The sequence below is a fragment of the Amborella trichopoda genome, chromosome 13 (genome assembly GCF_054954075.1).
Source record: "Amborella trichopoda isolate Santa Cruz 75 chromosome 13, AtrichopodaSantaCruz75HAP2 v2.0, whole genome shotgun sequence".
NCBI classification, from domain to species: domain Eukaryota; kingdom Viridiplantae; phylum Streptophyta; class Magnoliopsida; order Amborellales; family Amborellaceae; genus Amborella; species Amborella trichopoda.
The window spans coordinates 26381577-26453665 of NC_142348.1; the positions used below are offsets into that span (position 1 = coordinate 26381577).

The 72089-nt window shown below is 43.8% G+C and overlaps 1 protein-coding gene and 1 long non-coding RNA gene across 2 annotated transcripts; both read left to right on the top strand.

The window, feature by feature from the left end:
• The first annotated feature begins 35145 nt into the window (after nucleotides 1-35145).
• Nucleotides 35146-37097, top strand: LOC18445009 (ethylene-responsive transcription factor ERF011). The gene is made up of 2 exons (XM_006855155.4): nucleotides 35146-35890; nucleotides 36271-37097. The coding sequence occupies exon 1, from the start codon at nucleotides 35326-35328 to the stop codon at nucleotides 35887-35889; it is 564 nt and encodes a 187-aa protein (XP_006855217.1). The 5' UTR covers nucleotides 35146-35325; the 3' UTR covers nucleotide 35890; nucleotides 36271-37097.
• A 1421-nt stretch (nucleotides 37098-38518) lies between these two features.
• On the top strand, nucleotides 38519-46856 carry LOC148779136 (uncharacterized). The gene is made up of 2 exons (XR_016048153.1): nucleotides 38519-43492; nucleotides 43577-46856. It is a non-coding gene; the product is annotated as an uncharacterized LOC148779136 (long non-coding RNA).
• Nucleotides 46857-72089: the final 25233 nt, after the last annotated feature.

Genomic DNA, 72089 nt, shown 5'->3' on the forward strand with positions numbered 1-72089 from the left:
TCCTGAACCAGCCCCAACACTCTGGTCATGTCTCTGGAGCTCATAAGAGAGCTCGGGGCATGGACCTAATAGTGGATCGAGTCCTTCATCCTCCCTGGCCCAAGATGACTCCGGTTCCTGACCCTCATCCTTTGCCACACCTGATGGAGACAGCTCTCTCCTGTGTAAGAAGAGTTGACCAACCATGACCTAGATCGCAGTTTTGGTAAGAGGTCCATCAAAACCTCAAGGCTAAATGCGTTAGAGGTTTGCAAATTTTGACTAGGGAGGTGACCAAGGCAGTCAAAACAACTAATTTTGATGACCCTCATCACCTGAATCCCTTCTACCCCTTTCAGACCATGAAGCCTGAAGAAGAGCTCACTGAGCTCTGTGCTATGGTTACTATCGCAGAAGAAGACGACCACTCAACAGCCACGTCCCAAAACCATATTTTAAGAAAATCACCTTTCAGCACGTGACTAAGGAATATAATCGGTTCACTGATACCCTTACAACCCTTGCTTCAATAGTCGATATTCCCCCAGAAATCATCACGCTCCCATTCTACATCAGGAACAAACATGACCCTTCCCCACCAAGGATCGAAAAAGAAATAGAGCATGAAAATGAGAATGATGGGGAAGTTCTCTCGTGGCTTCAGATGCTCTAGTAAAGGAAAAACCATAATTCCACGATGTTTTGTCCCTTCTGAAAGATGGGTTATACCCTGAAGGAGCCACCAAAAAGGATAAAGAAGTCCTTCGCATTTTTCGATGGGATTCTTGATAAGAGGTGACCTCCTATTCGAGAAATCCTTCGATGGCATCATTCTACGGTGCCTCGATCAGCCAGAATATGACCAAATACTAATAGAGTTGCACAATGAAGGAGGTCATTCTGGGGCAGCCGCTTTAACTCAGAAAATCTGGCGCCAAGGCTATGACTAGACCACCATCGCTGAAGACTGTTGGAAGTTCGTTAAGAGGTGTCTCAAATGTCAACTCTATGGAGACCTCATCCATGCACCTCCGTGTCACTCAACTCAACACCGCCCGTATGGCCCTTCACCATGTGGGGTCTTGATATCATTGAAATGATGTCACCAAAAGCCCCAACGACCACCGTTTTATATTAACGGCTACATAATACTTCACCAAATGGGTAGAGGCCGCATCATTTGTTAAAATTGAACATGTTGCCCATTTAAAAAAGAATAATATCATATTCAAATTTGGTGTTCCTGAGTCAATCATCACTGACAATGGAACCAATCTCAAAAATAAAAAGGTCACTAAGGTGTGCAAAATGTTTGGGATAACGAAGATATTCTACACACCTTACTACCCTCAAGGAAACAGACAAGCAGAAGCAACAAATAAAGGACTTCTCAGAATCATAGACAAAATAATAGAAGGCGGGAAAGATTGGCACGAAAAGTTAAATGACGCTCTATGGGCCTACCGGACAGCTGAGAAGACTCCTACTGGCACGACCCCATACTCATTAGTATTACGGAAGCAGTGCTACCTATCGAAGTTGAGATACCATTGATTCGAGTCCTTATTCATAAAAATTTAGATGAAGAACAAAAGGTTGAAGCGCGAATCGCTGCCCTCATTAATTTGGATGAAAAACAACTACGAGCAACATAGAATATCGTTGCTCACTAGCATAGAACCGAGATGGCATATCAAATCAAAGTTGTTCCTCGACAATTCAGAGAAGGAGACATGGTACTCAAGAAAGTCTTCCGCACTCCTGCAAATCTGCACCCTTTAGGCAAGTTCAACCATAATTGGGAGGGGCCATTTCGTGGTTACCCAAGTGCATGCAGGTAATTCTTATAAGGTCAAAAATCAGGAGGGGTAAGAACTCAACGACCCCATTAATGCAATGTATCTCAAAAAATACTACCCGTAACGAGCTAAAAACGTTGTGAAAACCTGAAAAGGCATCACAAAGATACATATATATATATGAAAAAAAACAAAAAAGAAAAAAATGAACGTGGTGAAGACTTGAAAAGGCAACATGGATAAAAGGGATATAAAGATCTCCAAGAAGGAGCTTTCGATACAAAGAACTCACGTACAAACAAGTACTTGCAATTTCCAATAATACTGCACAAGCAAACCTTGAGGATGAAGTCTCCTCCTAAACCCTGCAGGTTCCTAACAGAACCAACTCAAAAAGATGTAGGATGATGACATGAATGGAAAACCAAAGTGATTTCACGAACCCTAAAAAACATCGAGACTCTCTTCATGGATCCGCGAAGCAGATGATGAAAGCTCCAAAGGTAAAACGACAGCTTCAGGATTTGTGAGTTCTCACGATCCCACAAAGGACTCCTTTCATCATCTTTGGGTAGAATATAACAAAGAAAATGACCACCAAAGGGGCCACATGTGGCAAAACTGTAAGGACAGTCCCTTTTGAAAATACTTATCAAATTGACTTTTAAATCATTCATTTTAAAAAACCAGATCCTTTTAAAAAGGACTTCCTCCACCACTACAAGAGGCTAAACTGTTAGTCAATCTGGCCTCATTCTCGAAGCCAACTTCCTATGCCTATTATGAAGCCTTAAAACTGGTCAGACACTCCATGGTTGTAGGAGTATAACTACCAACAACCACATATCAGAGATGGGTGAACCACACCAATGACAAAATTGGCTAGTCTGGGAGCATTTGTTTTTCTCGACTGGATCCCCTGAGGCAAAATGAGGCAAGTTCATCCCTATGTGTGCGTATGATGACCCAATAGAGGGAAATTCAAGATAAAAGACCCTACAACTAGGGGACTGAGTTTGTAAAATTTCAGTTTGAAAAGTGTGTGCAAAGAAAATATTCCACTATGCATTGACGAATCAATGGAAATTGCACAAGTTAAAAGAACCCCTGACAAAGGCAATATAAACAAAAATAAAAAAATAAAGAGAGAAGAGAGGGGGGGAAAGCATGGGAACATGCAAGAGAAATGAGAACGGGGAGAGCCATATATTTATATGTACTTCAAGGTCCATAACGATCTCCTATAAAAAAAAAGAAAAAGAAAAAGAAAGACGAAGGTCGCTTCTTTGATACTAATCCTCCCTAACCCCTGCTGTACGACTGCTCGCCTCTCTCTCCAATCTCGGTCGAGCCTGCCTCGGACCCCTCGCCATCTGAGTAGATGCCCGAGACTGTGACTGACTACGTAAAGAAGATGGTAATGGCACCCTCACATAAGGATTCCCATTTGCTAAAGAGGGGTTGTCGCCTGCAGCCAATAGGACTCCTAACAGTCAGCCACACCTGCCCATAAGACCCTTCACATCCTCCTTAAACTCGTGACATTCTTCTTTAGCCAAATTTTGTTGAAACTACAACATGAAATGAGAGAGGTCATAATATATATATATATATATAGACATAAAAAAGAAGAAGAAAAAAAGAAAGAGATATGACAACAAAACATACGCTCTCCGATCGGTAGCGGTCTACGCATCTCTCTAAATCTCTAATGCGGTCGAGAGATGGTCCAGGAAGGGTAGGAGCAACAAAAGAGGAAGATGGTACTGATTGCACTCTCTCCAACTCAGCTCAAACCCTCTCCACCTCGTCCCTCATGAAGTTACGCCCCGCAACCATACTATCAAAATTCTTGCACAGATGCTCGAAATCCTCTGCTATCGAATTGTGCTCCTCAATCGCTGAATCATGCTCAACACGAAGGGACGCGACTTCATCAGTAGACGATCGACCCTCATCAAGATAAGCGGTCCTCAGATCCCACATCACCCCCTCACCATGATCAGTCAAAATTGCTATATCTCTCAAAAGAGCCCTATATTTATCCTCATACTGAGACAGAGAGATGCCCTCTCTTCCTCCTCACTAATAACTCGGACAGCCCATACTCCTCCATTCCTCTATCCAAGGAGCCATATCTCTCAGATAGGCATCCTCATTGGCGATGCTAACCATAATGGGAGTCTAGGGCGAGGTAATCTCACAGGACGTCTAATAAAGGCCAAGCTGATGGTGGACTCGACTAGGGAAAGTAGGCATCACTAGAAACATGCAAATCAGGTGAACCGTCATCCTGAAAGCTTGAGAAGTAGACGCGTAAACAACAGGGATGGGCTCAACTCTCATGGGCATCTAATCAATCTGAAAATAAGAAAAGGATATGTCAAAGTCAAATAAAGAAGGAGAAAGGGGAGGAGAAGAAGAAGAAAAGGAAGAAAGAACAGATAAAGCACATAACTCACCTCCCCTAAAGCCTAAGTGTCCAAGAACAATGAGTAATACAACCATGAAGGGATCCTCTCAAAATCCCACATTCCATATGACCAGCAATGAATTGTCGGGGATAATGGCGCCAGAGGGCGAGGAATGATGATGTGCTCCCAGGCTCAGACTTGGAGGAAGATCGAACAACCCCCCAAGTAGCGAGCTCCACTGGCCACACTACAAAGGTGATGATGCAGCCAATCCATGATCGCCCCATGCCACTCGCTCCAAGTAGGCTAGTCGCTTTGCCCCCCAAACCATTGACAAATGGGCTTGACCCTTGGATCGATCCACAAATAGAAACTCCCCGAACAAGCAAAACGAGCACAGGGAATATATCTCACTATCTAAAAGAGGACCAGGATCAGTGGTCAGATCCACCTCCTCCCGGAACACCTCCGGCTCGTCCTTGATCATAACCCGCTCATGCGCATCCTGGATCCTCTCTCTCTCTCCTACTCTTGCCACTCCTCATCAGTAAGCGACATCTGAGGAGGCACCGTATCCTCATAAAAAAATGCGCTCCCATCACCAAGATCGGGGATGTCACTCCCAACTCCCTTTGCATCCCCTGATGATCGAGCAGCACCTCTAAATGAAGGGTGGCTAGACTCACCCCGCACCGACTCACTCACCCCAGCACCCTCCTCTCTCACAGGGGCCTTCCCCTTATGAGATAGTCTCCGACCCACGGAAACTGAAACCTGGGGAGCACGGTCACCCATCCTCCTCTCTGCACGGTGGGGTACTCCAGTAAATTCCAACCTTAGCTTTCCAAGGTGGATCTCTGAATCACGCCTTCCCTTGATCTTTTCAAGAGAAATACCTAGTAACTCCTTACAGTCAGAGGCATAACTCGTAGAAATCCCCAGGGGAATACTCAAGAAAGGCTTGCCCTCAGTCTAAACCTCAGAATCCGGGTAACATCCTCAAGGGTAAGGGCAAGCTTGCCACATCGCAGTGGAATGGAGCAGGTCTTCGGTCTATATCGAAGACATAACTACGCAATCAAAGCACGATCTAAGCTGAAAGGCCCGATACTGCAGACCTCCCATAAACCAATTCAGGCAAGAGCCGGCCTTTGCTTAGGAGTCTACAATGCCGCCCATTGCGAATAACAAATAGATGGGATCTACAGTCAACAAAGAACCCCTACAAATATATATATATATGTATATAAAAAAAAATAAAAAAGGGATGGGGGGGAGTCATCAAGCTGGAGCCATCAAGTTCTCATGCTTCATAAATAAAAAATAAAAAAATAAAAAATAATAATCTCACTACAAGGGTATTCTAGTCATTCTACAATCGGGAGCATTTTACACTCAGAAGGGCAGTATGGTTAATCTACTATCCCTAGTTTATGGGGGGCAGAAACAGTCATTCAAATTACCCCTGGAAAATAGAGTTCACACTCAAGGGAATTTTGGTCATTTTGCAGGCAAGGGTATTTTGATCATTTTATGCCCAAAAGAATAGTATGGTCATCCTACCATCGCCAGTTTATGGGGGCAGCAACAGTCATTTGAAATTGCCCCTGAAAAATAGAGTTCACACTCAAAGGTATTTTAGTCATTTTGCACTCAGGGGTATTTTTGTCATTTAACACCCAAAAGCGCAGTATGGCCATCCTACCATCTCTAGTTTATGGGGGGAGCAACAGTCATTCAAAATTACCCTCGAAAAATAGAGTTCACAATCAAGGGTATTTTGGTCATTTTGCACTCAGGGGTATTTTTGGTCATTTTACACCCATAAGCGCAATATGATCATCCTACCATCCGTAGATTATGGGGGCAGAAACAGTTACCCAAAATTACCCAAAAAGCAAAGTTTGCACTCGGGGGTATTTTGGTCATTGTCAATCCTAGCCTATTTTGGACTTATCCACATCCTTGGCCAACCATCCTCACCAAGGCTATCTCAAACCATATCAACCTAGCTCCCAATGACCTGGGCTTTTAACTGAACAGTTCACAAGCATGTCAGAAGCATTTTCGAATGAAGATTCCGAGTATCTCTGTGCATCTTTTTCGAAAAAATTTATATCACAAAAAAAGTATTGCATAAAATTTTTACAAGTCATCTTTTATTTGGGAAATTTGAAAAAAATATCATTTTTTTTCCGGCCCTCCCATGGCGAGGCAGGGGATGAGCAATCCTCAAAAATTAAAATAAAAAGGCAAACAAGCCAACATTCATTAGAGCATTTCATCAAACATTTCAAAAGCTGGAGGCTTACCTTCCCTTGCCCCTTTATTCTCGAGATATGACCCGATCCGAGTGTGCACTGACGTTCCTCGCAATCCATCTTCAATAGTCAGTCTGTTGTTCATATGAAATGGAATTTTCTCGAGGAAAACCCAAGAGGATAGGGTTGGAAAGTTTGAATTCAAAAAAAAAAGAGGGGGGTGAGACTAAAAAACAAGTGAAGGCTAAATTGGGGAGGCGCCCCCCCCCCCTCCCCCCCACTCGCCCTTTTATTTAAAACCCTGGGGTTGGCAGCACGCCTTGTGCCACCCAAACGACCTGGTCCGTGTTGCCCAACTTGGGCCAGGCGGCACGGTTCGTGCCGCCCACAGTTTTATTAAAAAAAAAAAAAATTATGAGCGGCATGTCTCGTGCTGCCCACCTCCTTTAACAAAAAAATAAAAATAAAATTATGTACGTCGTTTACAAAAAAAAAAAAAAAAATTTACATGGGCGGCACGTGACGTGCCATCTAGGCGACTAGAACCTTGTCAGCTAGCTCCTTTAGCAAAAAAAAAAAAGAAAAACAATTATGCACGGCACGTCTATTGCTGCTGCTTGGGCGACATGAACTGTGTCACCCAACTCCTTTTACAAAAAAAAAAAATTTACATGGGCAGCACGTCTTGTGCCGCCCGTCATTTTTTATTTTAAAAAAAGAAGAAGAAAAGTTTTACATGGGTGCACGTCTCTTGCCGCCTGGGCTACACGACCAGTGTCGCCCACCTCAGCCTTTTAAAAAAAAAAAAAAATTACACATGGGAGGCACGTCTTGTGCCGCTCGGGCGACACAAATGGTTTCTCCCACCTCTTTAATTAAAAAAATTTATAGTAATAATAAATAAAGATTTACATGGGCAGCACGTCTCATGCTGCCTGGGCGACACGATCCACGTCGCCCACCCCAGTTATAAAAAGAAAAAAAAAATTTACATATGGGCGGCACCCCTCGTGCCGCTTGGGCGACAAAACTAGTAAAAAATAGTGGTTATTCAAGCAAAAAAAAAATGTAAAGATAGGACAATATGTTTGACTATTCAGTCTTCGATTTCGGATCAACATCCTTCTCCTTGAGTTCCGCCACGTAGGGCACCCATCGAGCCAATTCAGCTTCTGGATCTTCCAAACTAATGTCAGATACGTCGTCATTCGATTTGATTCGTTTATTTAGAACAAGAGGCGTTATCTTCCTGATGGGGCACGAGATCTTGAGCTAGAGCAGAAGACTCAACACGAAGTCTTGAAGATTTAAGGCATAGTGGAAGAGGGCAAGCATGTCCCCACCAATAATTATAGTTCAAAGTAGTTGTGGGCCTGTCTTGCTTAGCCAGCCCCTCGATAGGCGAGGACTTATTTCCCTTCCACTACAAACTCACCTTGACCAGAAGAGTTGAAGAATGCCGACGAAGCGAAAAGTTAGGGCAACGATCGATCACCTCTCTTAGAGAGGTATAATTTTGAATATGGCGAACTGGTGAAGCATCCTCTGAGGGAAGTACCCCTCTGTAAAGTGCTGCCCCGCTAGAATAAGGCATGAATGCCCCACAGGAGGCAGCAATAGAGACACATTTTTGAGACCCCTGATCACCCAATTGAATGACGACAACTCGTCAAGAATTCTGCGATAATAATTGACATTTTGGGGTCGAGAGGTGTCATTGACATAGGCCAATCCCAAAGCAGCAGATACAGCCGTCGTTGATCGAGGAGGACGAACAACAGTGACGTGTTCGTAAGCCCAAATTTATAGAAAATCAGGACGCTGTCCTCAAACCGAGTTCTAGGGGCGAAATAAATTTATGTTAAAAAATATACCTACAAACTCAGGACACTACCCTTAATAAATCGGTCCAGTCTTGAAGACCCCCCGGTATATGCCCGCCAACACGGTCAGAACAATAGTATAACCCGCTCGTTCCCAGAAAGCATGGATTAAAGGAGTAAGGGAACTGCAAACTGTCTTACGACCACTCGAGAAAAGAACGGTACCCAACAACCCAAAAAGAAATATACAGATCTGTTGGGCAGCTCGAGATTGCTCTCGATTCCGAACCAGCAACTCCATATCAACCCACTGATCATGTGAAGGATAAGCAGCCCCCAGCAAGCGCGCACCCATGTTAGAATGTTCGTCAGTGGCAGTGGAGGGTTGATATGCAATCCCAACCAATTTCAAGCCAGAAATCTTGGCAACTTCCTCCAAAGTTGTCGTTGTCTCGCCTGTAGGAAGAAAGAAAGTCTTTTGTCTGATAGTTAAACCTTTTAGCAAGAGCTTCGAGAAGTGGAAAGTTCACATGGAAAGCGGCCATGTTCAAGATGTCTATCATCGAGATTGAGGCCAGAAGGGCCATGATCTCGGGCTATTGCCTAGCAGAAAGAAACCAATTCCGGAACCACGGCCCAATAACAGGGAAGCCACTAACACATCAAGGAACTTCACCCAATCGACGACCTTGCGAAATATGAGACCTTCAGGGAAGTGCTTGACCCTAGGGAAAAGTGGCAAAGCCTCCTCCTCTCTTTCATTATCAACCTGCTCTAGAACCTTTCCTTTGCGAGCGCGTTGTCCTTCTTAAGAGCCATGAAAGCTTGAAGTTGAGAGCAAGAAAATCTGAAAAAAAAAGGGGAAGATGATGAAGAAAGGAGATGATAAAGATGAGAGGTAGAAATTTTAGTTTGAAAGATGAGGGAAGAATGGGAGGGAGATGATTTTTATAACGAAAAAAAGAAACCTGACCCGAAACGCGTCCTATAGTTATCCACTTCGGCCAACAGCAGGCCTGGATAACCTTGAAGCCAAAAAAAATAAAAATAAATAATAACTTCTTTTTTTTTTTGGGCGACACACTCTGTGCTGCCCAATTCCGTACTCGAACTTGGGCGACACGGTTCATGTCGCCGAAATTTTATTTACCAAAAAAAAAAAAAAAAAATTTCCACAACCCGTGCTGTCGAACCAAAAAAAAAAAAAAAAATCAAAAAGTAATGCTCCATGGTGGCATGGGCCTAAACTGCCAACCAATTTCAAAAATAAAATAAAATAAAAATAAAAAATAAAAAAGACAACGCTTCTTGGTGGCATGAGCTTAAACTGCCAACCAATGTGGTGGCATGAGCCTAAACTGCCAACCAAAGTCCATTCCAGGGGACAACCACAATGTTTCAATGGAAAAACGTCAAACTCGTGCAACATTAAAGAGCCGAGATAGAATAGAAAAACATCAAACTCGTGTGACGCTAAAGAGTCGTGACAGGAAAAAGGTCAAACTCGTATGACGTTAAAGAGTCGAGACAAGAAAAACGTCAAACTCGTGTGACGTTAAAGAGCCGAGACAGGTAACGTCTAGCCCCGGATGACGTAAACTGTCGGATGTGTTCAGGGCACAACCATCCTGTTCAATGTGTTCAAGGCATAACCACCTTGTTCAATGTGTTTAGGGCACAACCACCTTGTTCAATGTGTTCAGGGCATAACCACCCTATTCAATATGTTCAAGGCATAACCACCATGTTCAATGTGCTTAGGGCATAACTACCCTGTTCAATGTGTTTAGGGCACAACCACCATGTTCAAATGTTTAGCCCCATATGACGCTAAAGGTCGGATATATCCAGTTCAACGTCAAACTCGTGCGATGTAAAAGAGCCGAGACAGGTAACGTCTAGCCCCGTATGACATAAAATGTCGGATGTGTTCAGGGCACAACCACCCTATTCAATGTTGTTCAAGGCACAACCACCCTGTTCAATGTGTTCAAGGCCAACTTTTGTTTATCAAAGTTGTATGTATGTAAAGATCCTCATAAGTTGTAAAATAGATTTTGTACAATTTTGAAGGTTCCTGAATAATAAAAATTTCTTTTGATACAATATATGGTGAAAATCTTAAATTGGTTTAGTTCTTTAAGAATTGACTGTCTCATCTCAGGTATTTTATTGATATAAAAACTTGGGGTGTGACAATACGAGCTCCCCTCCTACTAAACAGGCATCAGTAAAGGTGGCAATCCCCAACTCGCCTGGTTCGGAAAGATTTTTTACCGAAGGTTTGGGAAGTTTTTTTACCAAACCAGCTCGCCTGGTTTGGGAAAATTATGCAAGAATTCAAAGAAAAGTCAAAATAAAGAAGATAAGGGCCTCGCTAAAATTCGGCAACATCTCCCCGATAAACTGGACTTTTGACAAAAAACGAGCCCAAAGGAATCAAGGCGCCCCGGAGGATGCCCAAGGAACTGAACTATGGGATGCACCAGAACCAGACGATCGGCAGTGGCCCCTTCCAATAAGGTAAAATCCATGCAAAATGCTTACAAAAGCATAAAAAATGCTTAAAAAGCATCAAAAGTGCTTAAAAAGCACTAAAAAATGCTTCAAATGCTAAAATGGCTCAAAAGGCACTTAAGAGGCTTAAAAGAAAGTGCCCAAAATGTTCAGAAGGTACTTAAAATCCCAAAAAAGCATTTTAAAGGCTTAAAAGGCATTTTAAATGTGCTTAATAGGCACCACAAGGCTAATTAAGTATCCAAAATACATAAAGATGCACAAGAGTGCAAGAATGCACAAAAGAATCTTTTAAGTGCTAAAAAATGGCATTTAATTATGCTTAGATAAGCAGTAAAAAAGAGCTTGGAAAAGAAAGCATGAAGAAGGAAAGGATACTCACCAATCTCTCGGGTGCCAGACATCCCGGCCATCAGCATGAAGAAAATGCATGTGCAAGGCCCTTGACCACGTACGCTCCACGCCCCTGCTTGACCACCTGCGCTCCACCCAGCTTTGCTTGCTCCCCAAATTCTCCCTCACAATTTCCCTCGCTAATTCTTTCAAATGAGAACAACGACGCAATTGATGGGCCCTCAAGCCTTTTTATACCCCAGCTTATAAAGTTGCCTTTTCCTTTTCCATTTTTCTCCCTCACAAATTCCATATTCCGCCCCAATTTAGGATGCTTTTTGGGTCATTACCAGGAAAGAAAAAGGATGTTTTAGGAAAACAAAAAGCAAAACGACCCAACTGCCCTTAGACCCTTTTTTAAAACAAAAATTGGTCAAGGAAAAAACGGTCAAAAAGGGGTCAAATGGTGTCAGAATTGTGCGAAATCGGTGCCAGGACGTGCAAAAAACTTTGCCGGTCAGGGAACGTCACCTTTCAGTCATAAATGAGCTTTTGGTCCGGGTCTTTGAACACAAATAGGGCTCAATAGACTCTATTTTCTCTTTCCTCCCCTCTTACGCAAGCAGATGGGTCGGGCTGGGCCGTGAGCCAGAGCCCGAGCCCAAGCCCAAGCCCGAGCCTAAGGTCTCGTCACAACCGCTACTTGCGCACCCCTTTGTCACGCATATGGACCGAGCAGGCCGTGAGCCCGAGCCAGAGCCCGAGGCCCCTACGCAGCAGACACTTGCGCACCACTTTGTCACATAGACAAGCCGTGCTGGGCTGTGAGCCCGAGCTCAAGCCACAGGCCCCTTAGCAGCCGCCGGCTACACAATCCTTCATCCCGAACTAGGCCAAGCCAGGCCAAGAGCCCGAGACCGAGCCCGAAGGGCCATCTCTCCTGTGCAGCCGTCTCACATGCTCCTCTCTAGTGCACGTCTCCTTGCACAGCCGTTGCACACACTCCTCCCTTGTGCGCATCACGCGCATGTCTCTGCCACCCAGCCACCACACGCATTCCTGTCAGGCACGCGTGCTACCCCTCCAGCATCGATGTGCACCCTCGCATGCTTCCTTCGCCGTGAGCCGGGCCAAGCCATTCTTTGCCCCGAGCTCGAACCCGGGTTGTTACCCCCGTTCACCCTCGCGCCAGGCCTAGCCCCTCGTGCCAAGCCAAGCCCTTCTGCACTGAGCCTAGAGCCTCACCATCTTCGCGGATGCCCCTTCCATGTGCACATACCTCCTTCCCCAATGGATCGAGTTAAGCCTTCCCTTACCATGTGCTACCCTAGATGCACATGCTTTTCTCCCCAATGGGTCAAGTCACGTCCTCGTGACCTCATCCATGTACACGTGCCACCGTGACTCATCATCCCCAGTGAGTCACACCATCCTCACCCTCATCATTCCCTTCATCACGCACATCCATGCTCACCATCCCCAGTGAGTCACCTTGCTCGCCACTCTCAATTACCTGATGGGTTAAACCACCCCAAACCCATCTTTCACCTCCATATCCACCATCAAACCATTGTCACCTCATCATCCCCCTCATCATGCCTAAAATTCTCCATCCCCCAATAAATTACCCTCATCACCCAAAACCTTGTTCCAACCTCGGGCAAGCAGCACCCTCCATTGCAACTCCATTCATCCTCCACAAAAGTCCCAAATCATTACTTCAGTGAGTCGCGTATTCCGCCATCAACGTTTCATCCCTCATAAAAAACTCATGTCATTCCCCAGTGAGTCTCACCCTCCATTGCCATCCCATTCACCTCCCACAAAAGCTCACCCCTATCAGTGGGTCAAACCACCCTAATTTCCCATCTTCAACTCGAAAACCATCGTTCACTTCTATCCTCATTCAAACACCACCAATTCATTGCCATTTATTTATATATATATATAATAGAAAATAAAAATGAGTGTCATGAAACAGTGGGTAAAAGTTCTCAAAGAAAATGAAAGAAAAATGGGCAGGGTGAAAACCCGAAAGGGAGCTGTGAGTAAAAATGGCAGACAGGCATGGTCATGAAACCATGAGTAAGACCGTTCTGCAAAGAAAAAGCTGGGCATCGTGAAAACCCACAATGGAACCATGAGTAAAAATGGAAAGAAAGGCAGACGTGACCAAGATGTCAAAGGTAAAATAGCCCAATACAAAATAAGTTGGTGAAAACTATTCTATAGCGTCGCTTCCCTCTCTGTTCAGGTGAAAACCTGAAAGGGCATCTGAACCAATAAGCAAGTTGATGCAGTGCTCGCCTTCATAGGTAGCTTAGCCAGCAATCCAGAAAAGGAAAACCCAGTAGTTTACGGGTCAGTACCCTGCTATTGGAAGAACAAAGAGCTTGAGAAAATTCCAACGGCCTGGGTCCGTCCATGAAAAGTTCCCAAAGTCAAAAAAATCAACAAGATGGCTAACAAGGATTCCATGCTAAAAGAGATCATTTCTAAGAACTCACTAAAAACAAGAGTCTCATACCGATAAGCCAAGGATGCTCCCAAAAGGCAGATGACTGCCAAGCAAGACCGACACCCTCCACTGAAATTCAAAGTGATATCTCCTCAAGGTTCTCAGGTGCTATTGTTGGAAGACATTTTCATCACCATGGGTCCCCTATGTGAAATAAAGGGAGAAGTCGGTCAATAAAGCCTAACAAACAGTGGAAATTTTGACAGTTTCAAAATAGCCTCAAAACTAGTCAAATTCTTCATAAGCACTTCAAAAGCTTGCCTGCAAAGTTTCGTTACAATCCGAGATGTCTAAGGTAGTACAGACAAAGAAACAACTTTGGCAGAATCAGCCTCTAGCACCCTGAAACAGACCCTATAATTAGAACTATATTTTCAGTGTCTCAAATTGCTATTAGACCACTTCCATTGGATCTAGCACGGTTGAAAACCCCCAGGGGTCAAATTTTATTTTAAACGGACATTCCAGGAAGACGTTATAGGTAAAAGATCAAAACAAGAGGAGTCGCGCCCTATTCCCGTTCAACCACCCTGCAACTAAGTTCCATTAAAGGGACAGTCACGAATAGTGACTTGCAATGCTCATATCTCACCCTTCTTGAGTCGGATCATGCTCAAAATTTGTGAGCATGTTCGTCTTGTCAAGACGAGCATTTCAATATGTGGTATGTCCAGTGATGACGCCCGAGCGAGAAGAAAAACTAGATAGAAGTTGCTGATATGTAAAGAAAGTTGCAGGAAATCAGCAGCCTCATGCCTCGCTTGAGCAGTCAAATCACGGCTCTTACGAACCCGATCGATGTAAAACTGGTTCCATCGCGTGTGTAAGGTCTAGGGCTATCTTTAGTTCGAATCTCATACATGATGAATGGTCGGATTCCACACACGAAGCTGATGAAGTGACTGCAAATTCTGGCATCAAAATCCAAGATTCCGAAAAAACTCTAAAGTTTTAAAGTCCTCGTCCAGACACGAAATCGAGCTGGGTTTGTCATGCTCAGTGTGATCCAACGAAGAAATCATAGAAAAACATCAAGGAACGAGCACAGTATCGATATGAAGTTTCAAGATTCATCCAGATTTCAAATAGCATGATCGTGACCTAAAAACACGATCTGTGGCTCGAAGTTGATATCAAATCGATCGTCATGTCGAGCCCTATAAGAGAACAATTATCTTTCGATCAAACGGGCATCAGAACAACCCCAGATCAGCCATGAAAGGCCACGCACGTTCTTGGGCAGCACATGGACTGTTCTTGAATTCCACAAATTGTTAGGAAGGGACAAATCAATCATTTTGTACCCTATTTTCTATTTTTTTTAATTCAATTAAATTTTAATTTCCAGCAACTAGTTTTAATATTGATCAATCTACTCATGTTTGGGCACAACTCTATGTATAAAACGTACTACCATTGTACGCAGACCCTTCGCCAAAGAGAACTTTGCTTAGAAAAATTTCTCTTTCTTCTTATTGTTTGGTCATGTTTGGAGAGGGAGAGGAAGGAGAGAGAAACTTTTGGATCGGTGCCCCTAGGCTCAAGGTAAATCTTTCTCTCTCTTATTTTCTTTTTTTTTCTTGTCCTCTTCTCCTTCTTATTCTCTCTCTTCTTCTCTTTCTTCTTCTCTTTCTTCTTCTTCATCAGAGCCTACCTCAGAGGCCATGCACGGCAGTGGCAATACTATGCATGCCTCTTTCTTTTCTTTTTGCCCCTCTTGTGGCTTCATAGGTCACGCATGGCGATGGTAGCACCATGCACGAGCTTTTTTCTCCCCCTTTTCATTCATCTCTATCTCTCAATGAGGTTCGCTGATGGCGCTGCTGATCGCTGTTCGCAGATGTGTCCTCGACGTCTCAATGAGGAGCACAGACGGCAAAGCCTATTACCACCCGCAGGGGTCTTCCCCTGTTGCACTTCTATCGCAAATGGTGATGCCTATCGCCTCCTGCGAAGGGTCGTGGCAACACCTATCGCGGTCCATGAGCTTCCTTTGTGTGCTCGGTTCTTATCACCGTCCGTGAGCATCCTTTGCGAGCTCGGTGCCTATCGCTGTCTGCGAGCTTCCTTCGCGCACTCGATGCCCACCGCCGTCCGCAGGCCTCTTTCATGCACTCGGTGCCCATCATCATCGACAGGTTTCTCTTGCATCCCACGCCTATCACCTTCTGCCTCAGAAAGAACTATCGTCGCACGCTTCACAAGGGGCTATCGTCGCATTCTTCACTAGGGGCTATCACCGCTCGCTTCACAAGAGGCTATCGCTACCCACCAAGGGGCATGCTACCTTCTCGTGTTACTAACGATGATGCCTAGCGCCACCTGTAGTTCATTGGTAACGATGATGTCTAGCGCCATTCAAGGGCCATGACACTGCTACTCCAACGTTGTGGGTGGCGATGCTTAGTGCCGTCAGGAACCCATCTCTTCACCGCCTCGCACCTTCTCCTCATTCTCTTCTCTTCTCACTTGGCAGAGGGTGTACTTAGTTCAGAACTGCCACAGCGGTCTGGCTGTCGAGTAGTATTGTTGTCATGCTGGTCTTGAGTACCATGTGCGTCTTACTGCCAGACAAGATTAGGACAGTCATATCCACCTCAGTTTGAGTATTATTGTCGTTGTGCTGATCCTAAGTACCATGCTTGTCTTGCTACCACTCTGAGTCGGTCACTATCCGGCTATCATGTTAGTCTCGTCCCTTCATCAAGTTCACTTCTCTATTCGACCTTTATTCAAACTTTCCACTTCTTCGCCCTAATATCTCATATTCTTTTCCATATGAGTGTGCATTGCCCTAAGACAAGGGTGTCTCCTTCGGCTCACTTATCGTGCAAGTTAACCAAGATAAGTGTTGTGCAGAAAACAAGGAGATTGCAGGTCAAGGGAGGTGATTCTGAACCAACTGAAGCAGTTGAGGGGCTTTCTGTCGTGATCTAAGAGGGCACCCAGGCGAGTCAGCTTGAGTAAGTCACGGACCCAAATGAGGTTGGTCGCCACCTCACATCAAAAATTATTCTCTCACTAGTTGGACACCTGCCCTTGTTCTATTAAAGAGGTTTCTGAGAGAGTGATCTCAAGTCCCGGGTCTTCTAAACCCGTGACACATGTCACCTGATCACCTAGATCGGGGAGGCGAGATCGAGTCACCTAACCAGCTTGGCAACTCCACTGGGGACTTATTGCCCCTACGTCGATTCACTCTTGCTTGATGAGTATCACCTTTTATTTTCTGCACTACCTTCTATGACATCTAGGTTGTTCAACCTATTTGTCCAAGTTGGGGATTTTCTTATCCCCACACTCGTGACCATCCCAGGGAAGCGAACTGTTCAAGCTTCGTTTCTTACACTCCTTTTGTGTCAAGACTAACAGTTTAGCTCCAAGGTTCTTTCCTGGACTGATGCGAGAAGGGATTTGAAGGTCCCCTACTCCCTGGTTCCTCACCCTGGTGGACCCTCCACCAAGGCCCCTCGCATTGGTAGCACAACTACTATCGCACACAACACGCACCCTACTACTGGCAAGTCCCTTGCCAGTCATATTGCTTAGGTATGCCAGAAAACTACCCCGATCACTTTTGCAAGAGGCAAGCAGGTTGCATCGCTCCTGAAAGTCGTCATAAGGCAACCCCACATACTCCATCACCACTCCAAACCTCTACACCTTGAGGCTCGACACACCGAGGTAGAGACCCTACGGTCTCCACCTCTCGTACACACCTAAAGGCTCGTGGTCCAACCACTCGAGCAACACCTCGGGGAAACTTTCATGCTGCCTTGAGCTCACATCCAAGGCAAGGCCTTCTTGAGCCAAACCCTGTATGCGCCATGCATCTACATCCCACAGCTTAGGGCAGCGCCATTCCTGCGTCAGCTCAAGCATACGAGGGTCGACCGATCTGTCCTCCCTCTCAACACACATCAGCTTTGCAGTTTCCTCCCCGTTCCCGACTCAAGCGGAGTCATGAACCAGTTCCTTCTTCTATAACTCTTCCTTCACCAAGCAGGCACCTCGAGACTTGGTACTCAAAGGTTTTCCCTTATAGTGCCATCTTGATTCAGCCGCCTTAAGTCAGGCATGCAGCGAGGCCTCACAAGAGAATTCGGGGCAACGACTTGATGTCAGATAGAAGCCTCCAACCTCCAAGGTAGCAACCCAGACTGCCCTCTGTCTTTGGACCCTATTCTCTGCTTCAGATAATGGACATAGCCCTGACGTGCTCAAGAAAGATGGGGTAGTCCAAATCTTAGGCTCGATTCTGGAGTGATGTTCGTCACAGCCTTAAGAACAAGCAGAAGATAGGCCTACAGATCCTGACCAGAGACGCCCCTGAGGCAATTGTGGTTACCACCTTTGATGACCTCCAGCCTCATAATCCCTCTTTCCCTCATCAGATCTCAGAACCTAAGCAAGTTCAAGATTATTGCTCAGTGATTGATTACTGCTAAGAAGTCACGGTCCCAAGACCATCAAGAACCGGCACATGATTGGCATCCAAGGCTCGAATCCAGTCAGGGCATGCTGAGCCCTTGCAGACCAACTTTCCTTGATAGTCCACCACTCCATCTGGCTCTGACCCTCCAGAAGAAATGGTCAGTGTCATGGTGATCAACGAGTCGGATGAAGCCCAAGAAGAATGGATGAACAAGTTTGAGGAAATGATGCAATCCATCCTCGAAAAGATGGATCACCTAAAAACCTCTAGGTCCCCTTCTTCTCACCATGAGACCGATCCCCCGTTTGGTGAAGAAACAGTTCCGAAGCAAAGTCCCTCACCGGTCTCCCAAGACAGCTCTACTTCCCGCATTGTTTCGCAAGCTGATATAATGGCCATGGTGACCCACAGTCTCAAGAACAAGGTTCCAAGCATGAAAGAGGTGCCGCTTTACCAAAGTCGTTCCCCTCGTACATCGATCAGGTGTCGTTTCCCCCAAACTACCAAAAATGGAAGCTCCCTCTGTTCAATGGTACTACATCCCCGCACCAGCGTACTTCTCACTTCCAAGTGGCCTGTCGAGCGATGACAACCCACCGGCGACACCTCGTCCTTCAGTTTGTAGAGACTCTTGAAGGACCAGCCTTCCAGTGGTATGCTCGGTTGCCTCCAAACTCGGTGCACACATGGCAAGAAATGGAGCAGTTGTTTTACCAAAGACCCTAGTGAGCCAGTTGACAAGTTCATCACCCGATAGAGAGAGTTGGCAACCTTTCGTGCTAGTCGCATAACTGAAAAAGAAGCATAACTAGGGTCACCACGAATGATACTAAGAAAGCCACCCCTCAAACCTTGGACCTCTCGAAGGCACAAACATCTCAGGCCGGAGGCAAGCATCAGTCCTGCAATAGGTTCCCGCTCTCTAAAACTATAAATCGAGAACAAGCTGGACAGGAGACACACGAGAGGTACTATGCCTTGTAAACACCCCATTTTAAATCTGGCAAGTTCTATGGTTTCCTGAACCCTTAGGATGGTACTTAACCTAGTAGACCCAAATCTATAGTTCACACAATCTCAGAACCAATTTGCCTGCTCGGAACCCTGTAGAAATCTTATTTTGAACCAGATTTCTCTAAACGCTTTGTTTTACCAAATAAATCATTAAAAATAGTAAACAAATCCATTTTGACCCAAATTTTCTTTGAGAGCTTCACAAGACGAGGAAGACACTAAAATTGAACAACATCAATTTGAAAAAGTTCTGGTTTAGATGACACGGGCGTGCCACCCAGGCGACAAAGGGTGATCACCCAAGTCATCTTACAATTGCCTTGTTTTACCAAACAAATCATTAAAATCATAAAAAAATTCGTTGTAACCCAAATTTCATTGAGAGCTTCACAAGAGGCTAAGGAACACACCAGATGTGAAAAATCTCAATTTGGATGAAAATTGTGTGTGCGACACCAGGCGTGCCACCCAGGCGACACGACCCATGTCACCCCGACGCCACAAGGCGTGCTGCCAAGGCGACATGACGTGCGCTGCCCAGGCGACACACCCCATGCTGCCCAGATCCGTACTGCCAAAAACTTGTTTTTGACTCGGGGTATTTGTTTGTTGCGAGAGGATATCATTCCCAATGGATTTTGATCTCTATAAACTGTCTTTTCATGGAATTTTGAGGGGAAAGAGAGAAAATCCCTAGTAGAGAAAAAAGAAATAGAAGAGATAGAGAGAGAAACCTCAGAGAGATTAGAAGACCTAGAGATAGCTGTAAGGAACCCCCAACCTCCTGGAACTTCAACCTTTAAGCCTGAGAGAGTCTGGTCCAAGGACACCTAGAACCATCTATAAGGCACAACCACCCGATACTGAAAAGACTTGATGGATAATATCCGAATCATAGAGAAAAAAGAGGATCGGTTCTGATACGGGTGAGCACCAGAAGGCTCGGGAGTCCCAGGCTATCCGGCTCTATTCGGTATCATTTTCTTCCATTTTATCTATTTTTCTTTTATTGCGTTCAATTTTTTTTTTTTACTTAAAAATCATATTTTTTAATGTCTTGGATCATGCTAACCCTGCCACAGATCTGAGAGTAGATCTTCTCGTTTCCGAAAAGATCTGGCCTCAGATCTGAATTCAATTTGTCCCACCTTCTCTACCACATTATTTTAATCATTTTTTTTTTATTAGTTTAAGGTGTTAAGATCTGAGAGATCTTTTCCACCAGATCTCTCATATTTTGCACCATAAAATGTTTGGCGCCCACCACGGAACTTTTCGAGCTTGATTCAAGGCCAAAATACAATTTCTATTCATCGTTTTTAATTATTTTTAGTCACAAAAAGTCTAAGAAGTTGGTAGTAAAAAGATCTTGGGTTTTGGTGCTTCAAAAATCTGATTTTTCTCGGTGACATCAGCTGTGTCGCTTGGGCGACACCACCAGTGCCGCCCAGATCCAGGGCAACACTCCCCGTGTTGCCCAAAATTCAAAAGTTTCTGAATCTTTTGAAACTTTGCAAATATATTCCTGGGGATTTACTGTGACTGTACACAAAATTTTAATGCAAAATTAAAATTTTTAAAATACCAAACAAATAGTTTACTGTTTTGTCTACACTATTCTACTTTACTTTGTTTTAATTTATTTCATCATAAATAAGTTTTTTCATACTTATTCCAAGTTTAAGGTGTTACTATTTCATCAATATTAACAAGATAAAAAAAAAAAAAAAAAAAAAAAAAAAGAAGCTTTTTTGGGCGACCCTATTTGCCTTGTGCGACCGAGGCGTGCCACCCGGGCGACATAGAGCATGCTGCCCAGGTCTAGGGCGACACGCCCCTCTGGTGCCCCCCTTCGCCCAAGTTGGAGTTTTCTGAAATTTAAGGCTGGGTCCTGGGACTCTCTTGTGACTGTCCACAAAATTTCAGAGCAAAATAAAACTTTTAAAAATACCAAAAACATATTTTGCTTCAGATAGGTCTATGTTGTTTCTGAATCTTTTATTTTATTTTATTTTAGTTTTTTAATTTTGATTGAAACCATGTTTTATTTTCTTTCACCATGCTTAGTTTAACTTTATTTCATCAAGGTTAAAATAGAAAAAAAAAATTTAAAAAATTAAAATAAATATACATCGAGGGCTGCTTGAATCCTCCCTAAACCGTGTCCCGTTCGAGTCACCCTCGACTAGGACCGCGTTCAACATAGCACGGACTGTGCCTGGTCTCATTTTTCTAACTTTACTTTCTTAGGGGTAGCTTACCCCTCCATCTATATTGTGCTTCATGCGAGTTTCGCCTGGAAGCACGCAACGCTAAGCACGATCAATGCCGAACGCTCACTTATTTCCGTTCTTGTTTTGTGTGCATTGTGTGCTTAAGTTTATTTTAATTGTGTGATTCTTTACATACTCTAGCACACACCCGACCAGGAGTGCCCAGGAAACTAGCAAACAAATATTTAAAAAACCCCCAAAGTCCATGTTAACGGCGTGAGGGGAACCTAGCATTGGGAGCCGAGGCGGTTGGGATTCATGTAACTTTAACTATGAGGGCCCCTCCGTAATCCTTTGCCTCAAAGAAACTTTGTGTATAGTAGGACCTGGTGAAGATCGTATAACAGGAGGCTAGGACCTATGTGGGGACCTACATCAGCCTAGCCGCATTTCAATAGTTAGGAACCCACTCTCAAGCCAAGCCTACTTATAATCATATTAGGTCAAAAGTTTTCGTGTGCTTGCTTTCTTATTTTTGTTGGTTAATCCCGCTTTTAGTCCGAGCTGAACTCTTTGGGTCCATGTCCTGGGTTGTACCCATCTTAGCTCAGGTCCGAACCAGGTTTCACCTTGGTCCGAACTTAGGCCCCCTTTGGGTCTGAGTCGAAGTCTAACTCATCCTTGATCCAGTCCGGGTCCACACCTAGTCTGATAATCAAAACTCTCTGGGTCCAAGTTCAGGCTTATACTCAACTTAGCCCAAGTTCGAACTAGAATCACACCCAGGTTCGAACCTCGGCCCTTTTGGTTCGAGCCAAGGGCTCATGCCCAAACCAACTTTGATCCAATCTAGGTCCACACCTGGTCTTATTATCACAACCCTCTTTGTCTAAGCCCTAGATTGCACGCAGCTCAGTCCAGGTCCGAACAAAGCTCACAACCAGGTCTGAACCCACACAACCAGGTCTGAACCCAGACCCACTCTTGATCCGAGCCGAGACTCGTACCCATCTAGTCTAGGTCTAAGTTCTAGTATAGGGCTAAGCTTAGAGTTGCCTCTAGAGTTAGACTAGGCTTACTCTAGTTCAGGGTTCAAACCAAAACCCATTGAGTCTAAAAGGTTTCATCTAGTCTTATCCTAGCCTAGATCTTAGTTAGGGTTTTGCCCCTAGGGACATAGTAGGTCTACCATGAGGCGTCGAGTCTAGATCTCACCAAGTCTAGGAATTATGACCCATGGCAAAGTAAAGTCCAACCCTATGGCCATTGCTCAGTCTAGATCCATCGAACCTAGTCTGTCCGAGAGGCTCTGTCACAGTGCTCCCTCACAGATCATCCATAGCACTCGCATCAGTGAGACGACTCTCGACCCGCATAGAACCAAACGTAGCCGTCCAAGCTGCCTTCAAGGCCACCCTTTAGAAGTCACGAGCCAACAGGTTAATAAGGTTTGTAATACCTTAAATAGTCAAGGGATTAAGGGGCAATCCTCCAAGACATAGGGGTTAACCTCAAATCCAGTCGGCACAACAAGAATAAGGCCCTGGGCCAAATCCCAAAGTCAGTCGATCTCAGTCAAATGAACCCCGATGATCTTATAATAGCCCAACATTCTAGTCTTGGCAATCAGCCCGTTAGTGGGCGAGTGGGTTCATATATAACTAGAGAAAGTCTACCCAAGAAACCCATCACCAGTGAAGATCAAAGTTTCGACGTAACTAAAGACAATCCCATAGTGCATGCTTACTTTCAAGACCTCCTCAATAGAGGATACACCATCTAGCGTACTCAATCCAGGAAAGTCAGGTCAGAAGCTCAAGCCATAAGCCAAGTCCAACATTTTGGCTCAAACCAGGATGATCCTAGGGCTGTTAGTCTGCCAATCCAACCCACTACGTGCCAGGGGTCTAGTTCTAATCATCACTTGAGCCGAATATTACCTAGAGGGTAGACTCCCTCAGACAGTAGTCATGGCATTCCTTCACTCTTTCAGTCTAATGCTGGGGCAAGAGAATACCCTAACCCTAGGGATAGATCATCTAATCAAGGATAGGGTCTGGTAACTCTAGCCGCCCAAGTTCAGAGGCCGAGTTGCCATAACAGCTTGAGTCATTCATCTCAGTTAAGCGGTGATCCTATCTTGCAGGCCTCCTTGCATGGCCAAGTTGTGCAACCTACGAGTAATGGGTATGTTCTGACCCAATTCAACTCGGATGAGCCTACAAGCCGACGACCGGTACATCAAGTTCAACAAATTCCTTAGACTCATTCCTTGGGGCAACCCGCTACATGGGCACAACAACCGGTTCATACGAGTCACATACCGCACAATCAAGTTCAACAGACCATACAACCGACCCAGCTCATAGCTACAACGATGGCTCAATTCGCTCGTATGTAACACCTCCAAGACTCTTTAGAGAAAATAGGAATATAGGATTTCTCCACTCCTAAGGCTTATATACAAGAAATTCTAGGAAACCTAGAAGGTCTACTAGTGGGGTTTTTGATGCCACAGGTTAAAAACAGATTTTCAGGAAAAGAGGATCTTGGGGCACACATCAACACCTACTTATTGATGGTCCACACACTGTGAGACCGAACCAACCAAATTAAGGTCACATTCTCGCATAAAAGAAGAACCCTTTATGTGGCACCAAAGATTCATGAAGGACGACCCTCAAGCAACTCTTGACGAAATGTTCAAGCAATTTTCCTCCTGCTATAATGGAGGAAGTCCAAGACCCATCACCCTTGGTGAGTTAACTTCCACCAAACAAAAGTCGGACAAGTCTCTTTCCCTGTTTATAACTAGATTCAGAGAGCCCGATATGTAAGTCCTTGAAACTCCACTCCCTGAAGCGGCGAACGTAAGCATATCATTAGAGAGTACGACTCCAGAATATATCACGTTCTTCAGTGTGGGGGCAGTCCCTTACCCATTTGATGTTATGCTTGAAAGAATATCATGATATGATCGATCCAAGGAAGATAAAGCTGCAGACGAAAAACCCTCTCAAGAAGGAGTGGTGAACATGATCAAGAAAAGCAACCCTTTTGCGAACCATTCATAAGGAAAGACTAAGATTCATCCTACCACATGGAGAATGCAGACTTCTACACCAATTGGAATTCACTCCCATTGATGAGCATATGATCGATGTCATGAGGAAGTTGCTTAAGGCAAGGCTAATAGAATTACCGACAGCAGCCAAGATTCCTCCTTTCCATGGAGGCGATACATCTCAATGGTGCGATTGGCATCAAAATTATGCCTATAGCATGGAGGAATATTGAGCTTTCAGACATAGAATTCAAGATCTCATCGATAATGACATGATAAGTGTCGAAAAAGAAGATGTTGACGGTAAAGAGGAATTAGAAAAGCTAGATGTTTCGACAAAGAATACTAATGTCATCATGATTAACTCAAGAGAATCACAAGCTATGCCCAAACCCAAAGAACATATACAAAGGCCTTGGAGCATAAGAAGAAATCAATTGGAAGGTCTAGTAGAGCAAGAACAAAGCGAGCATAACCTCACCCAGGAGTTAATGACTAAGGATTCTCAATATTAAAACAGTGAGTATGATCTTAGCTCCAAGCCCACAACTGAAAAAGGGGAAAAGAAAGGGGTATCTCACTTGGAATTCCATTCCAAGATACACACACAAAAGTGGCACAAGAAACTCCCGTCATCAAGAGTCACACTAGGGCATATGAACCCTTCAACCCGTACTTCCAAGTTAATACAATAAATGGTTCATTAGTGTGCGGCAACGAATCAAACTCACAATAGGAATATGAACTCGATCATAAGCTCAACCAAGGTTTTGAAGCTTTGAACTCCCAAGCCCATGACGACAAGAAAAACCTTAATTCTGGGACAATAATTTGTGAGGGAGCAAATGAACAAGTGTTAAAAAGAAGCCCTTCACTCCAAAACCATGACGAACCTAAGTGGATTCAATATGATGAGGATGATTGTTTGAACGTGTTTTTCATCACCTTGGTCCTTAGTAGGAAGTAGCATAATAAAGCCTATGAAACAGTGGAAAATTCTCGACAATCTCATAATGGCCCCTACATTACTGAAGATTATCATCAACACTTCAAAAGACTACCTGTCAAGTTTCATCACAATCAGACATGTCTAAGGCAGCAAACACAAAGAAACAGTTTTTAAAAAATTTGCCTCTAGCACCTTGAAATGGACCCTACAACTGGAACTACATTTTTGGTGTCTCAAATCCCTGTGGGACCATCGCTATTGGATCCGGCACGGTCAAAAAATCCGATGGGCCATGTTTCGACTTGATCAGACATACCAAAACAAAGATATGAGAAAAACATCGAAACATGAGAGGTCACACACTTTTCCCGTATGGCCTCACTGCACCAGAACACTATTCAAGGTGGCTATTTTTACAGTCATGGGAAGTCACTTTCGAGGCCCGTAACTCACTCGTTTCAAGTCGACTCGCTCCTAAATTTGGTGAGCGTATTCATCTCATCGAGACGAACAATTCGATATGTGGCATGCCCCGAGACGATATCCCGGAAGGGAGAAAAGCTAGAGAGAAGTTGCCGATCCGTGAAGAAGTTTTAAAAATTCAGCAGCGACACGCCTTGCTCGATGAACCAAATCACGACACTCGCGCTACGGATCGACACAAAACAAATTCCTTTGTGTGTGTAAGGTTTAGGGCAATCATTGGACCGAACGACGTACATGATGGACGGTCAGATTTCATGCACGAAGCCGACGAAGTAACTAAAATTTCTGTCGCTGGATTTTAGATTCTGGCCAAAACTCAAAAGTTACGAAATTTTTGTTCGGGCATCAACTTATGTTCCAATTGTTGCCACGCGATCGTGATGGCATGCTTAGTGCTCTATAATGAAGAAATAATATAAATAACACTAAGGAAAGACTGCACTATCGATCCGAAGTATCCAAGATTCAAGCAAATTTTAAGTCTCGTGATCATGACTCAAAAACATGATTCATGGCTCGAAGTTGGTATCAAAACAATCGTCATGTCAAGCCCTACAAGAAAACAATAATCTTTCGATCGAAAAGGCATCAAAACAACCCCAGGTCAGCTACGAAAGATCACGCAAGTTCTCGGGCAGCCACAGGGACTGTTTTGGAATTCCACACATTGTAGGTAGGGGCAAGACAGTCATTTTTACACCCATTTTAAGAATTTTTTTTAATTCAATTAAATCTTAATTATCAACAATTAGGTCTAATTTTGATCAATCCGCCCTTGTTTGAGCATAACTCTATATAAATAGGCACTGTCTCATTGTAAAAGTCCCCCCCCCCCGGCCAACAAAAAAACCACAGCCTTTAGCAAATTTTTTGAGAAGATTGAATAAAAATTTTGATTCCTTGCTTGAGATTGTGAGTACGACTTGGAGAAAGAGAAAGGAGAGAGAAAAAAAGGGTCGGTACCTTTCGAGTAGGAACTCTCGTTTTTCTCTCTTCTCTCTTTCTCTCTCTTCTCTCTTTCTCTCTCTTCTTTCTCTCTCTTCTCTCTTTCTCTCTCTTCTTTCTCTCTCTTCTCTGTCTTTCTATTTTCTCTCTTCTTTCTCTCTTCTCTCTCTTTCTCTCCTTTCTCTCTCTTCTTCCCTCTCTCTTTTCTCTCTTCTTCCCTCTCTCCTCTCTCTTCTTCTCTCTCTCTTTCTCTCTTTTCTTTCTCTCTCTTCTCACTTTCTCTCTCTTCTTCTCCCTCTTCATCTACCAGTCAGTGAGACTTAGCACTGGTTGGTTTTCTCTCTATTCATCTACCAATCAGTGAGACCTAGCACTGGTTGGTTTTCTTTTTATTCCTCTATCAATCGGTGAGATCTAGTGCTAGTTGGTCTTCTACCTCTTCGTCTATTAGTCGGAGAGACCTAGCACCGGTTGGTTTTCCCTCTCTTCCTATGTTAGTCGGTGAGACCTAGCGTCGATTGGTCTTCACACCAGTTTGTTTCCTCTCTCTTCGTTGATTCGTCGGTAAGACCTAGCGTCGATTGATTTTCTCTCTCTTCGTTTACCAATCGGTGAGGCCTAGCGTCGGTTGTCTTTTCTCTCTCTACTAGTCAATGAGGCCTAGCATTGGTTGGTCTATTCCCTCTCTTCTTCTGTCAGATGGTGAGACTAAGCGCCAATGGGTTCCCTTCCTCTCTTCTCATCTGACACAGTCGGTAAAACCTAACCCCAACTGCTTCCTTTGTCTCCCATCTCTTGAAACAATCGATGATGTCTAGCACCGACTACATCTCCTCTTCCTTCTCTCTCCTCACATCAATCCTCTTCTTCTCTTTAACCATTCCTCTGTAGCTCTCTTGTTTGACCAAGAAGGATTGAGTTTAGCCTCTCATGGCAGTCCTGTCGTCTAGTTGTAATGTTGTTACGCCAGATTCGCTTGGCCCGCTTTACTACCACGACAGACCGACCATCGTGCCTAGGTAGTCGATATCGATAATAACATCTAGTAGCGATCCCGTGAGCTGGTCTCAGTTACTAAGGCCATTTCGCCCCCACGTTATGTAAATTATCTACCAGCCTAGTCACTGCCCTGACCTTCTCGCTTGTCGAATCCTTCTCTCCCCCTGTCTTTCTCTAACCTTCTCGCTTGTCGAATCCTTCTCTCCCCCTGTCTTTCTTTCTTCTTTTTGAATACGCATGCTTGCATACATTCATAAATGAGGAAAAGGGTGAGGCCAGACCCACCTGTCCCATAACCTTTGCTATATATGTGTGTGATTGAAGAAAGCAGAAAATAAGAAGAATACGAGCCAAGGGAGGCGATTCCGAACCAATTTCATTATTGGGGGGTCTTTCTTCATGATCTAAGAGGGCGCCCACGCGAGTCAGCCCGAGTAAGTCCCGAACCCACCTTTTAAATTCCTCTCTCACCGGTTGTCAACACCTGCCCTCGTTTTCGAACGAAGTTCCCGAGCGAGCGATCTCACAAATGTCCCGGGTCGTCCCCGAAACCTGAGACACGAGCCGCCCGATTCTCCAAGGATCCGAGGGTGAGATCGAGGCACCTGACCAGCTTTACGACTCCACTGGGGACTTATTAGCCCTTAGTCGGATCGTTCTTGTTTGGCTAGTTTCTTCTTTATCTATGTTCATTCTCTTTTCACATTCCATTTATCCAGATCGGGGATTTTCTTATCCCCTTATTCGAGAGTGTCCTTAGGGAACAAGGTCCTTCGACTTCGTTCCCGACCATCATTGTGAGCAAAGATCCCTTGTCTAGCTCCCAGGTCTTAACCTGGATCTGTGTGAGGAGCGACTTGAAGGTCCCTCACTCCCCATCTCTTAGCTCTGGTGGACACTCCACCAAGGTGCCTTGCATGGGGGGCACTTATGTTGCCCCACAAAGCATGCACCCAGCCACCGACAAGTCACTTGCCGGTCGTGTTTCTGAGGTACGCAAGAAGGCTGCCCAATCCCTCTCTACAGAAGGCAAGCAAGTTGCCATTGCTTTTGTCAGTCGCCATAAGGCTACCCCCCACATTCCTACACCATTGATCTTTATCTCTAGAGGCTCAACACATCGAGGTGGAGACCATGGGTCACCCACTCGAGTCACACTTCGGGGTAACACTTCTGTTACCTCGAGTCCATGTCCAAGATCAAACCTTTCAAGGCTAGATCCTACACACGCTACTCATATGCATCTCACTGCTCGGGAAAACACCATTACTGTGCCAACCCGAGTACACAGGAGATAACCTCCTCGTCCTCCTCTCAAGCACACACAAGCGCACCCTGTAAGGGGCAGGCCTACACCTGTTTTCTTATAGACACCTACTCGTAGTTCTTGGCCTCTTAAGGCTAGCTCACTTGTACGAGCCCGGGAGGACACGTGTTTCCATCTCAGGCCTCCCCTCGTGCTTGACTCAGGCGTGCCTACGAGTCAACCCTGCTCCCGCTTGCTCCTTCTTCATCGAGCAAGCACCTTCAACCTTGGTACTTGAAGGTTTTCCCTAAGAGTCTCATCCTAAACCAGCCCCAACACTTTAGTCATGTATATGGAGCTCATAAGAGAGCTCGGTGCATGGACCCCACAGAAAATCGAGTCCTTCATCCTCCCCGACCCAAGATGACTCCAGTTCCTGACCCTCATCCCTTGCCACACCTGATGGAGACAGCTCTCTCCTGTGCAAGAAGAGTCGACCAACCGCGACCTAGATTGCAATTTTGGCAAGAGGTCCATCAAAACCTCAAGGCTAAACGTGATTGAGGTCTGCAAATTTTGACTAGGAAGGTGACCAAGGCAGTCAAAATGGCCAATTTTGATAAGCCTCGTCACTTGAATTCCTTCTACCCCTTTCTGACAATGAAGCCTGAAGAAGAGCTCTATCAGCCCTGCGTTGTGGTTACTGTCCCAGAAGAAGACTCAAGCACTCAATAACCATGGTCCCAAGACCGTCGGGAACCGGCCCCGCAGCCTCAATCCCAAGACCGTCGAGAACCTGTCCAAATATGATCTGCTTACAAAAGTCAAGTTTAGTTAGGGCTTATTGACCGGTTACTAACTGCCCTATCATGTTCGACCCGTCAAGCTCACAAACCTTCTATCGCCACTAACTTTGACCTCCCAAGAGAAACAATCAGCATAATGGTCGTAAGCGAGCCTAGTGACGTGCAGGAGGATCGCATGAATAAGTTTCATGATATGATGCATGCGATGATGGAAAAGATCAATCGTATTGATGCTGCATGCCAGTCGGCTAGCCATGAGGTCATTTCCTATAACTTTGATGGTATACCTCCACGACAGCCTCCTTAATCTACCTAGCAGGACAATTTTGTCCCTCATCCGATCTCTCAGTTTGATATTGACTCTATGGTCACCCATAGCCTAAAGAACAGGTAAATTCCAGCCATTCAGGGGGCGACGGACGCCTTATCAAAGACCATACCCCTCCTATATTGATCAAGTCTTGTTCGGGAAGTTTCCTCTATTCAGTGGAACCACGTCCCCAAACTAGCATATCGCCCACTTTCAGGTGGCATGTCGAGAAACGGCTGCTGACGGGAGACTTCCTTGCTAGTTCGTCGAGACACTTGATGGCCCGACATTTCAATGATATGCCCGACATCCTCCAAACATAGTGCATACATGGGAGGAGATGGAGAAACTGTTCTATCAACGCTTCTATGAGGTTGAAAGAGAGGTTCAAACCATCGAGCTTCTCACCCTGACTCAAGACCCATATCAAGATGGAGAAACATGGCTTCCCACAATGCTAATCCTATGCTTGAGAAGGAAGCAGTCCAGACTTGAAATCGCTCAACATGTCGAGGCCTCCAATCCGACCTCCATGTCAGAGTTGATCTCTAAATCAGTTCACATAGAAAGTTTGTCACGCCATCATGGTGCGACACGACAACCATCTACAAGTTCAGCAAGTAACTGGGGCAATGGTAGCTCTCAAAATAACACACGGGGCAGCCAACTAAAAGGGGTAATCAGTGAATCCGTCATGGTCACTGATTCAAAGAAGGCTACCCCCCAAATTTGGACCTCTCTAAAGGGATAACCGCATCAACAGTAACACCACAGGTTGGCAAGCAACATCCATAGTACAATAGGGTACCTCCACCAGCCAATTTTGATCATAATGATTATCTCTCCAGGCATAGAAATAAGGTCTATCCCTTCGAGAAGGACTGGGTCCCTGCGTTGTTCCAGTTCGTATTAGAGCAGAATATGATCCAGCTTCGAGAAACCAAGTTCCCCAAGCAATCTGGCCTTGACAATTATGCGAATTATTGTGCTTACCATTAGAGGATTAATCATCCTTTGGATGAATGCTACATGCTGAAGGACATCATTGAGGCCTTGATTCAGAAGGGTCAGATAAAGCTTGATGACCTAAAGAAAGCCTTCGGGGCAGCTGAGGCCTCCCATGTTGTAACCATCCGGGAGGAGGATAAAGTGTCTGGAATTCTCTATACCTTCTTCATTATAATGCTTCAGGAAGGCATAATCATATCGAAGTAGGCATGGCAACCCCTTAGCCTTGTTAAGGGGACTAAAGATCGTTGGTGTCCATACCATTAGATAAGAGGTCATTACTTGTCAGAATGCAAATCTTTCCTTGACATATTCGTAAAGAATATGCAGGAGTATCAAGAATTCTACAATCTTCTCATAAGTGATCCTCAAATCACTTTCTCATCGGGGCAAAAAGATCTCACAAGGTAGGACCTTCCCATCAATGACTCAGACCCTGCGGAACCCTCAACTTCCCAGCCATGGACGATCTATCATGGCCGAAGCAGACTCTAGTCTTTGAAGCGAGAAGCAGTTCATCAGGCTAAGGCTGTTCACCAGCCCAGCGAGACGAATCACACATTACCTCAAAAAACTAGAAAACGATGGGCACCAAGGGCTACTCACCGAAGAAATAAGACCTTTCAACCCATAGTCAAGCAAGAAAGTACAATCATCCCGGACCATAATCCAACCCAAAATGATTGAAAATTATCCCAAATCCCATTGTATAAGGCCTTAGGAAGCCAAAGACTAGGTGAAGGCTTGTTTTGTTGTCAGAGAGAAAATAAATATTTTGAGAATCGACAAACCATGTGATTTTGACTGAAAATAGCAAGTGAAAACCTTTAAGTCAAGAAAGAAACTTCATCAATTAAAGTCGGTTGATTGTGCCACAACTTGTAGTGTAGAAAATTCGTAGGCTGTGCGCCACAAGGTGTTGTGCAACCAGATGTCAGCTTCTGTTTGGTGTAGATCACAACCTTGTATTTTCTCATATTCATTGATCTATATGAAACCTCAATTTTGATCCCCTAAGGGTTGGCTCTTAAATGAAACCCTAATATTAGGCTGACCTAAACCCTAACCCTAATCCTCGAAAAACTAAAGCTTTATTTATTTTTAAGAGCCAAGAACCCTAAGTTTTCAGGAACCAAGATCATCCATTTCCCAAAGAAAACCATCCATTTCTCAATCACCTAAAGCCTTAAACCCTAGATATTTAGGAATCTTTTAATCCCATTCTAGATCCAAAATAAGTCATTTACCACCGTAGAAGAGGGTTCAATCATTCAAATCAAGGCTCTTATTTTGGGTGCTCAGCCGGAAGCCCTTGGCTAGTTTGTAAGTCCTATAATTTTTTATTTATTCTCAATTTTATAGTATTTCTTTAGTATTTCTTGATTTTTTCTTTCTTCATACGTTTATTTCGTCCTCTATTTTTTACTTGATGTGATTATAGCTGGTGTTGTCAACAATTCAAGAAGGTTTGATATCTGACGTGAGATTCGATCACCTTTGGGTTGGAATTCAACATGACGCCGTATGCTTTCAATTAACTACGTAGAGAGTGAGTTTGTGCTAGATTTGGTAACGAATCAAGCCTTGATTCAACAATATCATTTCATCATCAGTGTCTTTTTCCAACTATTTGGGGTCGTTTACATGAATCATGGTCCGCCATTCTATTTTATTAAGGGCCATACTTTCAATGAGGCTATAAATCTTGTGTCTTTTCTTGATTAAGCTATATATCATCATCATTTGAGGAATTAACTATTATAATCCAATTTTTTGCAAGACCCAAAACTAATATTGTCTCTCGCAGGATTTAAATGTGGAAATAAGTGCTTACAAAATTCCTAGTGGTTTTTACATATTAAGAATATATTGTTGTCTGGTATTTCTCTTTTTGGAGTAACTACGCAAAAGCCCAACCTTTGTGTATATATTTCAATGGTAATGAAAGGAAAAAGAATACAATGAGACCACTTAACTTTCGTACAAGGTGGTCACAATTAATTTTGACTATTGGATGTGAAATTGGTTGGTTGTATTAATTTCATTGACTAAGCTTAAAGTTAAAAAAAAAAAAATTTGAACTTTATGACACACGCAAACTGTCAAATTTCACATCAAATGATTATAAATAATTGTGACCTCCTTGTACAATAGGTAAATGGTTTCATTGAGAGGAGTTCTTTTTTGTTTTTTTTTTTTTTTTTTAGCTGATTGGTTGTTTTGGTTCTATAAAGTCGTTTATTGTTAGTATTCATTTGTGATTCTTGTCCAAAAATAAAAAGTGGATATTTGTGCTGATGGTCGCGTGAACAAATGTGGTAGTAGTTGACCGATCAAATTATTAGAGAAAGCATTATGGTGATAAATAAATTGTTAATGTCTCTATTTTATTCAAGCGAGTTTACGAGACGGCTATTGCCAACTTTTATTGCACGTGGTGCACACTGTCCTAAGTCCAAGATTTATAAACACCATCTGCAGATTCATAAATATTGTATATATCGAGAGAGAATGAGAGACAGAGGGTGTGTGTTTGAGAGAGATGGCGATACCGATTCCTGAGGACTATAGCTTCCGCAAACTGGGTCGAGTTTTCAGCAGTGTTAAGTAATCTAAAGTTGCTAAATGAAAGTTGTGTAAGATTGGGTTGGATTGAAAGGAGATTCATTAAATGTGGTTAATTGGTGACCTGAAATATGGACCCTTGGAGTTTAAAGAAGTATTGGATGGAAGCAATGGATGTTTGTATGAGATGAGTGCATTTCAGCATGTTTATAGGGAAGTGAAGGAGTTCAACACCATTTTAATTGCAATCATGCTTTTACGCAGTAAAGATTAATAAAAGTAAATGATTTAATTAGAAAAATGAAAAAAAATAAAAATAAATAAATATATATATTAACCCACTAGCTCATATGAATATATGTGTTCATAAAAACCTAACGGCCCAGATTGAATTCGGACCGATCTAACGGTCATGACTACATTTCTATTTGAATTTTAGTTTTTTTTTTATTTTTTACGAATCCATATAGTTTGAACTTTTAGACGTGTATTTTAAAAAATAGAAAAATGTAATAAAAATATCAAAAAATAAATTTGTAAAAAATAAATTAACCAAAATACTGTTGAAAGGTTTCGAGAGTGTTTTGATTAATTTATTTTTTACAAATTATTTTTTAAATATTTTTATTATGTGTTTCTTGATGAGAAGAATACACGTTTAAAATTTCATATTCTTTAGATTTTTAGAAAAAACATTAACATCAAAATACGAAATAGGGTCGTGATTAGTATTTTCATATATATATATATATATATATATATATATATATATATAAAGCCGATGAACGTCTAGAAATGAATACTCATCGGGAAAATGCTATGGCGGAAATCCGAGCCCAAATCATAAAAATCATGGCTTGGGTGAAGTTTGAAAGGTTGCTAAGATTATATAAATGGAGGAATAAGCTTTCCACATTAAGGTGATGTTATTGCTTGGACGGAAAGAAACAATGGAGGACTTTCACCGACCGACCATCGCCTTCCATTTAAAAAAACACAAAACAAATCATTTTCATTTATTTAAATTTTTTTATTGTCCAACATGGAGCAGATCCCCCTTCTCAGCCCGCTCTCGTCGCGGGCTACACGACACGTATTTTCCAATAAATAAGAGGAGGGGGCCGACCTATCCTCACAGCCACGTCAGCAACGAGGGTGACGGGGTAGATGTGGCCACGTGTGCGTGTATTGCTTGGCCAGTGTAAGATAGGCAGCAATGTCGGCAAAGGAAAATGAGAATATGGCGGGAGATGACGTGGGCGCTGGGAATGGCGGCACAAAGCGGAACCATTCGCTGAAGACTTGTTTTGGAGAGAGACCAAAAGAGAGCGGATACATTAATAAACCCAGAAGAGGCGTACACGAGTCGGCGACGGCCCGCCCAACTTGAGAGGAGGATGTAGCCGCACACTGAGCGGTGGCGCACTGCTCTGCTCTATTTATGGTGAGAGATAAGAGAGAGGTGGCGTTTTTGTTAAAAGGAACAAGACAGTAGAGGTTCGTTTCTGTTTGGATGGGATAGGTGAGAGACGATTAGAGAGAGGGTAAACCCCAATAGACAGGGCTAGGCGGTGTTGTTGGTATTGGTGGTTCTTCTGGGGTTTAACAGGAGGTCGGTCATTTAAAGACAAAAAGATTGTTATGGATGAAGAAAACTCGTGCTCGGCTTCGGCTTCCGCTTCGGTTTGGAAAGAGTCGGAGTCTATGATGGAGCTGCAACAACAAAAACACAAGGGAAAGAAGCGAAGCAGTAGTCTTGGCAAAGAAGCTGTTAAAAACGAGAGCGAGAGGCGGCAATACAGGGGAATCAGGATGAGGACGTGGGGTAAGTGGGTGGCCGAGATTAGAGAACCCAAGAAGCGGTCCCGGATATGGCTCGGCTCCTACTCTACCCCCATAGCAGCTGCGATGGCCTATGATACTGCAGTCTTCTATCTAAGAGGTCCTTCGGCTCAGCGCAATTTCCCCGAATTTGCGACCGAGGAGGACTGCCTGTCTGACATGTCTGCAGACTCAATAAGGAAGAAGGCCACAGAGGTGGGAGCGAGGGTGGACGCACTTCAGCAGAACAGAACCCATATCTCCCGTCGTCCCAATCTCAACCAGGAGCCGCCTCCTGAGTCTGAGGATTGGTTTGCATCTTGCGCTTCTTCGAGTGAGCGCAGCCAGAGGTTGAGAATTAAAGAATTAAGAGAAGATATTTGAGGTGAAAGTCTAAAAAAAACTGAGGTTTTTGATTTATTCATGTGAATTCCTGCACAAACTAAGGTTTCTGGAGAGGACGACTTGCTCCTCTTTTTTTTTTCCGTTTTTTTGGTCTTTTTTTTTTTGGGTTAATAATACTTTATACATGTCAATATGACCGCAAATCAGAAACTCTCGCTTCTTATTTCTCCATTTTTTTTTGTGGGTTGAACTATATTTTCCTTGATTGAGGTGGAACTGCGGAGCGAATCTTGTGGCTCAACGGTCCGTTTGAGAATCATACTCCTTTTCCTTCCGCTTTATGAAAAGTAGGGTTGCTTTTGTTGCTCTGTTAGGTCGGTTGTGTTTGTTGTGTATTGATGATTAATGGTGGGGTTGCAGTGGCGTGCGTTTGATGAGGAAGACGCGTGCAGGTGACGTCAGTTGTAGGGCGGGCCACCGGCCGGGAGCATCCGTACCCATTACTTAGTCCCAGTGTAGACAGCCCTGCCAAGGCCTCGCACAAGCGCTCACTCAGCCATTCGGACCAGACGGGCTTGGGCAACATAAAAATAAAAATAAAGTACAGAAAATATAATAAAAAGGAAAGCCTATTGAACAGTAAATAAGGAAAAAGTACAAAAAAAAACCCCTCAAAATACACTATTTAGGTAATTTACCCTCATCAAAACATTTTCTCTCAATTTTATTTTCACAACAAACTTTCCATCCGGGAATCTCTTTTTTCCACGGAAATGCTCTTCCCACAAAACAATTAATTTGGCGAGATTTAATGTCTCATAAGTTCTACGGCCGAAATCGCTTTTTGCCACTTCCGGAGTGTTACCCCTAGAGCGCCTTTGTTACTGTTGAAGTGTTACCCCGGAGCGTTCGTCTTACAAGTTTTGCTGTCGTAGTGCCTTTTGCAACTGTCGGAGCCCCTTTTGCAATTGTCGGAGCGCTATTGTCGGAGTGCCTTTTACTACTGTCCAAACGCTATGTTCTACAAGTTCTACTATCGGAGTGCTGTTTTTTACATGTTTTACTGTCGGAGTGCCTTTTGCAACTGTCGGAGCACCCTTGTAACTGTCGGAGTGTCCTTTGCTACTGTCCGAAAGTTGTGTTCCACAAGTTCTATTGCCAGAGCGTCTTTTGTAATTGTCGGAGTGCTACTACTGGAACGCCCTTTGCAACTGTCGAAGCACTATTGTTGGAGTGCCCTTTGCTACTATCGCAGCTCTATGTCTCACAGGTTCTACTGCCGAAGAAAGAGGCGTGTGCAATAGTGTTAAGGGTAGTTTAGTATTTTTTTAAATTTTTTTTATTGGGGGATATTTGCATAGAAAGTTTGTTGTAGGGAAAAGAAATGAAAGAAATGGTTAGGTAGGGGTAAGTTAAATAGATAGTGTAAGCTTTTTTTTTTTTTTGTTTTTTTTTTTTTTTTGTAATTTTCCCTAAAATATTCATTTAAAACTTGAGTTTTTTCAGAAAAATTCAATTTTTTTAAAATTTTTTGAAAACTCCAAATTTTTTAAAAGATCTTTAAAAAATCATATATATTTTTTTAATAGAATTTATAAATATGTTTTTCAGAAAAACATTAACTTTATTTTTTCATCATAAATTTAATATAATTAAATTTAACTTAAAATTAAAGATTTTAATTTAATAAAGAATTATTAATTTTTTTACCAATAAATTTTCTTAGAAAAAATGTATGAAAGAATATAAATAATATATGAGATTAAATTTTTTTTTAAAAAAAAAAAAGATATGAAATTGTCTATAAAAAGATTATTTATCTTTTGTAGACCACAATCATCGAATTGGATGGCTTATAGTGCTCAAGATTTTTTTTTTTTTGTCTTTCTGTCTGCACTTTTACAACCATTCCTATATAAAAAAATAACGGCTCAACTAGGCAGCCATGCAGCCACCTGGCCCAGTGTGGCCCGGGGAACCTGACCCATTCCCACCTGACCGCTCGGTCGCTCTCGGAAGAGTTCTTCAGACAGCCGTTGCCGCCCCCTTCACATCCTTTTCGTCTTTTATCACTTTTCATTCCATAACCCATTAAGAGAGAAACCGACCTTTCTTTTTTTGTGGATAAAAGTTGACTACGCACCCTCCGTTCTTTGGGCGATTAGTAGATCTTTGCAGTGCATCTTGCGGATGAGTTGTGGTTAATGCCTCGGCTATGTATTTGTTAGCGTACTCATGATGTGTATGCTACACGATGGCAGTCCATATCAGGGGGAGCGGCAAGGATAACATACAAAGTTTACACATACCACGAGGGCATGCTCCTACTGTACAAACCTACAGTTCAATCCATCGAGATGCGTGGTGGATGTGTAAGGCCTATTCACCAATCGTGTCAAGAACCACGAAAACGACATGACGTGCTTTGTTCTGCATAGTCCGTCTCTCTTTATTTTGTATTTTTTTTGAGAGAAAATTTACATCCATGTTGATTTTTAACCTCAAAACAGGCGTTTATTGTTAGGAAAAAATGGACCTCTCGAAATTTTTTATATTTTGCCTAGTTTCCCTTGGTCCAATTTTTATTCGTCGGACTGCTTGGTAAGATCTCAATACCTATTTGAAACCAGTCGGATGTTTCAAGACTTTAATTGCTAGTGTTGATCTTTTTTTTTTTTTTTTTTTTTTTTTTTTTTTTTTTTTTTTTTTTTTTACAATTTTTCAGTGAGCGTCTTGTGAGCTTAAATAGCGCTTAGCACATTTTTGAACCCCTCTCCTGGCACCCTCTCTCTCTACACTCTTCTCTCAAATCCCTCTCTCAACTCACTCTATCTTATTCTCTCGCTCTATATCTCTCTCTGCTGGCATCTCTTTTAAGTTAAATCTCTCTTACCCTCTTATCTATTTGAACTTTGCTTTTTCCATTTGCCCTAAATTTCTAGTGTTTTCTACTAGATGTCATATTTGGACATAGCAAAGACATTGAAGTTGGGCAAACCAGATTTTTGAGGCTTACAAAATGAATTTAAATTTCATGTGCCAATTTCTATCAATATGAGAAAACTAGAGCTCTAAGGGTTTCCTATTTGTGTTTACTTAATCTTTTTATTTAATATGAAATTTCTACATTAATACTGGTACAGTGTATTATGTATAAGTAGCTACAATTTCCTATCTTTCATGCTGATACTTATATCTTGATGCCCATTTATGTTTTATCAAATCGATCAAATCAACGTCTCTATGTTTCATATGCATTATGAGAATTGGGTGATACTACAATTTTCTATATTTAATAATTATGGGGATTATCTATAAAGAGACCATTTACCTTTTGTACAAGGAGATCACAATCATTCATCTTCTTTAAATTGGTGGTTGTAAGAGTGTCATTGATTAGACAAGAAGTTTCAAAACAAAATTCCCAGACTTCGTGAATCACCCCAAGCCATCCAATTTGACATCTAACGAGTGGGAATAGTTGTGACCTCTTTATACAAAAGTTAAATGGTCTCTTTGTAGACAATCCTTTAATTTTGCTTCTGATATTTAGATCACATTTTATGTTTTATGGAGTAATTGAATCAACGTCGTAATGTTTCTTAGGCGTATTGATGTTTAGGGGCTCTATGAATGGATTTGTTTCAAATTGTACCAATAATCAGTGGCTCATTGGATTCTAGAGATAGATAAGGGCTATGCGCTGGTGGTCTTTGTCTATATATTTTTTTGACATTTTTTTCATTTTATTATTTCCATCATGAGAAGATTTATCCAATTGAATGCATGGTTGGGCCTATTGAATGCGTTGTTGGTCCTTGTTTATATTTAATCCCTTCCAATTTTAGGATACGGGTAATGCTTACGTCTGTAAAATAATTTTAAATGCAATTAATTTTGCTTTATACTGGGATTTTTGGCTTTAGGGCGTCTTTGACTAAAGCTATATCACATTGACTCTACAAGGTTGCCATTTGAGTTATCACAATGGCCACAGGTAGAGTGAGGTTGTTTTGTCATTAAGATGGTTCCTTCGAGAGAGGTCTAAATGATGGATGAATGTACTACAAGGGTGAGAATGTGAAAGCTATATTGTATAATAGAAGTCGCACATTGGGAAAGTTAAAGGCCCATATGGGGTCTATTATACGGTGTGACCCAATCAATCTGACACTTCTGTATCTAGAAAATGACCTTTTAGTAAAACTAAATGAAGATGCAGATGTGGTTGTTGGAAGATATTTTTCAACATCATGGGGCCCCCGCTCAATAAAAGCCTAGCAAACAGTGAAAATTTCGACAGTCTTTGATAGTCCTAAAACTGGCCAAGATCTTCATAAAGAGTTTCAAAAGTCTCTTGCCAAGTTTCGTAGCATTCTGACATATCTAAGGAAGTGCAGATTGAGAAATAGTTCCAGCGAAATTAGTCTCTAGCATCCTGAAATGGACCCCTATTACTAGAGCTACATTTTTCAGTGTGTCAATTTGCTGTGAGACCACTGCCATTGGATCCCTTATAGTTGAAAACCCCCAGGGGTCAAATTTCAACTTAAACGGACACTCCAGGAAGAAGTTATAGGCAAACGAGAGAAACAGCTGGAGCCACCCGCTATTCCCTTGCGGCCACCCTGCAACAGTCATGAGCTGTTACTTTCGACGCTCATTTCTCGCCCGTCCCAAGTCGGACCGTGCTCAAATTTGGTGAACATGTTCCTCTCATCAAAACGAGTATTTTGATATGTGGCACGCCTCGCAACGATGCCCGAGCACGAAGAAAAGGTAGAGAGAAATTACTGATCCATGAAAAAAGTGTAGAAAATTCAGCATCATTGTGCCTCAATCGAGTAGCCAAATCAGGGCGCTCGTAAAGCCGATCGACGTGAGACCAATTTCATCGCGTGAGTAAGGTCTCAGGCTATCTTTGACCCGAACCCCGTACATGATGAACGGTCGGATTCCGCACATTAAGCCAGCGAAATAACTGCAAATTCCATCGTCGAAATTCCAGATTCCGACAAAAACTCCGAACTTGCGAAACCTTTGTCCGGGAATGGAATCAAGCTACGTTTGTTGCCCTGCAATCGTGACGGCATGCTCAGTGCGTTCCAGCAAAGAAATCACAAAAAAACATCAAGGAATGAGCACACAATCGATCCAAAGTTTCAATATTCATTCAAATTTCAAGTTGGTATCAAATCGATCGCCATGCAGAGCCCTACAAGAAAGCAATCATCTCTTGATCAGTCGGGCATTCGAATAACCCCGGTCATCCACGAAAAGTCATGCACGTTCTAGGGTAACACAATGACTGTTCTGGAATTTCACAACTTGTTAGAAAGGGGCAAATCTATCATTTTGCACCCTATTTTCTAATTTCTTGTAAATCATTTTAATCTTAATTTTCAGTAATTAGGCGCTTGAACTCTTCACAAAAGAGAGAGTTTCTACTTAAGAGCGTTTCTCTTTCTTCTCATTGTTGGGTTACAATAAGAGAGAGAGAGTAAAGAGAGGAAACTGTTGGACTAGTACCCTTAAGCTCAAGGTAAATCTTCTCTCTTCTTATTCTTTTCTTCTTCTCTCTCTTCCTCTTCTCCATCTGAACTCCCCTCAGGGGCCTTGCATGGCAGTGGCAGTGCCAGTGCCATGCATGCCTCTTCTGTGATCTCACAAGTCGCGCATGGTGATGACAACGCCATTCGCGAGCCTCCTTCTCCTTCTGTTCATCCATCTCTATCCCCTAGCGAGGTTTGAAGACGGCGTTGCTCATCACCTTCCGCAGACGTATCCTCGACCTCTCAGTGAAGAGCGCAGATGGAAAAACTCATTGCTGCCCACAGGGGTCTCTTCCTATTGCATTCCTATCGCAGACGACGATGCTTATCGCCGCTCACGAGAGGTCTTGGCAATACCTATCGCCGTCTGCAAGCTTCCTTTACGTGCACGGTGCCTATCGTCGTTCGCGAGCCTCCTTTGCGTGCTTGATACCTATCGCGGTTCGCAAGCCTCCTTCGCGTGCTCAATACCTATCGTTGTCTTCGAGCCTCCTTCGTGTGCTCGATCCATATTGCCGTCTGTGAGCCTCCTTTATGTGCGTGGTGCCTATCGCCATCAGCAAGCCTCCTTCGCGTGGTCAATACCTATTGCCGTCTACAAGCTTCCTTCGCTTGCTCGATACCTATCGCCGTCTGCGAGCCTCCTTTGTATGCATGGTGCCTATCGTCGTCAGCGAGCCTCCTTTGCGTGGTCGATACCTATCGTCGTTCGTGAGCCTCCTTAGCATTCTCGATACCTATCACCGTCCGGGAGCCTCCTTCATGTGCTCGATACCTATCACCGTCTGCAAGCCTCCTTCGTGTGCGCGGTGCCTATCACCGTCTGTGAGCCTCCTTCTTATACTCAATACATATTGCCGTCAGCGAGTCTCTTTTACGTGCTCGATACCTCTCGCTATCCGCGAGCCACCTTTGTGTGGGCGATGCCTATCGCCATCCGCGAGCCTCCTTCACGCACGTGGTGCTTATCACCGTCTGTGAGCTGCCTTTGTGCATTCGATGCTCATCGTCGTTCCTCTCGCATCCCACGCCTATCGCCATGCGCCTCACGAGAACTATCTCCACGCGCTTAACAAATGGCTATCGTCATGCGCTTTACGAGAGGTTATCGTCACGTGCTTCACGAGAGACTATCGCCATGTGCTTCATGAGAGGCTATCACCACCCGTGCAGTGGTGTGCTGCCTTCTTGTGTTGCCAACGACGATGCCTAGCGCTATCCGTAGTTCCTTCCTCCCCTTCCAACCGTGAGCAGTAGTGTCTAATGCCTTTCGAAAGCTGTGACACTGCTACTCCACGGTCGTGGGTGGAAACGCCTAGCCCTGTTGGGACCTTATCTCTTTGTCATTTCATGCCTTCTTTTCATTCTCTCCTCTTCTCACTTGATTGAGGGTTGACCTAGCCTAGCATCGCCATATCGGCTTCGGTTTCGAATAGTATTGTCATCGTGTTAGTCTTTAGTACCTTGCCCATCTTGCTACCACTCCAAGTCGGTCACTGTCCGGCTATCATGCTAGTCTGGTCCCTTCATCAAAAGCTCCTCTCTTTTTGACTTTTGCTTAAACCTTCCAGTTCATCACCCTAACTTCTCACATTTTTAGCCATATGAATGTGTGTTGCCCTAAGACAAGGGTGGGCTCTTCGGCCCATTTGTCTTACAAATTAACTATAGTAGTGTTGTACAGAAAACAAGGAGATTACAGGTTAAGGGAGGCGATTCCGAACCAGCTAAAGCAGTTGGGGGGCTTTCCGACTTGATCTAAAAAGGCGCCCACGCAAGTCAGCCAGAATAAGTCACGGACCCTGGTGAAGTTGGTCCCCACCTCACACCGAAAATTCCTCTCTCACTAGTTGGATACCTGCCCTTGAGAGCGATCTCAAATCCTGGGTTTTTCGAACCCGAGACATTATCACCCGATCACCTAGATCCGGGAGGCGAGATCGAGGCACCTAACCAGTGATTTGTATGTTATTGGTTGCTTCCAATGTTCATGCATGTGTTGCACCACGACCATCAGAAGCAACACATAAGGAACATCAACCAGATATAGCGGGCGTAGTTCCATCATGTGGTCCATCAATGAGGACCAGGTAATACTTATGACATGCGTGTTTATCGTTGTATTTCATTATTCTAGTTGATGCTTATTGAATCCTTTGAACGTCCCTTTTCAGCCGGCTCATTGACCAAGTGACCATCTCCATCATACAAAATATAGTATATACATGTAAGGCAGACTCCAAGAGTGCGATAAACATGTGACCAGATCCTAATGATATGCATTTATCAGATTCTCCATGTAGTTCATTCTGCTCACATCTTCATTTATACGTGGGACATGAATTTGAGAATGTCAGGCTACTCCATGATCATTAAGTAGATTATTCCATATATCGAAATTTTGTCATGAAGTACATGAAGAACGACTAAGAACGTTTAGTTGCAATTTGTATTAGAGAGGGGTGCAAATGGAAAGTGCCTTGCTCTAGAGTTTCCACCACAAAGTATTTTAAGATGAGAGAGTTGGTAAATGACCACACTTGTATGGATCCAATGGAAATGGCTCACCTACTGTTAGCACGAAGACAGTGGGTAGAGAGGAAAATTAATCCCCGTTTACCAGCTAGATAAATCTGGCACTCAAAGATATTATGAGTGATGTTCAACGCGAACATCGTATGAGGTTGTCATGCATCCAAGCATGGAGAGGGAAAGAGGTTGCGACGAAAATTATTCAGGGGCTACATAAGTATTCATATATAGAGCAACCCTTATACATGGAGAAGCTACAAGTCAACAACCCTCAAACTATAGGCTACATACTTATAGATTCTTACTATTAATTCCAGCGTATGTTATTGTGCTTTCATCCTTGTCATTATGGATTTCTGTATGGTTGTAGGCCTCCCATGGGTTTGATGGGAAGTTTGTAAAGAGAACACATGTGGATTTTATTGTGAGCTACTGATGTAGATGTGGATGGTGGCATGTTCTCGATAGTATTCGTTGTGGTAGAGAATGAGGGCAGAGATAATTGGGTATGGTTTCTTAACTGCATGTGGGAGTTGTTCAATACACAGCAAGACCTGTCTCATTTCACGATTATTTCAGATTGACAAAATGGTCAATTAGAAGCACTACAATGCATCTTCCTAGACTGTCATCCAAGGTTTTTTCTGCTTCATTTAACAGAGAACTTCCAGAGGTGATTTAAGAGCATTGTTTTAGTGGCAATCTTCTGGAAGGTAGTCCGTGCACTAAGGGTAGAAGAGTTCGAAGAAGAGATGTCAAGTATATGGGAAGCTGATGCTTAAGCTTATGAGTAAATAATGACACAACCACGTCAATGTTGGACAAATGCCTTTTTCCTTTTTCAATGCTTGGATATTACTTATTTGTGACAAGATGATTATTGCATTTTGTGAGGGCCTTAGGTTGAAGTTGATAAATATGTTCACAGACAAATTGCAGATGGCATAAACATGCAGTGGGATTCTAATGTCGTCTGCACAAAAAGTGATAGAAATGTGAATAAAGAAGTCACAATTTTTGCACAACCTAAGTTGGGTGTCAGGAAGGAAGTATGAGGTGGTTGAGGACAAGAGGTATACCATACTTCTCGATTAGTGGACTTGTACATGCTTGGTGTGGAAGATTAGTCGCTTACCTTACAGTCATGCAATTGCTGCTATAATCCAATGCCACCTTCAAGTATCTACATTTTATATGTCTAATTTCCATGTACCCTCTTATAAGATGGCTTATTCAACTGAGTTCCAATCAGTATCAGACGATGCACCTTTGACTGAAGTTACTAATAGGCTGGTGCTTCTGCCTAAGACAACGCGAACCCCTGGTAGATCAAAGAGGTAGCAAAAACAGCCAGAAATAAAATGCACCAAGGTTTACTTTTGCAAGCGTTATGGTGTTAAGGGTCACAACAGGAGGTCATGCAAAGTACCAATTGATGATACTAGGCCTCCTACATCTGAGGAAGGGTGGGACTGTCCTCATATATCTGAGCAAGAGAGTGACTTCACTTATACACTTGAGGAAGAGAGCAACTTTCCTGATACACCTGATCAAGAGAGCAACTTCCTTGATGCATCTGAGAAAAAGAGAGACTTTTCTGATAAACAACAACTTTCTTGTTGTTCATGTATGTGAAATTTCATTGCTCCATGGATTAATGTATCAAGGTTGTACTCATAAACTGTGGATGTATGGAAAAAAAATTGCCAAGTTTATCACATGTACATTTAAATGTGGTTTGATGCGCCAACAACCGAATCGCCTATTGTTATCACATGTAAACACAAAGCGGTTCAATGTTCCAACATTGGACCGCCTTCTATTATACATTACATATAAGTCAAGTGGTCTGATGTTCCAAACATTGGACTGTCATTTGTTATACATTACATGTAAATAGAGCAGTCCGATATTCTAAAGATCTGATTTGCTTTATTATTCATTGCATGTAATTTTAGCGGTCCGTTATTTCAAACATTAGACTTCCTTTTATTCATTGCATGGAATTCGAGTAGTTGGATGGTCTAAACATCAGACCACCTTTTGTTATGTATTGCACATGTCCAATTCATAACAAAAGGTGTTCCGATGTTTAGAACATCGGATGTCATTTAAATTTTTTTTTTTTAAAGTATGTTAGATACAATTTCTAACTTTTAAGCACTAGAATATGTCTAGATACCCTAATGGTGAACATCATGGGTGTTGATGCAGTTTGACATGCGAACTTGTCAAACTTGATTTGCATTTCAACTATAAGTTATCTAACATGATTTAAAGATAGAAACCAACATATAGTGCTTTTACCATCTAATAGTTGAAACAAGTCACTACTCAAGGTATTCACAAAACTTCAAAAGGTTATTCATTGAAAACATTTGGTGCATTTTGTATTACATTCCAAAAGTTCAAAAAAAAAGTTATAAAACCCCTAATTTATATCATTTTTGTACATAAATACAAAAACAACAAATATAAGACTCATATGTTTCTTGACGTCTCAGCTTGTATTGTTTTGTTCTTCCTCTATGAATTTCAATCCCATGATCAAGCTGGATAGACCCCATCGTGATTAGAGATTAGATCATGGCTCCACCTCTATCTCTCATATGGGTTCCTCCTAATCTGCGTCCAGGGGCTCAGGAAAGGGGCCCACCTCTTCTGCCTCGATAGGCCCCAGCAAGGGGACTTCCTTGTCCGCCTCCTCATCTGCCTCCTCGACACCTGCATGGTCAACTCTCGACAGGCATCCATTATGTGCTCTTGAACGATGGTTCCCATATCATTTGATGTCAGCACAAAAGTGAGGTGTTGTAAAGTGTGATGTACCCTGCTAATATACAAAACATGTAAATATTAAAAAAGGCATATGTCACATGCAATAAAGATAATATAATTGTAAAATAAATAAAAAAGAATAAACAACATTTCATTAGCATGCTTAACTATCCACATATCCTTTTTGGTTGAATATCACATCCCTTAGACATGTAGGGTCTCAAATCATTGGTCTAGACACCCTCAATACCATTACACAATCTGTACTGAGGGCGTCCCACCAAACTCACCCCCAACCCGATGACTGTATCAATCCTCCCATCTTGGATCTGTGGGGCTAGCTCCCTCTCTCATGAAACCACATACCTACCCCACCTCTCTCCTCGTTCCTATATCACTGGATTCTAAGGAACTCCTTTCTTGCACCCAAACTGTTGAAATACTCGTTGTGGTATATACCGCTCTGTAATGTTATTGAAAATAAGAAAGGTATTGCACATTGCTGAGCTTAAAGCATCACTAGATGCTTCCCTCTCATCTTGATCCATTTAGCCCCTATTTGGTTTTATGATATATGGCTGCCACTATACCTACAAATTTCGTTCAAGACCATCATTCTAATTTGTGAATAGCAACATCATTTTGCAAATATAATGTGGAACCCACAAATAATCACACATATAATTAAATTTTTACATTAGATTTATTCAATGGTTGTGGTTGTGCTAACCTTGTTGGGATCAATGAGGTCGAGCTCCTAACGGTAGTACGCAACATTGTGTGAAGGGCTCATATTTTTAAGGGAATGTTTCCATTGCTGTGCTCGTGGCTCGCGCACTCTATCCTTTTGCTTCTCATCATTAGACCACAAAGTAAAAACATACTCAAATGCCCAACCCTGCATAATGAATTAATGACAAAAAAATAAATTAAATATATCAACCAAATGGGTTTTAAAAATGAATATCACATATAGATATTTTCATACTGACTCATAACTATCCATGCACAATTACTAAAGTGTCGGTTCTTGGTGATAACAAACTTACAAAAATAGCAGAATAGAAAAGCTAGTGTTGCAGCACCCTAGGTATATCGCTCTGTCTTGTCAAAATCCTCAAAGAGCCTTAGATACCTTGTGGGAACCTCATTTTCCTTCAAGCCTGCAAAAATGGTGCTCCCCAAAAGATGCTCCAAATAAACCCGCATGTGTCTTTCTATTACCTCATTGGTAAAATTTTGTGGTAATACCATGAATCTTTCCCTCAACCAGCAACATTTGATAATCACTAATTTATCAAACAAACCTCTGGGAAAGACTCCAAGCCATCTTTGAATATACACGTGATAAGGTGGGCAATCCTCTATAGTGATAGGGTCGACAATATATAGATAGTCAACAAGATCAAGCTTAAAACCTCCAAGATATGCCTTGGTTGTTGAATATTTTCTTAGTAGGTCTCTGAATAGGAAATGGATAATATGAGATTGGTTCTTGATAATACCTGCTAAGATATGCCCCTTGATATATTATGATACGATATGAAGATATGAAAGATATGATCTGATCAGAATTCATCATATGAAGGTGCCAATATGCTCTCTTGTATTCTCGGTCATCCCCTACATGTCCTGACTTATGACTAATAATAACAGAGGGAATCAGACCATCTCAATATGGGACAGATGGTCGGGCATGGATTTACGTCGCTCGAGTTCCCTCCGGGACCCGAGTACAATTGATCCGCTCTCGAACAACCACTTGACCTTGCGAGCGCATGTGTGCCACACATGTCATTATCGGACGACATTTTTCATCATCATGGGTCCCTGATGTAGAATAAAAAGGAGAAGTCGGTCAATAAAGCCTATACAATGGAAAATTTGACAGTCTCAGAATGACCCTAAAACTGGTCAAGATCTTCATAAACACTTCAAAAATCTGTCAACCAAGTTTTTTCACAATCCGACATGTCTAAGGCAGTACAGATCAATAATCGCTTTTGGCAGAATCAACCTCTTGCACCCTCAAATGGACACTATAACTAAAACTATATTTTTCGATGTCTCAATTTTTTATGGGACCACCGCCATTAGATCCGACATGGTTGAAAACTCCTAGAGGTCAAATTTTAGCTTAAATGGACATCCGAGGAAGAAGTTATAGGCAAAATACCGAAACAGAAGGAGCCGCACATATTCCCGTGTGGCCACCCTGCAACTAAGCTCAATTAAAGGGCCAATCACGAATAGTGATTTTCGACACTCATATCTCACCTGTCTCAAGTCAGATCGTGCTCAAATTTTGTGAGCATGTTCGTCTCGCCAAAGACAAGCATTTCGATATGTGGCATGCCCTATGATGATGCCCGAGCGCGAAGAAAAGCTAGAGAGAAGTTGCTGATCTGGGAGAAATTTGTAGAAAAATCAGCAGCGCCACGCCTCGCCTCGCTCGAGCGACCAAATCACAGCGCTCAAAAACCTGATCAACGTGAAATCAATTCCATCATGTGAGTAAGGTTCATGGCTATCACTGGATCTAACCCCGTACATGATGAACGGTGGGATTTTGCACACGAAGCAGGTGAAGTGACTGTAAATTTCGGCGTCGAAATTCCGACCAAAATTCAAAGGTTGCAAAATTCTCATCCGGGCACTAAATTGAGCTACATTTATTGCCATGCGATCGTGACTGCATGCTCAGTGTGATCCAACAATGAAATTACAGAAAAACATCAAGGACTGAACACACTATCGATTTGAAGATTGCAAGATCCATCCAAATTTCAAGTCACATGATCGTGGCTTAAAAATACGATCTATGGCTTGAAGGTGGTACCAAAATGATCGCCATGCCGAGCCCTACAAGAAAAAAATCATCTTTCGATAAAACGGGCGCCAGAGCAACCCCGGATCATCCATGGAACATCACACAAGTTCTAGGGCAGCAGCAGAGACTATTATGGAATTCAACGAATTGTTAGGAAAGGGGCAAATCTGTCATTTTGTACCCTATTTTATTATTTATTTTAATTGAATTAAATCTTAATTTTCAGCAGTTAGGTTTATTTTTGATCAATCTACCCATGTTTGGGCACAACTCTATATATATCACTTATTATCATTGTACGCAGAGGCTGGAAAAACCCTTCACCAAAGAGAATTTTGCTTAATAAAACTTCTCTTTCTTCTTATTGTTGGGTCACATTGAGAGAGAGAGAGAGGAGGGAGAGAGAAACTTTTGAAATGATACCCCTAGGCCCAAGGTAAATCTTTTCTCTCTCTTATTTTATTTTCCTCTTCTTCCTCTTCTCTCCTTCTCTTTCTTCTTCTTCTTCTTCGTCAGAGCCTCTCTCAGAGGCCATGCACGGCAGTGGTAGGGCCGTGTATGCCTCTTTTATTTCTTCTTCTCCTTCCTGTGGTTTCACAGGTTGTGCATGGTAATGGTAGCACCATGCACGAGCTTCTTTCCCCTTCTCTTCGTTTATCTCTATCTCTCGACGGGGCTCGCAGATGGCGCTGCACATCACCTTTCGCAGATGTGTCCGTGACGTCTCATTGAGGAGCAGAGATAGTGAAACTTATTGCCACCAGCAGGGGTTTCCCCCTTTTGCATGCCTATTGCATACGGCGATGTCTATCGCCGCCCGCGAGAGGTCACGACAATACCTATCGTCGTCCATGAGTTTCCTTCACGTGCTCGGTATTTATCGCTGTCCAAGAGCTTCATTCGCTCGCTCAGTGCTTATAGTCGACCGCATGCTTCCTTCGTGTGCTCAATGCCTATCGCTGTCCATAAGCCTCTTAGTTGTGCTTAGTGCTCATCGTGCATCTCACGCCTATCGCCATGTGCCTCTGAAAGAACTGTCACCATGCACTTCACAAGTGACTATCGTCGTGCGCTTCACAAGAGGCTATCGCCGCCCATGCAGGGGTGTGCTACCTTCTCGTGTTGCCAATGGCGATGCCTAAAGCAGCCCATAGTTCATTGATCACCCTCTAGCCGCGAGCAGCAGTGTCTAGTACCATCCAAGGGCCATGACACTGCTACTCCACGATTGTGGGTGGCGACGCTTAGCGCCGTTCGGACCCCTCTCTTCGCCGTCTCATGCTTTCTCTCCATTCTCTTCTCTCTTCGTCCTCTATTCAAAGCTTCCACTTCATCACCCTCTCATATGAACGTACATTGCCCTAAGATAAAGGTGGGTCCCTTTGGCCCACTTGTGTTGAAAATTAACCATGTTAGTACTGTGCAGAAAACAAGGTGAGCACAAGTCAAGGCAGGCGATTCCGAACCAGCTAAAGCAGCTGAGGGGCTTTCTTCGTGATCTAAGAGGGCACCCATGCGAGCCAATCCGAGTAAGTCCCAAACCCACCTTAAATTCCTCTCTCATCGGTTGGTATAAGTGCCCTTTCTCTTGAGCAAGGTTCTTGAGAGAGCAATCTCAAGTTTCGAGTTTCTTAGAAACCTGAGATACGTGCCGCCAGATCATCTAGATCCAGAGGGAGAGATCGAGGAACCTAACCAGCTTAGCGACTCCACTAGAGACTTGCTACCCCTTCGTCGGTTCGCTCTTGTTTGATCCGTTTCATCTTTTACTTTCTGCATTGCATTTCATGGCATCTTGGTTAAGCAATCCATTCATTCGAGTTGGGGACTTTCTTATCCCTGCACTCATGACTGTCCTAGGGAAGTGAGCTGCTCAATCTTCCTTCTAAGTCATGACTCATAGTCTGGCTCCCAGGTTCTTTCCTGGGTTGGTGTAGGAAGGGACTCATAGGTCCCTGACTCCCCGCTTCCTCGTCCTGGTGGACCCTCAATCAAGGCCTCTTACATTGGTAGCACAACTGCTACCGCACACAGCATACACCCTGCTACTGGTAAGTCCCTTGCCAGTCATATTGTTAGGGCACGCCGGAAGGCTACCCTAACCGCTTTCGCGAAAGGCAAGTAGGTTGCCATCGCTCCTGAGGTTCGCTGCAAGTAAGCCCCCATACTCCTTCACCACTCCGAACCTCTATACCTAGAGGCTTGGCACACTGAGACGAAAACCCTACGACCTCCACCTCTTGCTCACACCTAAAGGATCATGGCCCAACAACTAGAGCCACACTTCGAGGCAACTTTCATGTTGCCTAGAGCTCGCGTACAGGGCTAGGCCTTCTCGGGTCGAACCTCGCACATGCCATGCATCTGCATCCTACAGCTCGGGGCAGTGCCAACTATGAGCTAGCTCGAGCACACAAGGGTCGCCCGCTCTGTCCTCCCTCTCAGCACACACAACTTCATCCTGTGAGAGATAGGCTCCTACCCAGTCCCTCACAGATACAAGCTTGTGGGTCTCGACCTCCCAAGGTCGGACCAGTTGACTGAGCCCGGGCTAACCCCCAAGTCACCCGGACGGCTTTGCAGGTTTGCACACGCACCAGCTTTGCAGGTTCCTCCCAATATCTACTCAGGCGGAGTCATGAACCAATTCCTTCTTCTATTGCTCTTGCTTCACCGTAAGCACCTCAAGACCTAGTACTCAAAGGTTTTCCCTAAGAGTACAATATTGAATTAGTCACTTCAAGTCAGGCATGCAGCCGGGCCCCACAAGGGAACTCAGGGCAACGACCTGATGTCTGACAGAGGCCTCCAGCCTCCAAGGCAGCATCCTAGATTGCCTTTTGTCCTTGGACCCCACTTTCTGCTCCAATTACTGGACACAACCCTCGCATGCTCAAGAAAAGTGGGGCAGTCTAAATCTCAAGCCCGGTGCTGAGGTGAAGTCCACTGCAACCTCATGACTAAGCAGAAGAGAGGGCTACAGATCCTGACCAGAGAAGCCTCTAAGGTCGTTGAGGATGCCACTCTTGGTGACCTCCTGCCTCATAATCCCTTTTTCCCGCTACGAATCCCAGAGCTTGAGCAGGTCCAAGAATATTGCTCAGTGATCATTGCGTAGAAGCCACGGTCCCAAGACCGTCGAGAACTGGTCCTCACAAGATCGTCATACAAAGCTCGAGTCCAGTCGGGGCATGCTGAACCCCTACCGACCAACTTTCCTCGTACGACTCGCTAACCCCGGCAGGCCACTACACCTAGCTTGACCCTCCGGAAGTAACGGTCAGTGTCATGATTATCAACGAGCCAGATGATGCTCAAGAAGAGCGAATGAAACCGTTTGAGGCAATGATGCAGTCCATCCTCGAAAAGATGGATCGCCTAGAAGCCTCTAGGTGCCCTTCTTCTCACCATGAGACCGATCACCTGTCTGGTGAAGACACAGTTTCTTGACAAACTCCCCCCCGGTCTTCCAAGATAGCTCTGCTCCTCGCACGGTCTCGCAAGTCGCAAGCTGATATCGATGCCATGGTGATCAACAGTCTCAAGAACAAGGTCCCAGGCATGCAAGAGACGCCACTCTACCAAAAGCCGTACCCCTCGTACATCGATCAAGTGTCATTTCCCTCAAACTACCAAAAATGGAATCTTCCCTTGTTCAATGGTTCTACGTCCCCTCACAAGCATACTGCTCACTTCCACGCAGACGGAAACTTATGGGCTACTTCTCCTTCGTCAGTTCGTTTTGACTCTCAAAGGGCCAGCCTTTTAGTGGTATGCTCGGCTGCCTCCAAACTCGGTGCATACATGGCAAGAAATGGAACAGTTGTTTTACCAACGCTTATATTAGTTCAGAGGAATGTGGAAACCAATGAGCTCCTCACTTTGTCTCAGGACCCTGGTGATCCAGTTGACAAGTTCATCACCCGATGGAGAGAGTTGGCAACCTTTCATGGCACTCCCATAACTGAAAAAGAAGCAGTTCAGACCTGCATACGGAATATGCTGCTCGAGATCACCCTGTATGTCGAGGCCTCCAATCCACTCTCCATGTCTGAGCTTATTTCTAAAGCAGTTCGTATATAAGTTTTTTCCAAGCACCATGGTGGATCCCGTCAGCAACCCTCTGGCTCGATCTCCTGCTCCAACAATCGCGGCAACCAGCAAAAGGTGTTGATTAATGCGGCTGTCACCGTGACTGACACTAAGAACACTGCCCCTCAAACCTTGGACCTCTCTAAGGCACAGTCGCCTCAGGATGGAAGCAAGCAGCAGTCCTACAATAGGGTCTTGCCCCCTAAGAATGTAAATCGACATGACTTATGGGTCCAACACCAAAACAAGGTGACCCCTTCGAGAAGGAGTGGGTTCCCGTGTTGCTTTGGTTACTGCTAGAGCAAAACATGATCCAGCTGCCAGAGGTCAAAACCCCAGAGCTGGCTGGGCAGGAGACAAACGAGAAGTATTACGCCTATCACCGGAGTGTAGGCCACCTAATTCAAGACTGCTATATGCTTAAAGATGTTATCGAAGCCCTTATTAACAAGGGCCAGATAAAACTCGACGAGTTAAAGAAAGCGTTCGGGACAATTGAGGCTGCCCACATAGTGAAAATCCAAAAGGGTGACGAATCACCCGCTATCCTCCGTGCACTATTCTCCATAATGCTCGAAGAAGGACACGTCCTGCCCAAGCCGACAAGACAGCCCAAGTTCCTGCCTTTAGGAACTGAGAACCTCTGGTGTCTGTATCATTCGATACGAGGCCACGACCTGAGTGAATGCACTGCCTTCCACGAGCTCTTGGTAAAGAAGATGCAGCAATGCCAAGAAGTTTAGGGTAACCCAAACTGACACCCTCAAGTCCCTACTCCACTGGTGTAAGAAGATCTCCAGACACAAGCCCAAGGAAGAGTTGAGCTAGATCCTCTGTAGGCCCTCTTTGAGGCAATGCTTCAACAGGGTCTTGTCACTCCCAAACCCACCAGATGACCTAGGCGTCTTGCCCAAGGTACAGAAAAGCTCTGGTGCCCATATCACCAAGTATGGGGCCACAAGCTGAAGGAATGCTCTGGGTTCGAAGCTATAGTCACGGATAAAGTACAGAAGGGCCACATTGTTTGTGTCATTCTCCCGGAACACTTCCAAGCTAGTACTCCCTTCCAAGTGGAAGTCCCACTGTAGGTCCCTTATGAGGATACCTCGGACCTTTCAGAACCCTTGACTTCTCAACCCTGGGAAGTCTACCTTGGATGAAGTAGGCTCAAGTCCCTGAAGCGTGAGGCAGTCCATCAAGCTAAGGCTGCTCATCAACCCGATAGGACAGTCCAAACACCCCCCAGGAGATCCAAAAGGAGACAATCACCCAGGTCAGCTCACTGAAGGAATCATATTCCTCAGCCACCAGTCGAGGAAGAGTTTCTCCAGCCCCTTCCTCCACTGTCGACCTTAGAAGACTTCATCCCTTGTGCTGCTCGCCTCATCCCATCATCCAATCACGCGGACATCCTTGAGTCATCAATAGCTCGGGAGTTGTTAAATATGGGTGACGATGCTAAAAGCACCCCCCAACAGTCAAAGCCAAGGCAAGACCTAAAATACCCCCTGCACAAGTCCAATCCTGGCGATAACGTAAAAAGCTCCCCAGAACATTTTAACTCTTCTTCTCCTCCCTCATCTTCTATTTCTTCCACAAGTGCAGCTCGGTGGTGCCAAGACTTCGACACTCTAAACAGAGAGCTCGGAGACACCAACCTCAACAAGTCGCAATGGAAGCACCTAAGAAAGATGCTGGCCCTAATGGCAGGATTCTTGACAGTTGCTGATGCCTTGGTAGCCCAACCCAAGGATGAGCCATCTTCAAGCTCCTACTCCCATGAGCGCAGTCACATGATTCAAGTTCATGAAGCATCACCCAGCTTGGGGAAAGTACCGAGTGACCCCAGTTACGAGGTCATGAACTCTGTCATTGACCAAAAATTGTCTTCCACACTAGGCCCCTCCTAGAAGCCAAAATGTCAGGATCATGGGTCTCTACACTCGAGGTTAATGAAAAGCCTTGTGAGTCCCCTGACGAAGACTTGCAAGAAGCTCTGAAAGAATGGGAAGAAGGCTTTAAGGCCACGACCGACTTGAAGAAATAAAATTAGGAGACAAGGCCGACCTAAGGCCAACTTTCATCTCAGCAAAAATGTCTCTAGAAGAGAAAGAAAGTTATATTTCCTTCCTTCCAGAAATCGGGACGTCTTCAACTGGCATTATCATGAGATGCCCTGTCTGGACCCTCAAATAGTTGTCCATCGTCTCGGTATTGATCCAACCATCAAACCCATAAAGAAGAAATCAAGAAGGTTTAGACCTAACCTCGAGATGCAGATCGATGCTGAGGTGAACAAGCTTAGGAAATCTGGATTCATACGTGAAGTCAAATACCCAAGATGGCTGGTAAATGTTGTCCCAATCAAGAAGAAAAATTGCCAAATCAAGATATGTATTGACATCCGCGACTTGATCACTGCCTACCCCAAGGGCGACTTCCCTCTGCCATTCACCGAGATGCCGGTTGACTCCACGACTCATTGCCAAATCTTCTCCTTTATGGATGGGTATTCTGGTTATAATCACATCAGAATGGCAGCAAAGGATGAGGAGGCCACTGCATTCTTAACCCCAAAAGGCATCTTTTGTTACAATGTGATGCTTTTCGGGTTAAAGAACGTCGGTGCCACGTACCAGCGAGCCATGACAACCATTATGAAGGATATGATCCACTAGGAGATCGAGTGCTATGTGGATGACTTGGTGGTGAAATCTAAAACAAAATACACTCACATGCAAGACCTTAAAAAGGTATTTGAACGGCTGTGGCATCACCAACTCAAGATGAACCCCTTGAAATGTGCCTTTGGTGTATGCTCAAGAAAGTTCTTAGGGTTCATCATGAGGTACCGTGGGAGATTGAGCCGGTCAAAATCAAGGCAATTCAGGACATGCCACCATGTACAACTTTCCATGAGTTGCAGTCTCTGCAAGGACAGCAGGACTACATTCAAAGGTTCATCTCAAACCTTTCAGGATGGTGCTGGCCCTTTTCACACCTTTTGAAGAAGGATCCTCTCTTTATATAGGATGAGGCGTGCCAGGCTGCACTCGATGACATCAAGCAATACTTACTGAATCGCCCAGTAGTCTCTACGCCAATATTAGGAAAGCCTCTCATCCTATACATGACTGCTCTTAATGAGTCACTCGGGGCACTCCTAGGATAGAAAAATGATGGAGGGAAGGAAACAACACTCTATTATCTCAGCCGTAAGATGTAGGGAGTCAAGAAGAATTACCCTCCCATTGAAAAGATGTGCCTAGTCATGATCTTTACAGTACAAAAGCTCCACCATGCTTGTCAGGAAGCTTGGCCAAATGGGCATTACTGCTGATGGAGTTCAATATCATGTATGTATCACAGAAGGCAGTCAAAGGCCAAGCCTTAACAGACTTTCTCATAGCTCACCCAGTTCCTTCGGAGTCTCCCCTGTCAAGTGATCTCTCGGATGAAGAAGTTTTCTAGACGGTGTTAACTCGGTTGTGGGAGATGTATTTTGGTGGGGCATTCTAGTTTGAATCCCGATGGTGGGATGATTCCTCTATCATTCTCAGTTGCAGAGGCATTTTCTCATAGTGAAGCTGAATATCAAGCCCTCATAATCCGATTGGAAATCACCCAGGAGCTAGACGTGGACCAGCTAAACATCTTCGGCGACTTTGAGCTAGTCATCCGGCAACTTAAGGGAATTTATGATGTAAGGAAGGATACTATCAAGCCTTATCATGATAAGGCCAAATCTTATAATGCCCAGTTTGATGATTTCTCCCTGAATCATATACCTGGAAGGCTAAACTCGTAGGCCAATGCACTCTCAAAGCTCGGGGCCACCATTCAATTGTCTTCATCAGGGCCCATGCCCGAAGTTCATGTAGATGATGAGAGAGATGACTTCCCTAAATGCCTTCCTTATCCATTCGGAGCACTCCTTGCAGCCAAGGATGTCATTAACGTAGAACGGGAAATGTCCCAAGGTAAAGAACCCAAGGCCAAGAAGCAGGAGCCTGAATTCTTCGACCTGATATGTGGAGAGGTTGAACAAGCGGAAGACTGGAGGGAGCCTATCATGAACGTCATAAAACATGGAAGGCTGCCTGAGGATTGTGCGGAACGCAACGACATACGGTAGATATCTACCAAGTACAACCTTCTCGGTGGAGATATTCTTTTTTGTCGATCATTTGACGGAATTCTCCTCAGATGTGTCGATACACAAGAAATAAGCAAGGTACTCAAAGAAGTGCATTCAGGTATCTGCGGGCTGCATTAGTCTGGCCCTAAGCTCTACAAGCGCATACACAGACTCGACTATTATTGGCCTTCAATGGTGGCTGAAGCTCAAACCTATGCTAAAAGATGTCAGGAGTGCCAAATGCATTGACGCCTCATTCACCAAACCTGGAGCCTCTCCATCCTGTAATAACATCATGGCCCTTTTCTCAGTGGGGTATGGATATTGCAGGATCCATTGACCCTCCTTCTGCCTTGGATCATGCCTTCATTCTAGCAGTGACATATTACTTTTCCAAATGGGCTGAAGCAGTCCCTCTCAAGCAGGTTTCGGGGACCACCATGGCCAACTTCTTGCGTAACCACATCATATACCAGTTCGGGGTTCCAGACCGAATAATCTCTGATAATGTCCCTCAGTTCAGAAGCCATCACGTTGATCGCCTAGTCAACCAGTTCGGTTTCGAGTGGAAATACTCGACCATGTACTACCCTCTAGCCAACGATTTAGTTGAGGCGTTTAACAAAACCCTATGCGGAGTGCTCCAGAAGTCAGTTTCGAAGTCAAGGAAGAATTGGAATGAGAAGCTTCCTGAAGGTCTGTAGGCCTATTGCACCACCACTCGGAATGCTACAAACTCTACTCTTTATTCCCTTGTCTATGGAGGAGAGGCGGTTTTACCCCTTGAGGTTCAAATACCCTCACTCCCTGTCGCTATACATCAGCGACTGATTGAAGAGGAGAGGGTCAAGCTCCATTACCAGGAGTTGGATTCCCTTGACTAGAAGAGACTAGAGGCCCAGCAGAAGCTCGAGCTCAATCAAGGAAGAATGAAGAGAGCCTTTGACAAGCCTATCAAGGTTCGCTCATTTGTTCATGGAGATCTAGTCTTAGCAGTCAAGAGACCGATTTTCATGCATGAGCATTGCAAAGGAAAATTCGAACCTAAGTGAGAAGGTCCATTCATAGTCAAGGTCACACAAAATGGGGCCTATATACTAGCAAACATTGATGGAGGAGAGGTGATGCCCCCTATCAATGAGCGGTATTTAAAGTACTATCGCTGAAATATCCCTAAAATACAGTGTGTACAGTACAAAGAAAGAAATGGAGATGAGGAACATTAAGCCGTCTCAAAGGAAGTTCATTTCTTTTATTGCATTAGAAAAAGTTACAAGTTATAATCAAAAGCCCATTATTAGGGAAGTTACAAAGCTCTTGCATCTGAGGATAAGAGGACAGCTATAGGGCAACAAGAACGCCATCATCATGAAGAAGAAGAAAAACCACTTGAAGAAATTAACCATCTCCTAGTCAGCTTCAATTCATTTGACAAGGTATGGCTAGAGCCCACTTCCCTGGCAAGGAGCCGGCCCATTATGGATTCCCTTCCTCCAAAACAAACATGGACTTCACCGTTGTGCTAGAGGACTTGGCTCACCACAAACGACAGGCGGCAGGCTTTCACATTGCCATCCATGGTTATCGTCGTGCGCAACCCAATGCCATGCGTAACCATCAATGTGCGCAACTCAATGCTGCATTCTACCATCACCATGGGCTGGCCAACACCACGCGCGACCATTATCGTAAGCGGCATGCTACCAAGCATGGTTGTCATCATGTGAAGATTAACTCCATGTGAAGGTAGCCCTGCATGCGACTTCATGTTGTGCATGCCCTTGTTTTGCTCCGGTTCCAGCTGTCCCGAATTCCTAAGGGCATTAACCCTCCTCCTCTTCTCATGACCCTTCGCCTTTCTGACCATTGCATGGGTATGATGCCTTGGGTTCTTACCAGCGTTTCCTCTTCTCATCGGGAACTCACTCTTGTTCACCAGAAAACCATTCCCCACCTTCTACTCGTGACCAGAGTTAGCGGAAAACCACCAAAATTCTTGTGGAGGCTCCCCTATGACACTGCGAGCTTCCTTCTCTCTTTTCGTGGTCCTCCACTCGTCGGGAAATTGTAGAGCTTCTGGCCGAACCACTGTACAACTTCCCTTCTCCTTCCAAATTATTACAGAGATGTCGGGAGAACACCGAAAGGCCCTGCCTGAATGCCAGCAGTCCCTGTCTCCCTCAAATGCCTTTGCAACCTACCAGCAACCACATGATCATCAGAAAAATTATCGAAGATTTTTGAGATTCGTCAATAGCCCCTGGTCTGCCTCCCTCTTCCTTCGCAGTGACCTCCAACTTGTTGAAGCTCCTCTGCAACACCTGCAACTTCGCCAAGCTCCCTACCTCTCATCAAAAGCTTCCAGTTAACCCCTCCAAAAGCTCTAGCACTTTCAGAAAATGTTCGCAAGAACTTCATGATTACCTTCAAGATCGCTGAAGTGTTGCCGGTGAAATCTCTGCGCACTATGACTCTTGCTAGGAAACTCTTACCGGAAGTCTCTTGGTGGAAGCCTCGGCTCTCTCTCTCTTTATAAACTTCCTTCACTCTTTTACCTTTCGATAAAAGAGTAAAAAGGGGTTTTTCCCCTTTTATACTCAACAATACCTCGAAGTGGCCCTCATAAGTTCAAAATGACACTCCAGTCCTGGCCTTCAGACGACGATAGGTCCAAGCCGGGGCAGGTCAAGCCCGAGACCCGAATGCAAGCCCACTGCCACCTGTGCCCCTTGAGCCCACTGCTGACGCCAAGCCCTATCGTCGCACGCTCCATCAAAGGGGCTAATGTCGCGTGTTTCGTAAGGGATTAATGTTGCACGCTAATGCCGTGTGCTTCATCAAAAGGGCTAACGCCACATGCTTCACAAGGGCTTAACGCAGCGTGCTCCATCAAGAGACTATCGTCGTGCGCCTCATCGAGGAACTGTTGTCGCACACTCCAAGGACCTAGCGCCATTTGCACATCATCAAGGGACTAACAAGTGTGTGCCATCGAAGACCTAGTGCCGTGCGCATGCTATGGCACTCCCATCTGGACTATTGTTCTGCCTCCTCAGGATGTTCATTTCCTGCACCAGAGTCTCACTCCTCAGGAACTCCAGTCTCCAGTGACAGCTCTTCACCTTAGGGAGACACATTTCCTTACCACACAATGGTCTGTGTTGCATGACCTTAAACTGCACAGCCTTGGTCTGTGCAGAACGACTTGAAACTGCATAGCCTTGGTCCGTGCTGCATGACCTTAAACTGTATAGTCTTGGTATGTGCTGCGTGACCTGAAACCGTACAGCCTTGGTCCGTGCTGCATGACCTTAAACTGCACAGCCTTGGTCCATGCCGCATGACCTTAAGCAACACAACCATGGTCTGTGCTGCATGACCTTAAATTGCACAGCCATGGTCTAGATGTATGACCCTAAACTACATGGTCCAAACTATATGACCCTAAACTATAGCGGAGGTCTAGTTGCACAACCTTAAACTACATGGTCTTAACTCCAAGACTTAAAACTGCATAGCCATGGTCCAAGCCACAAGACCTTAAAGCTATTACGCACATAGTCCATATACCTGACTTTAAACTCGAAATGGATGTAACTATCCTCAGTGGGGTTACACCTCTGCTCCCGACTAAGGTTCCTAGTGGAGCTACATGCAGGCTACTGTCTACCATCCCTAGTAGGAGTGACATCCCTATTACAGCCCATTATTCTCATGGGATCATGCTTACCCACTCAATCCCTTGTGGGTCAGTCCGACACCAAGCTATTCTAGCCTCAGGAGTCGGGATGCTTTCCATGACCCATGGAGTTCCATCTTTCACCTTAGGGAGTCATACTTGTCCCCTAATCCCCAGTGAAGCCTACTTTTCCATTAAAACCCCTGGCTGGCCTTAACCATCCTATCCCTAAGGGAGTCCATAGACCTATCCACCATGGAGCTTCACCTATATGGTGACCCACGCAATGGTCGTAGCTGCAGGACTTTAAACTACAAAGCCATGGTCCAAACTATATGACCTAAAACTGTAAAAGAGGTCTAGTTGGATGACCTTAAACTACATGGTCCTAGCTGCAAGACTTTAAACTGAATAGCCATGGTCCGAACTATATGACCTTAAAACTATAGCAGAGGTCTAGTTGCATGACCTTAAACTGTGTAGTCTTAGCTGCAGGACTTTAAACTGCATAGCAATGGTCCAAGCTATATGACCTTAAACCATAATACATGTCTTGGCAGCATAACGTTAAATTGCTTTGCCCAAGACCAGGAGGCATGACCTTAAAGACTCCCTTTACATGCATCTTCATGCACATCTTCCCTAACCGACCGATTCATGTGCGCACACCACCTTCATTACTCCCCAGTGAGTCCACTCACTTCATTACCATCATCAATAATTCCTCAGTGAGTTTCACCGATGCTCACTAAACGGCGAACCATCGCTCCATCCATACTCGCCATCAGCTAGTGGGTCACCACTCTCCACCTACCATTCATACATCAACCATCTTTCATAGGTAGCCTCGTACCATCTCCCCAAAGTGAGTCAAAACCACCACCACACTCACTCCATGGCCTCCACAGATTGCCATTCATCACCACCAAGGTCCAGCTGTATGACCTTAAACCATAGTGCACTTCTTGACCGCATGACATTAGAAGGCTTTGCACTAGTCATGAAGGCATGACCTTAAACACGCCTTCACAAAAAAAAGAAAAAAGAGAAAAAAAAAAAATAACAGGAATAGTGTATACCTGATTAAGGAACGCCATAAGTAAAAATGACGGATGGGCATGGTCATGAAACCATGAGGAAAAGAGTTTTGTGAAAATAAAGCCCGAGCACGGTGGAAACCCCAAAAGGGAACTGTGAGCAAAAACCGATGAAGGGTAGACATGGGTAACCGCTTCCCAAGTCTAAGTGAAAATCCGTAAAGGATGCTTGGACCAGTAAACAGATTGGTGCACTACTCGCCTTAACAGGCGGTGCCAGCCTAGATTCAAAGAGAAAAAGCCTTAGTGTCACAATACCAGGTTCCAAAAATACAAACATCAAGATTCTGACAACCTGAGTCCATTTACAAAAAGGACTCGAAAAACAGAAAACTCTCCCAAAAGGCAAGACAAGTCTCAAGAGGAAGAACACTATTGCCACGAGGTCATAAACACACTCCAAAAATGCTAAAGACCCCACGAAGGCAAGAAACTGACAAAGCCAGGATGGACCAGAGACTTCAGGCCGCCTCGCTAAAATCCCCTCTAGCCAACACGTTCAGGACAAGCCAAAAGCCCCCGACTGGACCTGGCAGATGGGGCCCATAAAGGTACCCTAACTATCAAGAGCAAACCTGGTGTAGCAGAAAATGATGCCATCCAAAGGCTCTTTTGCTGTCAATCCAATAGTGTCCCAAAACATGGCACTTGACCGTCAGATAGGCCTAATTCTGACCAATGAGGTCCATACAAAATCCTCAAGCTTCAGAATCATCAATAGTCTCTTGAGGGTGAGGACTTCGATAGATTCCTAAAAAGTCTCTTCTCCCCCAAAAGTCTCCACGGACCTGTACATTGCATCCAAAGGTCTGATCATCCTCGTTACAACATTGTGTGAATCTCTTTGGTGTTCACGTAGTCTTGTGGCTAGGAGGAAAAAAGAACTAAAGCCAGAGGAAATTTTTTGAATGAATATACCTCTCACTTCTCTCAAAGCCCAACACTCCGTAGGGCATGCTGTTCGTAGACATTTTTCATCATCATGGGTCCCCGATGCGTAATAAAAGGGAGAAGCCTGTCAATAAAGCCTAACATACAACAGAAATTTTGATAGTCTCATAATGACCCCAGAACTGGTCAAGATCTTCATAAACACTTCAAAAGGATGCTTGCTAAGTTTCGTCTCAATCTGACATGTCTAAGGCAATGTAGACCAAAAAGAAGTTTCGGTAGAATCAACCTCTAGCACCCTGAAATGGACCCTATAACTAGAACTATATTTTTGGTGTCTCAATTTTCTATGGGACCATCACTATTGCATTTGGCACAGTGGAAAATCTCGAAGGGTCAAATTTTAGCTTAAACAGACATCTAACGAAGAAGTTATAGGTAAAATATCGAAACAGGAGGAGCCGCACACTATTCCCATGCGACCACCCTTCAACTAAGCTCTATTAAAGGTTAGTCACGAATAGTGACTTTTGATTCTCATATCTCACATGTCTTGAGTCGGATTGTGCTCAAATTTTGTAAGCATGGTCGTCTCATCAAAACAAGCATTTCGATAGGTAGCACACCTCGAGACGACACTTGAGCGTAAAGAAAAGTTAGAGAGAAGTTGCAGATTTGTGAGAAAGTTGCACGAAAATCACCAGCATCATGCCTTGCTCGAGCGGCCAAATCACAACACTCACAAACCCGATAAACGTGAAACTAATTCCATCGTGTGCGTAAGGTCCATGGCTATCACGGGCCCGAATCCCGTACATCATGAACTGTCGGATTTTTCACATAAAGCTGGTGAATTTACTGTAAATTTAGGTGCCGAAATTCAAGATTCCAGCGAAAATTCAAAAGTTGTAAAATCCTCATCTGTGCATGAAATCGAGCTGCACTTTTTGCCACGCGATCATGATAACATGCTTAGTGTGATCCAGTGAAGAAATCATAGAAAAACATCAAGGAACTAACACACTATCGATCTGAAGATTGCAAGATCCATCCAAATTTCAAGTCACATGATCGTGGCTTAAAAGCACGATTCATGGCTCGAAGTTGGTATCAAATCGATCACCACTCCGTGCCTTGCAAGATAACAATCATCTTTCTATCAAACGGTCACCAGAGCAACCCTGGATCATCCATGGAACATCACGCAAGTTCTAGGGCAGCAACAGGGACTGTTTTGGAATTTTATGAATTGTTAGGAAAGGGGAAAATCTGCCATTTTACACCATATTTTCTTATTTCTGTTACTTTAATTGAATCTTAATTGTCAGCAATTAAGCTTACTTTTGATCAATCCACGCATTTGGCCACAACTCTATATTTATCATTATACGTAGAGGTTGGAAAAACCCTTCACCAAAGAGAATTTTGCCTAATAAAACTTCTTTTTCTTCTTATTGCTGGGTTACGTTGAAAGAGAGAGAGGAAGGAGAGAGAAACTTTTGGATCAATACTCCTAGGCCTAAGGTAAATCTTTCTCTCTCTTCTTTTATTTTATTTTATTTTCATCTTCTTTTTCTCTCTCTCCTTCTCTTTCTTGTTCTTCTTGTTCGTTAGAGCCTCTCTCAGAGGCCATGCACGGCAGTGGCAGGGCCATGCATGCCTCTTTCTGTTCTTCTTCTCTCTTATGTGGTTTCACAGGTCGCGCATGGCCATGACAACACCATGTGCGAGATTCTTTCCCCTTTTGTTTGTTCATCTCTATCTCTTGACGGGGCTCATAGATGGCGCTGCTCATCGTCGTCCATAGATGTGTCCTCGATGTCTTAGTGAGGAGCATAGATGGCGAAGCTTATTGCCGCTCGCAAGGGTTTCCTCCTGTTGTGCTCCTATCGCAGACAGCGATGCCTATCGCCGGCTGCTAGGGGTTGCGACAACACTTATCGCCATCTGCAAGTTTGCTCTACGCGCTCGGTGCCTATCGCCGTCCGCGAGCTTCCTTCGCGCGCTCAGTGCCTATCGCCTTCTGCGAGCTTCCTTTGCGCGCTCGGTGCCTATTGCCGTCTGCAAGCTTCCTTCGCGCGTTCCGTGCCTATCGCCGACAGCATGCTTCCTTCACGCGCTCAATGCTTATCGCCATCCACAAGCCTCTTACGTGCGCTCAGTGCTCATCGTCGTCCGCACGTTCTTCTTGCATCCCACGCCTATCGTTGTGTGCTTCAGAAATAATTGTCGCCCCGTGCTTTACAAGTGGCTATCATCGTGCGCTTCACAAGTGTTGCCAATGGCGAAGCCTAGCACTGCTCGTAGTTCATTGATCAGCCTCTAGCCATGAGCAGTAGCGCCTAGTGCTGTTTAAGGGCCGTGACCCTGCTACTCCACGGTTTTGGGTGGCAACGCCTAGTGCTGTCAGGACCCCTCTCTTCGCAGTCTCGCTCTTTCCCTCCATTCTCTTCTCTTTTCGTCGTTTATTCAAACCTTCCACTTCATCGCCCTCTCATATGAACGCACATTGCCCTAAGACAAGGGTGGGTCCCTTTGGTCCACTTGTCTTGAAAATTAACCATGTTAGTGCCATGCAAAAAACAATGTGATCACAGGTCAAGGGAGGCGATTCCGAACCAGCTAAAGCGGCTTGGGGGCTTTCTTCGTGATCTAAGGGGGCGCCCACGCTGGCCAGCTTGAGGAAGTATCAAACCTACCTTAAATTCCTCTCATCGGTTGGTATACCTACCATTGCTCTTGAGCAAGGTTCCTGAGAGAGCGATCTTAAGTCCCGGGTTCCTTAGAAACCCGAGATGCATGCCACTAGATCATCTAGATTTAGAGGGCGAGATCGAGGCACCTAACCGGTCACATGTGGATATGTATTTCCAACTATTAGAGGATTTTAAAAATGATGAAGAGGTAAATTCGAACATCTACCTTGCTGTGGTTGAGTTCGTAGGATACACCGGGCTATTGCCCTCTTAAATCAATCAATAAAAGCCCTTCGGCTGTCCAGCAGCACAGATTGAAATGGGCCCCCTCTCTAAACTCAACACTTAACATGAACTCTCACAAGAAAACTGCTAATGAAATCTACATAAAGTAAACTCTCTCTCTGATGTTCTATATGGGTTAATGGTTCTAGTTTTGGTGGTGGAGTGGTAGGATAAGTAGGTGAGTGAGTAAAGAAAGAAAGGAATACGAATGAGTTGACAAGAACTTGGTTTAGAAGTGAGAAAAAAGCAAAAGATGAAGTAGAAGAAGTGAAGGGATGACCCGAAGAAAATTGTGCTGCCTCCTGCGTAACCTTTCCTAAGAATTATTATTGTAGACAAGGAAAACAAGCAGGCTCAAAGCCTTAGTACCCAAAGCATTTGAAAAGTGGAGTTACAGGACTGAGCCTATGAATTTGTTACTAATCCAAAGAGCCCCCAAAAAGTGATCAATGGAGAGAAGAAAGAGAGGGAGAGAGAGAAAGATGAAGGCTCCTCACAACCCGAACATTGTGTGACTTGGTGGTTAAAGTACTGAAAGGGTTAGAATTATAAGATAAGCTAACTCAAGATAAGCCCAACTCGAGTGACCGAATGTAGGAGAATCAATGTCTCTTAAACTTGACTACATTGTATGATTTGATGGTTAGAGTAGTGATCCAAGAGTTAGAACCCTAGGGCACTATCTCAAGAAGACCTCAAATCGAGTGCTCAAGGAAGAAAGAACTAATGACCAAGAGGAGAAAATAAAGAAATAACAAAATAAAATTATTGAGATGTTAATATATGTCTTTAGATAGAGAGGGTTTGAAGTGAGGGAAGAATGGATGAAGGGGTTAAAGGACGATGGACTTGCCTATGGTGCGGGTCCAGACTCTAAGGTGAGATGAGAGAATGGAGGATGTGAGAGAAGAGGGGAGAGGAGGATGGACCAACCTTAGGTGCAGGTCCGAGCTCTAGGAGACAAGAGAGATTAAAGGAGAAAAGAGAGTAGAGGGGGAGGAGATTGAGCTGCCTATGATGCGGGTTTGGGCCTTAAGGAAGATGGAAGAGTAGAGGGGAGAAGAGAGTAAGAGAGATAGGAGAGGGCTGCTTAAGGTGTGGGTGCATCAATTAGGAGAGAGAGAGTAAGAGGGAGAGGGAGTGGTGTGGACCCACTTATGGTGTGGGTCCGTGACCCAAGTAAGAGAGACGAAGAGAGGTGGGAAAGAGAGAGAGAGGGAAGCTGGGCTCACCCTAGGTGTGGGTTCGGAGCATGAACGAGAGAGAGATAGTGAGAGAGAAAGAGAGAGGGAGAGGGTGAGGGCTCGGACCTGCCTTGGGTCCGAGCAGGAAGAGAGAGAAAGAAGAGAGAGAAAATGAAGAGAGAAGAGAGAGACAAAAAGATAAGAAAAGACAGAGAAAGAAAAATAGGAAGAGAGTGGACCTAGAATGGGCTTGAGCCTAGGTGCACCTTCATCGATCTCTTTGTATGCACATGAGAGAGAGAGAGAGTGAGAGAGAAAGAGAGAGAGGTCTTAGTCTTGGGTCAAGGTTAGGGTCTATGGTCTAGGTGTCTATCTTAGATGGGTTGAGTTAAGGTGTGGATTATGGGATGCCCTAAGGTATAAGCTAGCTAAGGTGTATGGGATGGGCTAAGGGGCATGATGTAGGGTAGGGTGTTGGCTAGCTAAGATAGGCTGTAGGGTGTATGGAATAGGATTGGGAGCGAAGGGTTATAAGGTTTATGGAAACTAAGAATTCTAGGGAGTACGGGATTGGGAGTTGAGAATCCTAAGGGAATTGGGATTTTGGGGTTCTAAGGGGTGAAGGGTTCTTAGGGGTATTTTCTCTCTCTAGGAAATGTCTCTCTCTCCTCTCATCTTGAGTCTTGAACTTGAAAGCAAAGAACAAAAAAGGAATAAGAATTTCAATCTTCAAGAGAGATCGTAAGAGCTTGATTACCATGATTAAGAGTTCAAGAGAAACTATTACAATTGACTTGAGTTCTTTATAAAGAGCAACCCCAAAACAAAGGTGGATTGCTAGAAAGCAACCAAAATTCTCAAAAAATACACATTTTATGAATTAAAATATTGATCCCGTTTTTGGACTAAATGACCAAAAATACCCTTTTGTATTTTTCAATAAATGACAAAACCATCCCTCCATGTGGTTTTTCGGATGTTTACCATGGCAAATCGAGCAATCAAACATCGTACGATCGATACTTGAACTATTACGTGATAACAGATTTTTAAGAAAGAACCCAAAATCTGGCTAAGTTCCATAAACTTGTGATTCTTCGACCACCGATCTAGCATGATCCATGATGTTTTGAGCCTTCATTTTGATAAAAAATTGAAGAGGATACTATCATGATCATTTTGTGATAAATTTCATCCATTTTATTCTCCGTTTGAGCACACTCCAATTTTGGGAAGTGGCCGAAAATTGGGATTCCGGAGACCAAAAAATATATGTCATCTATGACCTCAAAATTTGGTGTCAATTGTCCTCTGATCATACACAAAACTATATCAAACTATAACCCTTCGAAGCACGGTCGCAACGGACCCATACTTGCGATGATCTGACATCAGGATCTTTAGTCATGGCCTCTAAAAGAATTGGATGTTCTTTTTAAAATCTGAATTCTCAAATTTCGAACTCATCTTCTCTTTAAGAATTCTCTAGTTTAGGGCCACGTCATGATGCATGCCATATGTCAAAACAAGTGTATCATTGAGATCTAGCTCTTGTCTGAATTTGAGCATAATTGGACCCAAAATGAGCAAGTTATGAGCATTTGAATTTCATCTCAAAATGAGAAAATACAGTTTCCATAAATCAAAACTGGTTCACCAAGGCTTCACTGCAATAGTGTCAAACCCACTCTTTTATGGTAAGTTAGGCCCATGATGGTCCCGGATGATCCAATTGAGCAAAAATTTAATACCTAGGGGTTTGTCAATGTTCTGGATCCAATTTAGTACTTTTTTTAGACACAAAAAATAGGGCTACAATTATAAGGCCTATTTTCAACATGATAAGAACTGGATTTACAAACTGAGTTTCGTCCTGATCATCTCAAAACTTGTCCGAACATGACGTAATTTTGTAAGTGTCCTTAGGATATCCAAAAATACCCTCTCTTGAAATTGAGGCCATTTTGACACTTCTGCAGAGGTTGCCCAATATTAGGCTTATGGCTACATTGTTCCCATGGTTTGGCTGCATATTGGGGAACGACGGGAGCAGATTACTACCATCTCTCTCCTTATTCGCCCTGGGGATTCATGTACATCGAAAATTACGTATAATAACTGGCCTCTTCAAATACTGCTCTTCAAGAGAAGCTAGAAGTGTAACATTCGGAACAAAACTTCGCCAGAATTCTTCTTTCAAATTCTTACTAAGGCGCTTTTATTATCTCTCAACAATATTTTTTTGCTTGATCATCGACATCAACATGATCCTTGAGAAGGATATCATGCCAAGCTTCTTCCATGGGGGATGACTGAAGTGGATTCTGACGATTGGAGGCCTTTTAAGGGCTTGTTAAACCTAATACTGCGATAATCCCTTTTTTGGGGGAGCATGCTGACTGAGTGCCTTGCATAAGGGCTTACTGTCCAACTCAACAATACTTCCTAATGAGCCAACTAATGGGTGCCTTTAGGGTTTGATCCCAATCCGGTGGCATTTTCTATTTCAACAACAAAGGGCCTTGCTTAAGGGCTTGATAAACCCAATATTATCAAAATCCAGATGTGTCTAGCAGTCGGGAGCCTTGCTTGGAGAATTCCTTCCTAATTCGTCAGATTTTTCTTTAAAAGACTAGTGACGGGGACCTTGCCTCTGGCTTCCTTCCCTTTTACACTGAACTTTTGATTTTTCTTTTGAAAGGCTAGCGGTGGGGGGCCTTGCTTGTTGGCTTCCTTCCCCTTTTACATTAAACCTTCGATTTGTTTATTTTTCTTTAAATAGACAATCAAGGAGAGCCCTTAATGGGGTGTATGAATTGCTTCACCAGGACTTGGACTAATGGCATAGGGGGTGTCTATTTGGAAACTTACAACCAATATATCGAGCTTTGTCAAGGCATTTTTGGTGGCTATCCTGAAAGTCTAAACCTGTCAGCAATTGGGCCTTCATAAGACAGTCTTTGGGGCTTGAAACGCCGACCACATTGGAGCTTAAATGAGGGCTTTTTAGTGGCCATTCTAAAAGTCTAAGTCTGCCAATAGATGGGAACCTTAATAAGATGGTTACCCTTGAAACATGGGCATTGATCCAGGCTAGACAATCAATTTCCTTATAAGAACTTCTATCTCTAATTGTAAACATGTTCTTTATTTTTTTGATTGACGTCTTGGATTAGAGAATCTCTTCAACAAATGACTATCTTGACTTAACATATTGATAATTCTATTGATCTTCAAGGGCCTTTAATAAGGCTGACAAGAGTTACTAGATTTTCTTAAGCTCTTTGTGGTCTTGATAGTAATGTACCTCTGGGGAGTATTGATTTGTAAACAATCAAGCTTTTGCTTTAATTGGTCAAAGCCACCTATGAGGGTGACTGCACCATCAACCTGTTTATTAGTGCAGGTGCCCTTTCGGGTGTTCACTTAAATTGGATAGAAGTAGCGTCGTGGAATAGTTTTCACCAACTTCTTCTTTAATTGAGGCTCTTTGACCCGTGACTTCGAGGTCACGTTTTCCTTTTTATTTCCATTTTAACTCATGGTGCCCTTTTCGATTTTCACCATGCCCAATTTTTTATTTTTTGTAACACTTTTAATTGTGGCTTCATGGCCACGCCCGTCTTTCATTTTTACTCATGGTGCCCTTTCGGGTTTTCACCATGCCCATTTATTTTTTTTGGCAATCCTCCCCATAGCTTTGTGGCTATGTCCACCTGAAGATCCTCATCGGGTGCTTATCATGTTTAGCTTCTTTGTTTTTAAGAGAAAGCCTCCTCCTTGATGATGCATAGTATGGAGGGGTTATAACTGTACAAGGCTCACTAGGGTAACGGATTCCATTATTATCTGTCATTTTTGACATACTTACATCTCCCACACGAATAAGGAGAGAGTCGTTAATAGCGTGGTCCTACTGATACTCAAGACACTGACAGACCAAAGTTGTACTGCAAAATAAGTCTCAAATTAGACAACCTGGGAGGAGTGTTATCATGCCAAGGAAAGACCTTACAACTGTATCCATGTGCTAGCGTCAAATTTGGGCTCAATTGGACCACCCAAAAGGGGTCTACGCTTATACTGCCTCAAAATGGGTAGGTTTTACACTATCATGATGCGGCTTCACTAAACAAGTCCCCAAGCATGGAGACTACAACATCATATCTCAATAGGGACTTCAAGGATTCACAACACCTTTGTCTAGAACCCAAAAAATCTCAAATTTTGACATGTTCTAGATCGCGGTAACCCCATCATTTTGACCTAGGGCATGCACCATGGCATGACCCAGACTCAAACTTCTTCTAGAAAGAAGGTGACCACAAAACCAAAAAAATTAGGCTTTTAAGAAGAAGACATCTCGAACCTCGTGAAGCACACTTCGAGATCCGTGCATTAGATCATCGTAAAAATGTGTTCAATGCAACCACCTAGTGAAGAGTTGCAAATTCGTATAACTATTGTACCTGATCCAAGGTCTGA

Bases quoted from the DNA above. Each gene is read 5' to 3' on its own strand.
- LOC18445009 (XM_006855155.4), top strand. From the start codon at position 35,326: ATGGATGAAGAAAACTCGTGCTCGGCTTCGGCTTCCGCTTCGGTTTGG.